The sequence below is a fragment of the Necator americanus genome, chromosome III (genome assembly GCF_031761385.1).
Source record: "Necator americanus strain Aroian chromosome III, whole genome shotgun sequence".
Classification (NCBI taxonomy): Eukaryota; Metazoa; Nematoda; class Chromadorea; order Rhabditida; family Ancylostomatidae; genus Necator; species Necator americanus.
In genome coordinates, this window is record NC_087373.1 from 27,675,717 (window position 1) to 27,737,138 (window position 61,422).

General features: G+C 40.4%; 2 protein-coding genes across 4 annotated transcripts; both read left to right on the top strand.

Annotated features, from left to right (window-relative positions):
- Positions 1 to 19,460: 19,460 nt before the first annotated feature.
- Positions 19,461 to 34,332, top strand: RB195_011143 (uncharacterized protein; the record flags this gene model as incomplete). Of its 2 annotated transcripts, XM_064192442.1 has the most annotated exons (12): positions 19,461 to 19,643; positions 25,273 to 25,397; positions 26,308 to 26,434; positions 26,499 to 26,554; positions 27,105 to 27,198; positions 27,471 to 27,566; positions 27,681 to 27,760; positions 28,632 to 28,698; positions 28,787 to 28,924; positions 29,165 to 29,289; positions 33,986 to 34,049; positions 34,192 to 34,332. In XM_064192442.1, the coding sequence occupies 12 exons, from the start codon at positions 19,461 to 19,463 to the stop codon at positions 34,330 to 34,332; spliced, it is 1,296 nt and encodes a 431-aa protein (XP_064050025.1). The 2 variants fall into 2 exon arrangements, with proteins under 2 accessions (XP_064050025.1, XP_013301343.2); XM_013445889.2 differs by lacking the exon at positions 19,461 to 19,643.
- A 13,710-nt stretch (positions 34,333 to 48,042) lies between these two features.
- RB195_011144 (uncharacterized protein) lies at positions 48,043 to 60,676 on the top strand (the record flags this gene model as incomplete). 2 transcript variants are annotated; one of them, XM_064192443.1, is made up of 13 exons in its annotated part: positions 48,043 to 48,108; positions 49,437 to 49,532; positions 50,681 to 50,796; positions 54,948 to 55,074; positions 55,131 to 55,186; positions 57,017 to 57,110; positions 57,193 to 57,288; positions 58,297 to 58,376; positions 58,439 to 58,505; positions 58,588 to 58,725; positions 58,790 to 58,914; positions 59,019 to 59,082; positions 60,533 to 60,676. In XM_064192443.1, the coding sequence occupies 13 exons, from the start codon at positions 48,043 to 48,045 to the stop codon at positions 60,674 to 60,676; spliced, it is 1,269 nt and encodes a 422-aa protein (XP_064050026.1). The 2 variants fall into 2 exon arrangements, with proteins under 2 accessions (XP_064050026.1, XP_013301344.2); XM_013445890.2 differs by lacking the exons at positions 48,043 to 48,108; positions 49,437 to 49,532 and having other exon boundaries at positions 50,651 to 50,796.
- Positions 60,677 to 61,422: the final 746 nt, after the last annotated feature.

Here is a 61,422-nt window from a genome sequence, read left to right on the forward strand (position 1 = left end):
TTTCTTCTCTTCTCTTGTCATAGATCCTGTAAGACTAATGCTCAGCTTTTAGAGATCCGAGTGACTCATCTATTCACGTCCAGTGGTGATCTGTCGATTAATAAACTATCACCTTCTCAAATGCTTTTCAATGGGAAACCTTTTCAATGGGAAATGAGTTTTTGTGCTCTACTGAAGTTTTTCTCAGACTCAAAGGTACAGTTTGATTAGAGTACGGCTGAGTGGCCCTAACGTTCGACCCGAACATTGTGGCATTGAGCTTTGTTCCAACGGAAGTAACTAGTTTCCTCTGGCACTGATAACATCTCATCCCTCAAGTTTGACACTTTGACGACAAAATGAGTGACGTTCCCGAGGATGCTACTCGGCAGCTTTTCGACAGATTCCCGACAAGCAGTCAGTCTACCGGTTATCTTCCTGAAAACTGAGAGACTTGGCGAAACTCCAAAGTTCGAGGAGAATCTGAATTCGCCCATCCTCCGAAGCTGCAGCATTTTTGACTAGCGCTCTGGGTGTGCTCACCAAAACGACCATATGCAATACACTGTTTCGCGTTGGGACCTGCATTTAAAATCCTCAAAAGATACGATTAGAAGAGGTCGAAAAGTCGTATTCTCTCCTCGGTTTCTGCTATCATGAGGGCCTAAAATTGAATGAGTACGGTTGTACGCATTTATGTCTACCTTTGTTATGTGTGTTACGGGGAAAAGATGTAAAATTTCGGGAATTGTACGTGCTATTGTACAGAATGGTAACGCGCACTAAGTGATGTACAGTAATTTCGCTCTGGCTCCTTTGCTTTATGCAGGAGATTTGTTAGCTTTCACATGCATTCTACTTTTTCTTGAATTTCTCACCTTTCTAGACCAAAAAGTATAGCAGTAGTGTTTTTCCTTTCTGTTCTACCGTTTCCCAGGTGAGATTGTACGTTGGAATAAGTGGAAAAATTCTAAGACCTTTGCTTGGTATTTTTTTGTTCGTAACATTTCCTACATACTGTAAAAGTGTATAATCGTAATCCTTTGTAACCTTTGATACACTTTTCTTAACACTGAAATGTCTTCGTTTTTCGCTACGATTCGTTTCATGTGCAACATTTTTGCAGCGCTAACGATTTGTTGTCGTCTGCACTCGTGGCTGTGGGTTCGCAGAGAATCACGCTCAGCTTTGCAGCGATACTCCGACTATAAGCTGCAATCCGAGCGAAAACTAATCAGAGTCCTGGAAAGGACACTCGTTCCGGGGTGCAGCTTTGCAGTGCCGTTCATCAGCAGAAATTGTATTTCCCTAAAGGTCACGTTGCTCTTCAGATGAATAGGGCGCAGTGGCTGAGAGATCGCAAAAACAAATTGCACTTTCTACATAATGTCGGCATTTAGCGCTTTCTTCCTCGATCACCCTGTCAGTGAAATTTCTGGTTCAAAACAACATGTTTGTTTACATTATTTTTAATTTATAGAACACATATGTTATAGAATAGAAAAAAGGCATGATATTGACCGTAATGGTTTTTTGTGTACGAAAGAAGAATTATCCTTTAAATGTGGGCAAGTTTCACTTCAGCAAGGTTTCACTTCTGTTAACTGACGGATTTAGAAACCTATCGACGTCTGAAGAAATTGCGAGAAAAAGAACCTACACTATTCACTTGTATTTGTTTATTACTTTCTACAATGTGACGTTATACAGACACCGTTTAGAAGAATTCAGCAGTGGGTTTGATGTTAACTGTTCACTTGAAAAGTTAGATAGATTTTGACCAGAGTTCATCATTGTTACGATATGCATAGAATCCATAGAATTCATTTTTTAAAGCAATTTTAGCAATGAAAGGTTATGCCATAGGGTTCTGTATACTACACCATGCCAATATACGAGAAGAATTCATGAGTTGAGCGCATTTTTTGCCGTAAGAACCAGGAGCGGTACGGTTCCTGGAAAACTGGGGCACCGCTGCTTGACCACTGGTTATAAATGATTTTTGCTGGCTTTTATTTGAAAAAATCACCTTGGATTCAGGGTTTTCATAGATTTGCAGGCCCAAACTTTTTCAATGATTTCTCTTTTCTGTTCCAGAGAACGGCGTACTGGTGTTGAATTTCCTTCGGCATTTAGACCATGCAAATTCTATTTCATGCACTTTTGTTTGCATAATCCTATTTTGGTGCAGAAACTGTCCTTTGTTCGTGATAAGTCCGACCGTGTTTCGACTTTTACGCCAGAAAAATTCACTGTCTCCACCCACTTCGTTCAATTTCAGCAGTTCAGCGAATCTACCATAATCTTCAGTTTTCACTCAAAGCTACTTTCGAACGATGGAAGTATTACACGTCAGCAGGAGCAGCCAATGTCCTTAACTCATTCTGCGCCACTGCTTCGCTTATAGTTAGGCCTTAATGCGCTACCATTGTGTTCATGTTCTTTCATGCATCCAGAACGAACCGAAGTCTCATCTCCCTTCAGTTTCTCGCTTTCTCCTCGCATACAGTGACGAACAAAAGCAAAGCAACTTTTTCTCTTTCCGAGCTTTTGCTCCGATTTTTCATTTTCTTTTGGTTGGATCTAGTATAACCAAGAGTGGTGTTAGAAATACAAGTCCGTTTAAAAAAAGCAGAAATTGCGGAAGTAAAACTTGCAATTGCAGACTTATACAAAACAATTTTTTATTCCTAATATTCCTGTTATTATTTGCATTATTTTTGCTCTCTCTTGTTCCTCTTTCGTCCTCTTCCACACTTTTCTAAAACAAATTTCTTTGATTCAGAAATGAGAAAGAAGCAAGATTTTTTTCTTAATGTGCAAGAGCTAATTATTAATGCCGTTTCTACGCGTGCAGAGAAAAGACGCCTGCCCGTCTTAATGTCATCTAACTACGGTTACTAGAATTTGTTGAAATTTTGAGAAAATTATCGTGAAACTTCCTAGATGTGGCCGAACAGGAAAAATCTACTGGAAGAATTGGTGTAATTCTTCCAGTAGATTTTCCCTGGTCGGCCACTTCTAGGAAGTTTCTTTCTCAAAGACGTTACTACCAATTCTCATTTAACTCCTCATTTGAACAGCCGATATTCAGGAAGATCTGGGAAAATTTCCGAAGATCTCCGTTGGTGTCTCAGAAACTTTAAAGATCGTTCATGAACTGGCGGGCTATTTACTAGTAGATCCTGTAAGAAACCGTTGGTTACGATGAAAGACAAGGTGACCCGAGTAGCATTTACAGGAACTGCACTTGCGCTGAATGCAACAAGATTCCTTCACAGCACATAAGGAGTGGTCTGCTAAGATACTGTGTAAATAAATAAATAAATAAATAAATGTATATCATACGGGAGTAGCGCAGTAGGAGGTTCTGTTGTCTCTGTACTGTTGATCAGAGGTTCGAATTCGCCCTAGTGCAAACCAAACCTTTAATCCTTCCGGGGGTGGATAAATTGGTACCAGACTACTATGGGAGGATAAAAACACTGATTTGGCACATCGGTTAGCCCTCGCAAGCCATTATAAGGCTTCAGACGGGTTCATAAGCCTCAAGCGGTACCGAATCACAGTCGATCGCGTAGGCGCATCTTCATGGGGGATAGGTCGACACCGTTCGATTTATCCTTTGCATAAAAAGTCAACTGATTTGCTGATGCAAAGTGGTTTCGTACGTTGCCAGTTTCAGCACATGGGGTAGCCGCTAGCTGATGTGCTATTCCTTAGGTGTGCGAACTACTCACACCACAATTTTTTCCTGTTAGATGATGAGGCGTTTGAGAGAATAAGTCTCTAATGGGGTTGATTTCCCAGGATTTGACGAGAGTGATGTGAAGCTGAAACGTTCGCTGTTAATAAATATCAATACCAATCCTGACAACAACTCAGGTGTAGTAATGCCCTAACTAAAAAGAGAAATACTTTCTCGTTAATACCTATGTTTTCGTATTCAGGTGAAAACAGGATCGCCGCATCTTTCATGTTCTCATTTTGAGACGTAACCCAAACAATTAAAAATGAGATGCTTTCGATCGTTTTTCGATTGGAACAGTCAAATGTTCCTAGCCAGAATTTTCCAATGTCATACGAATGCAATCTAATCTATTCGGCAGACGCCTTGAAAAAAAAACAGCGACGAATAATTGAACTATTCAAAAGCATGCATAATTGAATTGGCTTTGCAGAGCCGGTTCTTCCAAATTCTTAGTCACATCCTCTTAACAATGTATGATTAAAGTGCTCACCAAATATTTCACGCTGATTTTTGTTGGTTTTTGTTGTGAAAACCAATGAAATATACTATCTAAAAAACAAACAAAATCACTGCTTTGAATTTGTTTCCGTACTATCCTTATTGACTGTTTGTTTACTCTATTAATGTGTAGCATATCATTAAGTATACTTGTTACGTTACTGAAGTAACCATTAATTTATATGATTGTTACAGTACGTTGTTGAGAACAACGCGACATATAGTGCTCGAAAATTCTCCATTTTAGTTATAAGCATTTTGCTCGTTTTCAAAAAAATAAAAACACACAATGAAGTTTTAGTTACTCACAAAATCATCCTGAACGTGTTATTTGCGCCAAAAATTCTGACGTACGCAAGATACGTTCTCATAAAATAGAAGGAAATCACAATTTTGATGAAAATATTCATGAAAAAGTCCTCCTCTTCATTAGCAGAGTTCCAGAGCTTTTGTGCCATCTTCTTTTTTCAAGCTTCCTTATCGTTCTTCCTTATCTTCGTGGAAGTAGCGATTCAGAAATTCTCATAAGCTTCATTCCGTTCTGAATTACTCTGGAAACACTCACGTGATTATTTGTTCTCGTGAGAAAATCCTGTACATCATTTCGTCAAATTCCCCTAATGTTAAGGCGTTGTTAGGTCCTTCAACGAAAATTATTCCTGTTTCTCGTATACCTTGGGACATAAATAATTAAAATATCCAGTGGTTTGCTGTTTTTCCCGTCGTCTCTTCAGTTCTCTTCTCTAACATGAACACGATAGCTCCAGCAAAAACAAATAGAACACCTGGGGGTTGCGCTATTTTTATCGCACCAACGTAATTCCACCTTTTGCGTCATTCTGCTTACGTCCGGATAAGATCACAAGAATCTCAGCAAAAACACCCACTCATTCTCAAACCACTCGGATCTATGCCCGGTCCAGTTTCATGATTCCTTGAATACATCCTTGAATCATCATCAGATGCTGTGGTATCCGTCGAGCTGCTTGTTCTTTGTGTCGTGAACGACTTTATAGATTCCTCTGATAAAATTACTCTGAATGTTGTCTCGTTGCTGTCCTTTCTTGGAGCACTTCATTTTCTTCCGTACAACGTCCTGTAATTATCGTGCGACAGACGCAAAATTAACTGTGCGTGGAAAATTGTTTTATGGAAATGTTTTTCAACTCAGTTCTTGTCAACACTTTCCTTGAACAATCACCGTCATAAACGTTTTGAGGAAATGTTTCTTAAAATAAAGGTAGCATTTCAGTGCGGGTTCTTTGACGCTACCTTTTCCACTTTTTTCTTTTATTATTACTGTATTACCGTATTCCCATTTGAAGGAGGCATTTTTCTAGTCTTTTCTTATTTAAGTTTTCATCAGCTATGACTTATTCTCATGCATAGCCTGTCTTAACCTACGAGACCTACACATTTCTCAAGGACATAACGTCCAACTGGTCGCATAGCTCGAGATGTGATTCGACAGAATTGCCATCTCGGGCTGACGTTTATGGGATTGCTCGACGCCTCGAATTTCCTCATTCTCACAAGAAGAAAGAAATCGCTCCGTCCAGTCACGTTCTATTTCGATCAGGTTTCTTTGGAGAGGAATTGCCTTCCGCAATCCTTTGCCGAATGCCCGATAATTTTTGTGCTCATACTTTGGCTTACTGACATAACATTTGTTTGTTGTTTTTCTGAAGAAAAAAACTTGCTGTTCTCTCCTCCTTTATTTGAAATGTTCATACGAAGATGTCACTCAGAAATGAAATAAAGTCCCGAATGATAGCAAAGTAACAAATACTTTGTTTAAAAAAAGAGTTCGTAAGATTTTTTTTCCAGCTGAACACTTTTCCTTCACGCTTGGCATAAGGAGATTTTAATTATTTGTTTTCTGTTAGTTGAGGTGTATAAGTGTATAAGTGGGAGTAGCGCAGTACGAGGTTCTGCTGTGTCTGCAAGGTCGATCGGAGGTTCGAGTTCGCCATAGTGACAACCAAGCTTTCTTCCCTCCATTGTCGATACTTTGAAACCAGACTTGTCTGGAGGGATAAAGTACTGGCATCACTTGATACGTCGGGTAGCTCCAGCAAGTCATTGTACAGACAGCACACGCGTTCCTAAACTTCAAACAATTCGGAATTAAAGTGGTCGCTCATCCCAATGATCACGATGATCCCAGGATCGATTAACTCGAGACACTTTATCCCTTGTCCTTTATATAAGTGGATGACAAATGCGATAATAGAATTTTCATGGATGGGACATAAAGGTGGGAATCGGTGGGAGACCTCAGTGGTTCGCCAACACTGAATGCAGAAGAGCTCCATGTACCTGGTGGTCAGCAACAGAGGTAACCACTCTCTCTCCCACGAATTATCCATCCACGAAACAACCTTCGTCGAACACGAGGAGAAGAAGAGTTCATGTGTGTTATTTGCTACTTGAGTATAGAAAAGAAGGCTCCATTGACATCCAGCTGTTGCCGCAAATGTACGTAAAGTTTTCCGAAGAACGAATCTTCGGATTTCATAACTTGAAGCTTAGGGCTGAGTCACGAGACGAACCACTCCAAAGAATGAACAACTGAAGCTATGCTTATCTTAGTTAGACCAAAAAAACTCTCGCTCACACAAACAGGAAAGAGGATTCGTTTGATTTCACGGAATTCCCGGATTTTTGCAAATTTGGTGATAAGAAACTGAAGAATTCATGCTAGTGTATTTTTATCTTAAATGTTTTAGCAACACTAAGTATTTCGCTTATCTAAGGCAAGCGAATTACAGTAACGAATTAGTCGAATCTTCAACTCTTATTCCTAAGAACGAGTTCCCAGCTATTTTTGCGTCTACGATACAGTGATCATGTGTGAGTTTTCCTGATCCGAAACGTGGAACGAGCAGTTGGAGCAACGACGAACAGCTGTTTATGCGAAGATTGATCGCTACGGATCCATATTTCTAGCACTCGTTCTCGTTTTTCTTTCTCTTCCTTCTCACAACCATCATCAACGTCATATGGCATACATTTCATGCATATTCCCATCACATGCGTTGTGCTGCGGACAAAATCTTCAATTATTAACCAGTTAGAGACCTAAGCGCCGGTTTCCGGTTGATTCTGCACGCCATCTTCATTTTTTTAAATCTTTTTTTCAGGAAATTTCATGCTTCTTTGCTCAGGTTGTTGTGAGCCTTTTCAAAGGTTTTTTAAAAGAGCCTTCTCTTTATTTTCAATTTCCTCACGAATAAGGGGCTTCGTCTAAATCCTCGTATAAATCCAAGAAATATCCTGCTATGAGTAGTAAACAGTACTCAAACACTCGAGTGAGTTCGAATTCGAACATTCTTACCTTCGAACAAGTTGTAATCTTCCGCTTTTTTCCAAGAACATCCTTCTATTTATCTCAAACACTCAAGGAAGAGAGAGAAAAGAATGATTGAAAGATTTGGAATAAGGGAAGGCTGGAGGAAATTGTGTAGGTGCTGTGGTAGGAAGCTTTCCCGTTAATATTAGGAATATCCTAGGAAAACTACAATCGCAAGAACAAGTTGCTGTAAATCGTTAAGCTAAACGCGCACTCCGTCATTGCTTCATCCTATATTTTAAAAAAAAAAAACTTTTTCTCACTCTTCTTCTTTAATCCACGAAGTTTTAATCGACAAATAAGATTTGAAATCTATGGATATGCAGCTGGCTCCAAAATCTTTCGGTCTTTCGTTCGTGTGAAATATGTATATAGATTCACCTTAAAAAAATCTAAATGAAATTGTTTCAAGGACTTTTGTTTCTAAAAATAAAAGCTGAGTTTAATAAAGGTGAGAGTGAAATTTACTGAAACGTGCATTAAGTAGACCTACCGTTGGTTCCACCGAGTAAAAACACGACACCTACGTCGGAGAAACTTTGTTTAGAAACCAATTACGAGGAGTTTTCCCGTTATTACACCTGGATCACATGGATATATTACGTTTTCTGGGAACGAATAGAAAATTTTTCCAGTTTCTAGCAAAGCGCACTTTCGTCGCTTGCGAAATTTCTAATTTTCTCACGATCCGAACAAATATTTAGTCTTCTCCTTACTGCTCAGCCACTTCTAAATTTATTAGCACCAAAACATGGACTGGTAACAATCCCAGCTCAATCCACTCAAAGTTAAAAATTCGCTGCCTCAATGCTGTGTTTGATTGTGGTTCGGACGGATTTACGTTTGACGTCTGCACGGTGGGACCTTCGCTTTATTCTTCCCCCAGCTAGAAGCCAGTGTCAGCCAGCAGCGCTGCAATGATACGCCCGCAGTCCTTTGCGAGCGGCAGGAGACCGCGCTGCTTGGAACGCAACTTCATGTACCATATTGTAGCATAAATCGAATCGTTTTGACTGGACCGTAAAATCAAGATCATGCTTCATAATAGCGGACATATTCTGTCACGTGTGTGTGTCTCGAAGGTGATAACGCGTAATAACTCTAAGTGAATTTCTCAAGAAGTAAACGAGGTATAGTGAAACATTTTATGGCCGTGGGACTTGTTATGCTATGTTTCACACCTATGTACTCAACCGCAACCGTCCCTGCACGTTTACCTCATCAGGTGGGAGCATCCTTCCGTCGGAAATTGGAGGTACGTATGAAACCGGCCGCTTAAATACTAGCAAACAGTTTATGTGATCTGACATGGAACCTTATCTTTATCAGTAAGATGATGACGTTTATGTCATTTCGTGTGAGTAGATTATTGGGCGTTAATTGTTGAGGAGAAAGAGGAGAAAAACTCATGCTTACCTTCCCTAATTTTTAGGGTGGGGCGGGTGTAGTGTAGCGGTTAGAGGTTTCGCTTCCTGCGCGATCGATGGGAAGTTCGAATCCGCATAGTGCTCACCAAGCCTTTCATCCGGGGTACAGTAAATTGGCGCCAGACTTGTCTGGGAGCAATCTACTGTACCCCGGACAGCAAAAACATTGACCATACACATCGGCTAGCCACGACAAGTCACTGCATAGACCAGTTACACGATCGTAAACCCCGGACGATTCTGAATTGAAGTGAACGTGGGGTGCGCATCCTAAGCGGATTGATTGACGCCAGAGACTTCATCCTTTATCCTCTTAGTGTTTTTACGGTATCGAAGGAGTATTTACGGAAAGTGAAATCAAGTTTGAATACTCTCCAAATGTAGTACTGAAGCCTTTAGGTACAGAACTATGAAATCATCACTTTAATTCATCATCATTTCATGAATATTCTTAAAATTCTGAAGAAAAAAGAACGAAAGAAGCGTCGTTAGAAAAATATAAAATGGGGTGGAACGGATCCTATGGCGTGGAATTGCTGCTCCGGCGCCAGAACGCTACAAAATGTTGCGAGATGGGCCCCACGGCAGGAATTGACCCTTCAGCACCATAAAGCACTGAGAGGAATTCCGCAGCCGAGATTTGCGCGACATCGACAGAAATCAGAATCAGCGGGATTATGGTGCACCAGCACTGCTCAATCATTCCAAGAAGTTTTGTTACGAAATGAGTTATGGAGGGAGATTATGGACCGTTTTGTGACCGTGACACTGCATGGATCCTAACGTACGCCGTCCTCTGTGGCTACCCTCACTATGTTGCTCGGATCCTTTATTTCAGGATACTGGATACATGCAGGCAAACAGCTGCTTGAATAGTAGTAAGCAGTGGTTTGACGTACCACCCTTCTCTTTATCAGTGTGGTGATGGGGCTCATGTCCGGTCACATTCTTTATTAATTGCTCATTCTATTCATTTGTTACCGTTCCAGCGGTCCCTTTAATCTGCGGCATACACTCTTAGTAGCTGCGGCGCCAAAAATGAGCCGGAATTGTCAGATGTTTGGTTTTCCGGAATAATAATCAAATTTGGGCGTGATTTGCAAGTAACACAACTTAAATCCGCGTCCATTTCCAAAAACTCCTGGAATGTAGTGGACCGTTGGCACTGGACTGATCAACCTACTCCAGAAGCTGCTCGTTATAAAAGTGGCACGTGGAGAAAATACAGCAGCGCCAATATTCCCGAGCCGAGTATACTGAAGAAAAATATACGACGGAGATTCCCCCAAACGATCATCTCGTTATCTCTTTGTTTTCGAAGAAAACAAATGTTCATTGTGGAAAACAAGTTTCTGTTGATGTGAGTCATGTTGTTGTGTTTCCTTCTACCGCTACCTCCGCTCCGAACGCCGCCGTCGCTAATTCCAGCCCTCGGCAAATGTGTTGAGCTCGTTCGCATACTGAACATGTGCTTTACCTCTCCCAGTGTCGGAATTACGTAGACGAGTTTTCTCAAGCTTCTAAGCTTTCTTTTGAAATACTTGTATAACGAGCAGCTTCTAAAGTAAATTCTGAAAATTCTAATTCTCTCCAGTGCTAATGATCCACTACATTCCGATTTTTTTGGAAATACACACGGATTTATGTTGTGTTACTTCCAGACCACATGCCCAAATCTAATCATTATTGTAGAGATCCAAACATCAGACACTTGCGGTTGATTTCTTCTGTCCGTTTTTGCTCACATTTCAGCGAATTATTGTTTGTCATGAATTATTAATTGTTGTTTATTAACAAATTGCGCGTGGCTGGCTCCTACGGAGACTATGCTCCCACTCAATTTACGTTGCGTATGCTGGATAGTTTTTCTGAGAAGGAAGGTGGGTGATATCAAAAAAAAAACCAGAAAATATGTTTTTTGAACAGTTAGCGAAGAACTGGTCGTTGCCAGCAAAGGTTGAGATTAAGGAAATACGTCATCGTACTTTCCTTCCTTATTCCTGGGTTTTTCGAGTACTTATCGGTTTTTTCCGACTAATTATTTTATTTTCTTGCCCGTATTCTTTACGACTTCTTCCTATGTTTACAAAGAATTCGCCAATGGATTTCCATCAGGAAACAGTGTTTTCCGTGGACATGCTGACGGATTAAAGGGATTCAGAGGATTCAGACCCTCATTAATGCCTCACCAACAACATCCTTCGTTGCTTGTTAGCCTGCTGGATACAGCTCTGCGGACAGGTTTCATGCATGAGACCTGGGATCTGACGCACAACACAGCGTGATTATTTGAAGGATGCTTGAGCACAGATTAAAATCAAATGAAAAAAAGAATGTAAACGAAAAATATCGCGCGCTTTGGATTCGACGGCACACAGGACAGAGGAGAGTTTGTGATTCCCTGCGTCACTTCCGTCAGAATAAACATAAGTAACTGGAATTTCGTCGTTTCTATCACATTTTTTGAGGTATGCAGCAACCATCACGAAATTCTCGATACGGTTAGAGCGACTGTATACGCGCACATTTCAGGAAAAATGGTTTGTTTATTATTTAAACATGCACACAAAGCTCATCCACGCCAAACCAAATCCCAGATTCTCCGGAAATATCTAGATTTACAGGTTCTCATCAACGTTTTTTCAGTTCTCATTGAAACAGAAAGAAAATGAAGTGCCTATAAGAAGAGACAACTTACTCTGAGGTCTCAGAGGCCACGGTAGCAGTGGATAATGTACCGAATAACATCGAAGCCCGAACGAAACGCCATGGCAATACTGAGCCAGTTGCAACGCTGAATTGGTACAAAAAACGCTGCCAAATTCTGTTCCGTTCGTGTCATCACCTTTGAGGATTTTGATAAGAGAAGCTGCTAATGAAAACTGTCGTGTGGCCTTCTCAAATATCGACTGAGCATCAGGGGCAATTCTCAGGGACAGAACACTCTAAAAAGGTTGTTCGGCGCAACTTAAAAGTGTGAAATACAGTAGGTTCAAGGACGAGTAGAGCGGTGAGTTAGAGAAATACCGTATGGTGCGCATTAAGGCACGATTTAACGATTTTGACGATGCTGGGATTTCTTCACGGATAAGTGGTGGTGTACTTTTCGAGAATGACTGTGATCACGTTCAATTTCTTTTAGTAATCCAGAAAACGCCACGTGAAGCATGCTTCCGTGACCCCGTCTCCCAATAATGCCGCTTGTCACGGATCATAGAACGAGGGCAATCCGAACTTAGAGTGATCGTATTCTCGAACATAACCTCTACCCCTATTTGTTTGCTTTGAGACCCCAACATCACCAATTTCATGATACGCTTCCTTTAAAGTTTGCTGTTAGTAATTTGGGCGACTGCCAATGGAATTAAGGAACTCGTTTGAGTTCAACGGTGACTAATTAGGGTTTCGGCTATTCCAGTGAAGATCGACATTAATGCAGGGAAGAAGAGAAGAACTACTAAAAAATTGGGGGGGGGAATAATGTTTTGGAAAAATTTAGGATCAGTAGCGATTCTCAGATACAACAAATTAACTTTTTCGTTAATTAGTTTCGTTTGGAATTTTTTTTTGCACTCAACTAAAGCGTTTTTTTAGTCTGAGTTTTTTTTTCCTGTTATTGTCCATTGCTGTCATAATTGTTGTAGTTATTTTTGAATCAGCAAGAAGGAACGAGTAGATTTTGCCGAAACTCGAAGAATTTAGCATGTCATTGATCTCTACGTATGATTTTCTAGATAATTCTATTTGTATTTTTTTTTCCATCCAATGAACCTTTCTTGGGACCAAAGTAAACGAAAAGAAATTTACGTCGACCGTACGTAATCCATAAATAACATAATACAAAACTAAAAAAACAAAAAAAAACTTTAAAAAAACATACTAAAATTCTTTATAAAAAAGTGAGACAAACAGTACATGTGAACATTCACTATGGGTCATCCAGGACATCCAGTCATCTAGCATGAGAGTCTAGTTAGGAATTCTGTTTGAATTCACCTTCAGGGATGTCTATCTGCAGATTTTTTTTTGCTCAGGATGAAAAATCTGCAAAGAACTTTGCAGCTAACACGAAGGTGCGGGTACATGAACGGCTGCCTCCGCATTTCGGTGCAACTCTCTCAGTGGAATTTCATACTTTCAGCGGTGAACTCTTGAACTCGTTTTTGAGGAATCGGAAACCATGTATAGGCTGCTTCTATGAACAGTAATCGTACCTCTGGTATGAAGAGTTTTCGATAATCTTTCTCCTGAGAAAGAAAAATTTTTAGTAGCCCTTGAAAAATCTCCTTATTAGCTCAGTGATAAAAATCTTCTCAGCTCTTTACTGGCATCAATGCTATCTGAGTTCTTTTTTTTGTGATTCGTTCAGCTCTTACCTAGAAAATTGTGTAGCTTATCTTCTGTACACAGTTCTTCTCTCGAGTGGGTGACTCTCGTCAACGCTGTCACCCCCCTTCCCAAGAAGAAAAAAATGGCGCCACAACTATGAATGCAATTGAGCACAAGCAAACTATCTGCTTGTAGTGCTTAATGAATTCTGTCAAACTATCCATCATTCACTTCATTTTCTCTTTTTTCATCCAAGAAGTACATACAGATCCGCTATAACTTATTCACGTACATTGGCTCGACTTCGTTGTTGTTTTTTTTTTGTTTTTTTTTCTTATTGTTTGTTCGGAAGCCTGTTCCATAGTTCTTTTCTTTCTTTTTTCCGGCGAAGCCAGTGTTTTTTTCCATAAATAAAAGCCATTCTCACATCATTCGAACACGATAAACAAGTCGTTTCATTCAAAAATTGAAATCCGTCTAAACTCCCATTTTTTATGAAGAATTGTTGGAAGTTATTATCATCTTCCATGGTTAGATCTAGCAATACTTTAGTCTTTCTCCTGCGTCATGTGAGCGAATCCGAACCAGGATGGACTGCACTTAGGAAAAGCAACTATTCGCAACATGTGTCCTCAGCTTCTCTTCTTTTCCTCCATTTTCGTCCCTTTTATTTTCCTTAACTCTCACCACAGCTTTGCCTTGCTCTCAACTGACTCGACTACTAGAAATATTCGATTGATTTCATCCGCTTGCACAAGAAAAAGAAGATACTCATATATAGCACTACATCTCTCAAAGGTCCCTTTGTACAGTTCTCCCACGACTTCGGGGAAACTGACGGAAAAAATTGGAAAGTGTGGAAGAACGCTTAAAATACACCTAATTTCCCCCTCTAAACGTTGAAAAACACGGTTTGGAATACTTCATTTGGAAAAAAAAATTCATGCAACAAACCGTTGACATCCATAGGAGCCACTGTTTCATCTATGAATCCGTTGGGACTCTTTTTGATGAATGTTGCATAAAACATTCATTAAAAAGCCCTACATTCAACTTTAACAGTCCTTGACCTCCATTGTATTTTTTCATATTATTCATTGTGGTCTCGAGGGGAGCAATGAATAATATATGGAGGTCAGAATTGCTGTTTAAATACTTTCAAGAGTCGCAGTGCTCGGAAAGCGAAGAACTCGGGCAATTATGCTACGTTGCTATTAGTGAAGCTGACTTGCACTGCAATTACTCTCTCACTCTTCTCACCTCGCGCCTGGATACACTGCAGAATAATCAGAACTTTGCACCGTTGCAGATTTCTCCAATTTTTCAGCATTCTCTTCGTTCAACGCGCCAAATGAGAAAGTTGGTGTTTCGAGAGTGATGTCGTTTCGCGCTTCTCTTCCTGACGTTTGTTTTCGCTTGTCACTGCTCATATCATTGAGTCTCGATCGACTTGTTTTCGTGTTGGGCTGGAGCTTCTGTGGGAGCCTGAACATCACTTCGGTTCTCGACTGCAGCCACTGCCGCCGCCGCATCTCATCGAATCCAACTACTCGTAGTCGCCAACACCACCAACACTCGTCGAATTCTGCATTCGCGAAGCGCTTTCCGTGTTTAATCAGTCGAAAGTGAGAGCGCAGTTGTGCGTTGAGATGTCATTAGGTTCGAATTTCGCTTCGGTCGTCGCCGTCGTCGACGTCGTTGGCATCGATCGGCCCGCGGCGACGTATACACGTATTCATTCGCGATGCGGAGAGCGTGGTTTGGCGTGCAAGTCATGCGTGCATGAGTGTGTGTGTGTGCAGGGGATTGAACCCTCTGCGACTTCCGCACACCTCATCTCGGCACTGCGCCTCGCCCGCTTCGCGCTGCTCTCACCGTGTGCGCACGCCCGCGCTCGCGCGCTCGTTCTCTGGCCGCCCCTGCACTCGAGTTCTGATTAATCGTCTGCAACATTGCACTCGCCGTTGTCATGTCGCCCGATGAGTGACACGCTTTCAGCTGAACGACCACAATGCGACAATTCTATTATTCTCGAACTGAGAGGAAATCCTACATGAATCACTTGAAACAAACGCTTCTTCCTGCTAAACACTTTCATTCGAAGCTTCTTTCGAACATTCGGGATCGTCCTCCTAAGCGTCTCGCTCCTCGATTCTATTTATTTCTTCATTTAAAATAATATTGTAATGAATCTTCAAGTGCTCTCTTCTTGGAACTTGGCACTGCGAACTGAATTTATGTTTTCTTGTTGTGCCAACGAGGTTTTGATGAAACTTTGCTAGTGACCTGACGTCTCGATAACCTCGTATTTATCAGAGGGCCCGGAAGTGGTTAGGGATTTTTGATGCTATGCATCAAAATCAGACACAGCAAACTCCTCCTCTCTCCTTGCCAAACCTCGATGTCGTGCTAAGCACACCACAGAAGAACTCCAAGCAAGAAAACAAACTGTGCAGTCCCACCGACAGACGGGGCTGGTGAACCACCGCGTTCTTACAGATTGTCACCTCAGATTGATAGCTACGCACTGTGCAGTATCCTTAATGGCATCACCCCACGAATCTGGGATGGTACGAGTTTCAGCCGGGTAATGCCCATCGTAGATTGTGGGTAAGAGGATGATTCCGTTCATCTCTCCCTGTACCGTAGTGTAAACGGACCACCCCGGAACGCTGTTTCTTACGACGGCTTCTGTGGCAATGCGCAACCATTGCACCTCACCCCGCCTGCGGTTCGTCCGAATGGATTTTTTAAACACTGGTGTCTGGATACTGTCAAGGAACTGTTAACTCATAGAGAGTTATGAGGGTATGGTAATTGATAGGCACTGATTTCTGTTATTCATGGATGGATTCATGACGAAAATCATCAGAATGCTTCCAATGGTTTCCTAGCAGATTTTTCTTTCACGCGGGCACGCGGATATCGTACACTTCATTCCAAACTCACTTTCATCATATCGTAGTGATCCTTCCATGTATTTATGCAAATTTGAACTAGTTAGCTCATTGACTTTGCATAGTTTTCGATGCACTTATTCCTGAATCTTCTTCTTATCCTCCTCTAATTACAATCCTCGCTGAAATTCGAGATTCTCACGAAAATTTGTGGACTTTTAATTCGCCTAAGCTCAACTCCCTTTTCGCTTCGTTTTTTGCTTTTTCCGTTTTTTTTTTCTTGGAAATCTATTCAGTTAATGGCGAATTTCAAAACGGCCAAGAGCAACTTCTTTGCAGGATTTGGGCGCCAAACTTGTTGAGGGGTAATTGAAATTCAGTGAACTGTGATTGAAAACAACTAACTGAAAGGTAAAAGCTGAAATCTTCTATAATTTCCCTACATTTCGAAGAATCAGCTTAAATGGCAAGCAGATTTGATTGCTCACGTCGCTGCGATACGAATTTTACACGGTCATTTTATTATCTTCTTATCTTCTTATCAGGACTCTGTCGTTTCTTCACGTACGCAGGACGAAATTGTGTTTGCCGAGACAATTTACCCAGAACAGTTTTGTGTTTTAATGAACCAAGGAAAGAAAAAGGCGATCGTTCCCTGAAGTGATGGTACAAACTCAATCACGTCATTAGATATTAAATTTATGGATGTCCATGAAAGTTGGCTTAAAATGTCCACCCAGTGCACATGACATTCATGAGGATATCATCGAAACAATCTACTGATTTCTCAGTGCACGCATTTTTTGTGTCTCTGAAATTCAGTTCCGGTTTCCAGAAATACCTCTCAAGTCATATGTTGTTATGACATAAATTAGATTTCATTTCTATTCATATTTCCGTAAATGCACAAGGTCCGGGTCTTTGACCTGACCATTATTCCTTCCGGCGGTCACTCAAAGAAAGTATAAAGACTCACGAAAAAAAGCTCATAGAGCATCTTCCAAACCTTCTATAAATTTTGGTGCTAATTTGTTTGTGTAAATTAGCCGTCATCCTCTCTACATGACATTTTTTCTATCTGTAGTCCTATTTCCATCGTTGAAAGAATGAGCCACGCCTGGTTAGTGATTTAGCTAAGTTTCTCTCCTCTCACTTCTTTTCTCGCAAAAAAAAAATAACTTAAGCACTTTCTCCTAGACAAAGCTTAATAGTATGAAGAGAAATACTGCAACAATTTTTCATTCCTTGACTTTCCGCTGTTCTGCTTCCTCTTTTCTTTTATTTAAGCGTTAATATAGTTAAATAGAAGTGAGGGGAGTTTGGAAAAAGGCGGAACTTCTGCAAAGCAACGTTTCTATGTCACGTGAGTGCTTCAATAGAGAGTTTTATGTAGTTCGCTTTGTACTTTGCAGCTTTTTTCGTTGGCGGTCGTCCTTTTTTCTTGAGGATAAAGGAGAAAGTGGATGAAATGTCCGGTGTTAATCAATCCGCTAATCCGCTTGCGATGCGCCACCACGTTCACTTCAATTCAGAATTGTCTGGGGTTTTCGAACCTGCAACTAGCCTATGCGATGACTTGTGGGGCTCATCCGATGTACCAAGTCAGTGTTTTTGTCCTCCCAGATAAGTCTGGTACCAATTTATCGACCCCGGAGGAATGAAAGGCTTTGTGAGCACTAGGGCGGATTCGAACCTCTGATAGATCGTGCAGACGGCAAAACCTCTTACCAACTGCGCTACGCCCTCCCATTTTTTCCTCTTTACATGATTTATGTGAAGGAATTTTCAGTTCCACCAAGAATTCCATGTATGGAGGCATCGTTTCCGTTTTTTTTTTAGCATAACTTTCAATACATTTAAGTACCGTTACCATGTATGTAGACACTGCGACCAATCACCATCTGTTCCAAACTCATTGCTACCTACTTCTCTGGATTTTGAACCACATTGTTATATTTGAGGATAACTATGTAGACGTACAGTACACCGGCTATTCCAATGCATTATATTTGTTCATCAATCCACCTGTATACTTCGACGAGTACACGAGAAAAGGTTGTAAAAGTTGTCGTGAAGTTTTGGACGCGACTTTTCGATTATGAAGACGAATGTTCGTGAATGCGAAATTCTGCGATATTCCGAATCCAATCACATATTATTATGGCCAATCCACCAGCAAAACATCGGTTTCCGTAAACAGCTAATTTTTGGAAGGTGCTCACAAAACATTCGAAAGGATACTGTATATGGTTATTTTGGAAAAAAAAAACCCACAATGTTTTGTAGGCGGTTCTCGTGTGCAGGAAAATATGTATGCCTTCTTCCTTATCTATCAAAATCATTAGTTAAATGTTTACGTATTTCCTCCGCGAATTACTTTTCAGAAGACAAACAATCCCCTGCTTACTCTGATTTCTGTTCATAGAGATAAAAGTCTTTATTTTCCATGGGGCTACAAAATGAATCCTGAATCCTTCCTCACTAATGAAAGGAGCATAGGATCGTGGATTTTCGCTACAGTAGCACAACAGTAGTATCCAGCTAGATGTTAACATATGAATAGTTCATCTTTTCATTACTTCAAACCATTCAAATCCAGAACACATTTTTCGATAAACAGGGTAAACAGAATTCTCAGTTTACTCGATGAAGCAATTCATCGCACAAGTACGACGGAAGAAGTGATTGTGAAGTGGAATGAAGAAAGTGAAGTACGTTACTCGTTTAAAATGGATTCTTTAAAAAATGCAAAAAAATCTATGTAAAATTTTCTCTCTCGGATGTTAAAAAATTGCTTTGTTGGGTAGCTTAACAACTAATTCGTTCCTTTCGTTTTCGTTTCGTCAGCAGTATTGGCACAAACAGTTGCTTCAGATCGGGCAGATATGTAGCAGTTTATGACTCCTGGATTCATAGGGGTGCTTCTTGTTTTCGTTGTCATCCTTGAAAATTGTGTCCTGAATCCTTCCTTACTAATGGAAGGAGCATAGGATCGTGGATTTTCGCAAAGGCCAGCTTCAATTACATTCCCAAGGGCCAATATAAAAATACCTTTGCCAGCCGTTATTCCTGGTTATTTCTTTAGGAATTTCGATAAGAGTCGTCTCACTGCTGACTCATCTGTCATGTTTTCAAAGAACGCTAAGCTTGAAAATGTTATATGGTTGTACTTCTCTCCTTCCTGTATTTTCCATTACTGTCATTTCGTTTCTTTTTTCCTGTAAGGAATGCAATTTGATGGCTGTAGTGTGGGAAAATCACAAAGCAAACTGAACATGCCTTATGCAAACGATAGGGCATCGCCTTTCGATGTCGTTTCGCTAGTGTACAGAAAGATGTCGTCGTCCCGATGGTATTCGCGAATGTTCTCCCGAAAACCCGCTTCTAGCACCAAACAATCTGGATCAGTTGTAAGTCGTTGCCTTTACCATTTTTTCGAAGAGCGGTCAAGTTTGAAAGGAGAGGAGAATGCTAGGAAAATCCCGTGAGGCTACGAAATGTTGGCTTCTAGTTCTGAAAATATGGAAAAGCGCTAGGTTGCAAGAAACCGGTCCTAATTTTGCCACATTACTTTTTCTCTTGTTTGCTCGCTTTTGATATGAGTAGATAAACAAATAAATAATAATTATTATTTCTGCAACATTGGAATTGATGGTTAGAATCGTCTAAGTTGATCGATTGTATGCATAATCATGTTGTCCAGAATCCAGCATTGCAATCAAACAAAAGAATAATATGGTAGAAACTGTGACGTAGAGCGCTGATCACTGAAATTTGTCCTTGTGAATTCATAAATAGAATTCGTAGTTGTGTAATGTAGTGTTAAGTTTACGGTATTAATACCGAATAAAATAGCTACTATATGGATCGAGTACTTCTTGGAACAAGAGATCTTCTACCCTTACTACACATACGAAATTTTGTTGAAGTAAAAGAAATCCGGCGATTTGCGCAAAAAATCTCCTCTTGCTGTCTCACCACCACCATCTTCACCTGAAGTGAAGTGAATTCTTTACCAAAAAAAAGCAAAATACACCTGTTTCCGTGTTACATTTATATATGTTCTTGTTAGTCTCTTTACTAGCCTTTGAGGTGCTGGAAAACCATCACTACAACACGATTGTAAGGAACGTTGTGATCCCTTCCGGATGAGGGTGTAAAGACACTAACCATTCGGTAGTCGTTTGCTTTGAACTCAACTTAGAGCTGAGCTCAAAGCATATTTTGCAAGTTCCCTGTAAACCTTTGTGAATAATCTTAACATCGTGTCAAGACGACCTGAACTCTGGTACCACTACTGTTGTATGTGCAAGCGGCTCGGTGGAATCAGTGGTTGCGATCGAGGTGGGACCTTTGCTCTGCAGCTCGGGCGCAGCTAACGTTGTCATCGTTGAGGCCACCGCGGCCGTTTATGGAACTGCAACACGAAGCAATTTCTAAACAATATCGTAAGCGCCCACATGATATCTTGTCATAAATTGAAGAGATTTCTCTGCAATTTGCGTCCGTTCCAAGTCTACTGAGCCCGCTAACCGCGACACGTCCGCCGCAACGCATTGTACGTTCACTCTCCGTGTGTCAACAGTATACGTGAGGGAACAATAACGAGTAGAATTTTCTTATTTCTCTTCATTGCTCCTAAATGTTTATTTTATCGAGGTGCTTGGATCGGTTACAGTTATTTGCTTGGTTTCTGAGATAAATTGGAACTTGTTGCGTCAGTAAAATTTTCAACATAAGATCTTTTCCTTCCTTTTCCTAATTCCTTAGAAAGGTGATTTGTTTCGGCTAGATGGTTCCATGGCAGCTGACCACGGGTGACTAATTTGAAGCAGCCACGAGCGTTTGCTAACTTGCTCATTGCTAGTTCTTCGAGAAAAAAGAAGATGAGTTTGATGCTTGTTTTCTGAGTCACTTGATCCGATTGTTGGATGACGCAGCTTTTATGCCAATAGGCATAGCAGATTCCGTGCTGCTTCTTCTTCTTTCTAATGAATACACGGATTTGAGGATTGATTTTCAATTTTTCATTAACAAGAATGCCACTAGAACATGCATATCTTATGAATTAACTATTTAAAGTCCAATTTTAACACAACTGATTTTCTTCGAGTGGAAAGAAGATTCCAACATAATTAGGACAATTTAGCTCATGCACGGGATAAGTCTTTATTTCTTTCACACAATTGATAGCGCTGCAAAACTATAGTCCGCCACATATTTGTTGTTAATCACATATTGCGACATAAAGAATGAAAAAGATGAGGCGTCTGGCTTCAGCCAATCGGTTTGCGATCGGCGAGAATCGTTTAAGGGCAGTGTATCACGAAACGGACGTTGTGTGGAAATCTGAAGGGGAATGTAGAGTCCAGAGTGTGGGTGCGCACGAATATGAGCGTGGTCTCGCTTTATTTTTCCCAATCGTAATGAACAACGGCGTGGGAACCGCATTAGCTCCTACGAAGTACGTTAGAACGCGCCATCCTTTTACACAGATCGGGTCCCTCAGCAGCGCAGTTATTGGTTTTACTCGAATAGCCTGGTGAGGAAACCTCATTGATCCTCGACCGCTTGCTCGTGGATGCGGCTCAGTTCGGAATCGTTTGAGGTTTATGAGTACGTATGCAGCCTCTACAATGATCCGCTGGACTGCCGGATATGTCCAAATCTTTGATTTATGCTCTCAGGATCTCTGATATCAAGCCACCGAGCCCGGAGTGATGAAAGGCTTGATTGGCACTAGAGCTGATCTGAGCCATCCACCATGTAGTCGCAGCCGAAGCTCTTACCAGCTGCGCCACATCCGCCCTGTGCTACACAGCTGTTTTAATCGATAAGACCACCCAGAGGTGCAGTCCGCTAATAGCGAAGTCCCTGAGTACATGCGCACTCGATGACGGCATTGTGGCAGTGAAAGGAACAAAAACCTAGAACGGGGCGTGAAGAGTTTTCTTCTGGATTTTTTTAGAAGAATTTACATCCTATTTTTCTTCTCTAATTAACCGCATAGGTGTCATCTTGTTATCCCATTTTCGATCTTTTCCAAATTCACAATCTTTCATAAATTCTAGTGTTGTAACCTAATCTTTTGACTAAAGCTCGACTCATCGGTGACTCATCGCACAATTTTCAGCGGTTATTTTTCGTCATTCCTTTCTTCAGAAGTTTTTTTTTTGCAGTCAGTGGGTTGATTCGAGTCATATTACAACATGAACCAGGAAAAACATTTTGATTGTCACGCCAGATACGCGCCGTGGTCAATTGGCTGAAGAGTGTTTCGTTATAAATATCCAGCTAGACTGCAAAATATTGCTTTATTTCGCCTTTATGCGTTCCTGTGTGAGCTCATGAGCTAAGGATCCCCGCTACCGCCACCCATCTCTGCGGTTCGCCATGGTCCCTACCTCGATTCCTCGTCTCCACCGCTTCGAGCGCAGCCGTTTACGCAACTGTTCGTGCTTCATATCGTTTTCACCCGACTATAATTAGGACTCTTGAAGGAGTGGATTTGTTGTAGTCGCGCTTTTTTTTATTTTAGCGGTTGATGGAATCAGAGCATTACTTCTCATCTCTCGCATTCTCCACTCCAGGGTCACATTCTCAGTTTTGTATCAGCTCTTTTGTCTGTTTCTTTTGTAGTTCTTCATAATATTTTTATAATAATGTATGGATGGGTGAATAATTATAGTCGGGTCAAATCGATTCGACCCCTGGTGCAGTTGCGTAAGCGGCTGTGCTTGAAGCGGCGTGGTAGTGCTAGTGGTTGCCATCAAGGTGGGACCCTCACTCATTTCTGCAGTGCGACTCGCTAGTACGCAACTGCCACGAGCTTCATGTCGTTTTCACCCGACTATACGTATTGTTTCCACATGCTTAAATGAATCAATCCGTGGGTGATATTCTCGTCATTATGTTTAGAAGAGCCAGCGTCCATTCACACGAGATCCGGAAACCTTTCAGCATTCCGAGCACTCTCCGAAAACAATTTCCTCTCTTGTGTCCGTTTTTATGCGTTCGGTTTGCTTCCGAAATGAAACATTGGCGGACGGCAGCCATTATTTCTGACATTTCTCTTTAGTCGAACGTGTTTCGATCAGTGACAAAGATGAAAAACAAGCGACGCGGACGTCAGTTCCCCTTCCGTTGACGATTTCGTCTGGCGCAATGCCAGCGCATGACTTACCGCACGAACCAGATTGTCCTGGGACGGACCGCACGCACAGACCCGCCGAAGGACTTAGCTGTTACGTTGTGTCAGCCAGCCCAGTGCTTCGGGGGAAAATCTAGTTGGGGGGAGGGGGTACCCAACCGCGCTCTTATTTCTGGACGCTCTATCTCACTTTTTTCTCTTAGTAACTTTAGCCTACATGTCATAGATCCTCTAAGACTGATGCTTAGGTCTCAGGACCCCCAAATGACTCAGTTATTTACTTCCAGAAATAAGAGCGAGTGCCTCTCCTCAATACCCGTTCTTCGTTGTGGCGATGCTCTAATAGTTGAGAAGTTAGTTGGTATAATTGATGTAAAAGTAGATAGTAGACATAAATGCACTTTTTTTCCTGAAAAGACCTTCGAGAATTCGAAAAGGCGTCGCTGGACTACCCCAGACATTCTCGCTTTTTGTGCGATAAAATCCGAGCCCGTTAGAACTTGCGCCACTCTATTCAGGATGCGACCATACTTTTCACGCCGCTGCCCATTGTGATTCTGATCTGTCTACTGTAAATGTGGGACCCTCGTCCTATTTCGCTTCTCGAACTAAAAGCTCGCCACTGGCTGCGCTACAGTGAAATGCTCGCAGTCACCAATACAAGCGATTGAAAACCGTCCCTGTACGTAGTCATGCACGCAATATTGCACCATAAATCAAGAAGGACAGGCCAGGCTCCAGATCCGCTCTCAGTCCCGAAGTCAGCTACCATCATGATATGTTCGTTTTATTGCTTTATAAACCTGTGCCACTTTGTACCTAAACGCAAAATCGAAATAGAAATTTTCTGTTTTGACTGTGGTTTTGCACTTGTCACAGAGACCCAAGACTTCTCTTGGCGATGACCTGGTATAGCAGGGTGGAAACGACGTAAAGCACGTACGCAATTGCGTACACGGCTTCTCTCGAGGCGCTTCCGTGCAGCGTAGCGGCTATGGGCGTGGTTAAACCCCCTCTGGCACCGCCCATCGCTCAAGTTTGCGACGGTCCCAACTCGGTCCCAACTGCTGCCTCCACCGCGTCGTTTCGAGCACGTACGCAAATGCACCGCAACTACACTCGTGATCCATGTCGTTTTGACCCGACTGTAAATGTGTGTCGGAACTGAAAAATTTTGAAAATGGACCTTTTTCTGCAAGTATATATTATTATATCATATATATTAAGATTACATTACATATTATATTAGGATATTACAGCATATTATAACACCGTTTCGCTAGTTTGCAATGCTGCCCCATTTTCGAAAGCTGCGACATTGATCTTCGCATTTCACTGGTTTCTCTGTCATGTCGGCTTATCTTTGTTTTGGTTGTTTGCTGCCGTTTATTTATGTATATGTTATTTGTTTATATTGTTACTTTATTTATTTATTTGAAAATTGCGCGGGGTTATTCCTTGCTTATTCCTTTTTGAAGTCCCCTATAGCTACATCTTTTTTTGGATTTTAATTGTTGCACAGTTCAAGTTAGAATTTCACAGGCTATTTGTGAGACTTATTCTTACTCACTTACTCGTTCCGATTAAGAAAGATTAACGTGACAAATACCGCTGATTTCGTTTGTAAAACGAACGATTCGTGGTCGTATCGATCGGCACTGTTTGATTGTCATCCTCGATACTGTTAGCCGAACTTTCATTTGCTTTACTTTTTTTCTGGACATGAACTGGGAGAAAGCCTCTTTCCCGTATGCACTCCAGCAGTTTTGCTTTTAATTTTACTTTCTTTTACTTTTTACTTCTTAGGTTACTCTATTACCATTTTTGGGCGAATAAGTTGTCGTTTTTTTATTGTTTTTCAGTATTTTTACGTTATGGTAAGATTTCAGATGACCGAGGAAGAATCGGCGTCAACGCGAAACAATGTGGAGGAGGTGCATGGTCAGTTGTTCGAAGTCGGACCTCGCTACGTGAACCTCTCCTATATTGGTGAAGGAGCGTACGGCATGGTTGCGTAAGTCATACTTTCTTCTTGTTTTTCTCTTCTCCTTCTTCCTCTTGTTTTCTTTTTCCTTCCACTGTTGAAGGTTTTATTGGAGATATATTGAAGCGAAGGAATTTACTGGCTTTTTTAAGATTATTGGTGGATGTGTTGGTAGGTACCCTTAGTGGGTGGTTCAGTAGGTCCATAAGCTTTACTAACATAAAGAGAGCGAAGCTAACAGCCAAAAGCAGTAATCATCCTTATGGGATTTCATCTTGAAGGGACATTGGCTGATCATTTGTGGTGTGTTTACTAGGTGCGAGGAAAGAGTATGCAGAGGAATCGCCTTTTGCACTTTGCATGACCTCAATTCAAAAGCCAGGGTAGGAGACGGGATTTAAATGGTTTATTTTTTGTTTTACCTCGTACTGGTTAGCAAATCCACAGAAACTCTATTTGATGCTTCTAAGTAAGGCTCAGTTACTTATCATTGGTAAGGTTTGCCAACATTTATTTGTGATTCTCTTAATTTGAATGGGAAACTGTTTTGCAAAAGAAGAGCTTGCGGCAATGTTTTCTTTCGTGGATACGTTCTTGATAATGTCTATCTTTAATAGACTTTAGTCTTATTCTGGCTTTGTTAAACGCTTCCTTATTCGTTCTTTTCGATCGAGGTATTGTAGGAGCGATCCCAATTGTCACTTGTTTATATTACTGCTTTGCTCTTTTGGCTTCTACCCTATCTAGGATTTTCTCTTGCTGTACTACATATGGAACAAATTTTGAGGTTTTCAAGGCATATTAAGCTACAAACTCTTTCATAACACCGGCCACATCCTTCTTTTTTTCTTGGGTTACTCTGTTCAATATTCCTACTGCTGAAAGAATGAATTTCTAGCATATTCGATGATTTATTAGCAGTTGCTAATGTTTTTTTTAGTTCTGCTTTGGATACTGTCACACGTGAAAGAGTAGCAATTAAGAAAATATCACCGTTTGAGCATCAGACATTCTGTCAGCGAACACTGCGGGAGATCAAGATTCTGACACGGTTCAAACATGAGAATGTGAGTGACATAACAGTTGAAGTCATTTTCGTCTCGAGTTTCATTATTTCTACTATAATTCCAGATAATCAACATACAAGAAATTATTCGTTCTGAATCAGTGGAACAAATGAAAGACATGTGAGTAAATTGCCCCATTCTTATTTCGTCTTCTTCTTCCGCATGTAGCAACATACTATGTCATACTGGTGCCATGTTTTACATGAACCATGAATTTTGTTCAGTTTACATTCTCAAATTTCTCGCTGACATTTGCAAGGCACTCTTTTGTCCCTCTGGTTTTATTCTTAGAAAACTAGAGATTTGCTCTTCGACAACGTTTGTTGAGTATGGAGCTGAACCGCAGAACATAATCGGTACATCCGTACATTATCCTTATATCATCGCAACTCACAACGACAGTTTCAAGACGATGTCGTTTTTGTTGTATTTTAAACAATGTTTAAAGAGTCTATCGCAGAAATCGTAATGTAAACCGTTTAAACGTCCAGAAATACTTAAAGGTTGGAATGGACTTGGCCTTGTAGCCATGTTAGCTGTAACTGACCATTGTTCGTCAAAAAGTTACTACATCAAACCTTGTATTGAATTTGCTATCACGACGTGAATTCCTACATACTTTTGTTTTGTTCTATTTCCTTTTACATACTTTGATTTTCTTGATGTTTAGTTACATCGTGCAGTGCTTAATGGAAACTGATTTGTACAAGCTGCTTAAAACACAGAAACTGTCGAACGATCATGTATGCTACTTCTTATATCAGGTTTGTTGAAAAGTTTTTATCAACACCTTAGAATTGAATGACACGTCAGTGCTTCTAGTACTAAAATGTAGTTTTTAATGGATATGCAGAACATCTGCACTTTCCCCATTAATCTCGTATAATTGATTATTGCAATTTGTTTACACGTAGGTAATAAGTGCATTTATGTTTTCTAATAGCTTTTGATGAGTGAAAACCAGTTACTAATTAGTGTAATCACTGGGTACTTGTACTCTTACTGCCTTTTATTTATTTATTCACTTATTTTGTAGATTCTCCGTGGTCTCAAATACATCCATTCTGCAAATGTTCTGCATCGTGATTTGAAGCCCTCAAACTTGTTGCTCAACACCACCTGTGATCTCAAGGTAGTCTCTTCCCCAACTTCTCTCATTTTTGCTTCTCTTCCACGTTTTTTTAAAATCAGTTCAAAACTTCTATCTGTTTTTTTTTCTTTTCATTGTAGAAACTAACATCTTCAGATCTGTGACTTTGGATTAGCGCGGGTGACAGATCCCCAAACTGATCATACCGGTTTTCTAACCGAATACGTCGCAACCCGGTGAGGTTTTTTGAAACGATCTGTGTTTTTCTTTCATAGCAAGTTGCTGTTATGCCAAATTTCTTGCTATACATGCTTCCTATCTGCAACACAAGATCCGTGAGTTTGGCGCATATTTTAAGTGAGATATGAGGGGAGAACTGTATTTTCTATTGTAACCTCTGAATACAAGCATTGTCTGTAGCGCTCGGAGAGATCTGAGGAATTTCCAACATCTACTTCCTTACTTTATGGTGGTCACTAGTGAAAAAGCTCAAACACTCATTAACTCGTGCACTTTTCTTCTGTCTTCTTCTTTTACATCCTTTGAATACTAATGGTTTCTTTTCATGAAGCTTCAAAAGATACGCTAAAGTACATTAGCTTTATTTGTTTTTAAAGCCGTGAAGCTTTTTCAAAGGCCGTGAAAAACTCGTTTATATAAAAACTCATTTATATAAAAGTTTTTCACGGCTCATTTATATAAATGAGTTTTCACGGCCTATCGTACAGCTATCCACAACTCATTCACCTTTCCACTTTCTTTTTACTAATTTCTTTTTCATTCAAATGTAAGAAATGAAATGAATCGGTATAGTTTCGTTTGCCGTTAAGATTTCAGAAACCCTAGGAAAATTTGAATGACAAATCAGAAAGAGAGAATTTGTTGAAGCAGTAATAAAAGTAGTAAGACAGTACTGGCAGACCTCGCCGCTCAAATCGTTTATCCCGAGTCACTTGCTGTAGAAACCGTAAAGATGTTGGTAGACAGATTTAGCTTCATCCGATAACAATTTAATGTATACAGTTTTTTTTTGAATTGCGGTAACAAAGGTCACTTAGTGATTTGCACGTACGCTTTCACTTCTTTCATGTAGAGTTTCATTTCTAGGTGGTATCGCGCACCGGAAATCATGCTGAATTCTAAAGGTTATACAAAATCCATAGATGTTTGGTCCGTGAGTACCCTTCATATTTTATTCTTTTCATAAGTTCTTATTCGTTCAGAGAAATAAGATACAAGAAATAGTTGAGGCGTAATTCCAGGTTGGCTGTATTCTGGCTGAAATGTTAAGCAACCGCCCGCTATTCCCTGGCAAGCACTACCTCGATCAGTTGAACCTCATTCTTGCAGTGGTGGGATCACCATCGCAGGAAGATCTGCAATGTATTATCAATGACAAGGTGTGTATGAATTTCATTATGACATTCTTCGAACTTCTAATTATCTAAATCTATCTGTAGGAGAAAAAAACCGACTTGTACGGTTTTGCTTCTAATTTTTTGTTTTTGAACGTTCTTCTGAGAAGTCTTATTGGTACTCACCAGATGGATGCTTAAGAATCAATAGCCTCGTGGTTTTTCTGCGTCGAGAAGTACTTATTTGATAAACTGTGGAGCTACTCTATTTAATCATCTCTTTAGGCTCGTTCCTATCTAATCTCGTTACCTCACAAGCCCAAACAACCTTGGTCTCGTCTCTATCCTGGAGCTGATCCGCGTGCACTGGACCTTCTCGAAAAGATGTTGACTTTTAACCCTAACAACAGGTTAGTTCCAATGAAAAGTTACTTTCGAGGGGAAATCTTTCTATTTTGCAGAAATTTATGATGAAAATATAGGATTCAAATTTTTTTGCAATGGCAGTTGCGGAGCAGTTGTAGCAATCGGAAATTTTATAATGCGTTCAGTCAATCTATCACCGTTTGGACTTGTAGCTCCAAAACGGAGAATAAAACCTGACTTTTCCTAATGTTAATTTGTATTAAGTTTCTTCGAAGCACCATTTCACCGCCATCGTTTTTGTCGGTCTTCTCGCATTTCGCCATACCCACATTTATTTATCTTTCTTTTCAAGTCTGCTCCTCTAAAGACGGCATCTATTGTTATATAACATTGTACTTTAATAATGAGGCTGAGTGTTTTTTGTCTCGGCTCCAAAGGTGTGTTTTTTTAGCAAATCAAAAATCTGTTACCTGCATCTGCAAGCAGCACTAACATTCGTCAACGTCTCAAACACTCTTTGGTTGATGAATTGTCCGAAGAGCCAGTTCGCAGAGACATTTTTTTTTAACGGGGAAAGCTTAGACTGTCCTTGCCTTCTCTTTTTCAAGAATTGCTTTGACGAAACCCAGACTGGTCGGTTTGTCAAAATGCGATTCTGTAAAGTGCTAATAGGATTTTGTCATGGTTTCTGTCATGTTGACTAGAATCGCCTCTTTGCAATGTAAGAACCCGATCTAAAAATTAGATTCATTTAAAAATAACGGCCGATCGTCAGCAGCGACTTCAAATAATTTTTTTCAAGCAAAACCTCATGAATCAAAATGAAAACAATCAGATTCAAAACACCTTTGTAAGCGTGAAATAAGTAGTTTTTTTTTCTAAACTTTGGCTGCATAAAATTAGGAATTTTGTTGAGCTGGTGTGCTTTCCGCGTACTTAGTTGGTTTCAAATAGTGAGCGACGGTCAAACGTTCAACATTAACTTTTTTTGGCGATTTCCCAGTTAATTATGAGCGGATTCTTTTCAATTAGATCTCCTATTAGCTCTTATAACTTTCCACCCTCTTATAACTTATAACTTTTCTCTTATAACTCTTATAACTTTCCTTAAGGACTAGTGTCAGTTACGCAGAACTTTTTGAACCAGCGGTGCGTTACGGTATATTCTGAAACGTTTTCATCACTTCACGTTATGATTAAATTTTGAGCTGAACCTGCGGGGGCATTGTGGGGGAACTCGAATTCATTAGGCAGGATCTGTTCGAGTTTGGCGCTTTGACTGCATTTATACGGATTGTTTCAAATTTAACAAAGTAAAGGCAGGTGTAGTGTAGCGGTTAGAGGTTCCGCCTCCTGCACAATCGATCGGAGGTTCGAATCCGCCGTAGTGCTCACCAAGCCTTTCATCCCTCCGGGGTCGATAAATTGGTACCAGACTTGACTCGGAGATAAAAACACTGACTTGACACATCGGCTAGCCACCGCAAGTCATTGTATAGGCCAGTTACACGTTCGTGAACCTCAAACGATTCTAAATTGAAGTGAACGTGGGGGCGCATCCCAAGCGGTTTGAATAACGTCAGAGATTTTATCCGCTTTTACTTTAACAAAGTAATGGATAAAGGATAAAGTGCACGGCACTGATCAATACTTACGGGGATACCCCTACGCGTTTGACTTCAGCTCAGACTTCGTTTGAAGTTTATGAACGCGCATGCAGCCTTACAACGACTTGCGGGTGCTAGCCGATGTGCCAAGTCAGTGTTTTTATTCTCCCAGACAACCTTGGCACCAGTTTATCGACCCCGGAAGGACGAAAGGCTTGGCGAGCACTAGGGCGGATTCGAACCTCCGATTGGTTGTAACCAGAGCGGAACCTCTTACCGACTGCGCTACACCGTCCCTAACAAAGTAAAGTACTACAAAATATGTTGCTATTTATCGATAGATACATCTATTTTTTGTTTTACTGCTATGAACACAACCGTAAGCAGTACAAAGACAACCTTATTTTTGCATTCACCTTAGATTACAACTACTCTTTCAAAAATAGCTGCTTATTTAATCTCCTAGTAATCTTCTTTGTAACAATGAATATTTTACCTAGTCTCCGCGTTTTTTTCTTTGCTCAGATGGAATTTCCGCCATTCGTGACCTCTTTTTTAACCTCACCGTGATACGTTATTAGTAAATTGTTTGGAAAGAAAAATGACCTCGATTTTCTTTAGTCTTTGTATTCTTTTCTTTCCCTCCAAGTTCCTCCTTTCCACTCACTTTTTCTGTGCAGAACAGTGTGAAAGCCATGAATCCTAAGCTTCAAAAAATCTGACATTATCGAAGTCTCCTTTTGAAGACAAATTAATTAGCAAGATCAAAACAATACCTCTTCCTCCAGTAATTTTGTGCTTTTCAAGTACGCTTAACCGCAATTATTTTCTTTTGGATGTAAATGACGCCATTTGCTTCCATTATCTCTTCTACAGTTCCGTAAAACTCTAAAGCTGCTGTTTTTTTGAGTAGCGCTCTTATCTTTTTTGTACCCATTTATCCTGTACCGGCTAAATTGACTTTCTTCAATGTTAACAGTAATTGGAGCTAAAGTCACTGTGCGTGGAAAAAAGTTAACTGATGTTCGTATCTTTCATTTGCTCTTTCACTTTTCATCCTAAGCATTTAGGCTTTGCTTAGGTCTCGCTCTTAGGCTCTCTCTCTCGCAATACACATCTGTATAATGTTTTTCGCATTTTCATACAAGTTTCATCATTTCGGCGCTGATTTGGTCCAGGAATAATGTGGAAGTAATACAGGTTTTGGACTTGAAATTTGTGATGCTGTAGTTATGGCTCTGCTCAGATTTGGTTCTCTCATTTAAAAGATGAATCTTTACGGCCAACTCATTTTTGCCAACAACCAACAAATTTGTTTACTTCTATAACGGTAAGGCACAGGATTTTGGAGTCAACGAACTCTCTGAAGTTATTTCCGCTTGCGAGTTTGCAAACAGTTCCTCGCGAAGTAACTTATCAAGATCCAGTTTGTTGGTGATGAACTCTGTCTACTCTTTTCAATAGAACTCATATCAATCGAAGATGCCACAGTTCCCGGTTTATTCTGTTATACAGTAACGTCTGTTTTGTTCTACAGTACTTATTTGCTCTAGGGATGTAATGATTCAGAAACTTGCAGTGGGATGATTCACGCTGTGGTCCACCCAGACAGTGGCAATGACGTTAATGTAATGATGTAATTTCGGTTTCGGAAAGTGCCCCAGTGCTTGATCTTTGCAGAGGCATCGAACAAAGCGCTTTCTATCGTCTTAACCACTGTATTTTTAAGTATAGACCAGGAAATTGTCGGAGAACGGATCGCTTCTATTGCGCTACAGAGCATAACTGCGGCTTTTTCGTTTCTTTCTCGCGTTTCTGTGGCATTTGCTTAACGAGTTTCCTTACTTCTCTCTCGACATGGTAAACGACCGTCGCGGGATCAAAATCAAGACTTTTTTGCAGGTTCTAATGCTGATATAAGTGCTAATTCAGGACTTCCACAAGCTTATTCTTTTTCTGCTCAACGAATTTTGTAGAATGAACATCTCTGTATTAATTAATTTTCCACTTTCTCCGGTTTTGTCATTCTGGCTATGCCCAAAGGGGAGCTCCAGGTGTACCTCATCCGAAATTAGATCCAAATATGTAAACACACACCAAAAATCCTGTTTTGGAATATTTATATACGGAATGTTGTGCTCCGGTCTACTATCAAACTCCGGTCACAAGACTCGGTGCTAGCGAAATCCGGAATTGCTTTAGCGTGTTTAACAGACGCGTCAGCCACAATGGCGGCACGCGTGTTGAACGCACGCACTTAATTCTGTTAGGATTTGAACCATCGACACTGTTTTCGTCGTCAGCGCGCACTGGCTTTACGCCACTGAGTGCGTATGGTGCACTGCCATAGTTCATCACTACTGTCGTCTGCACGTCGATCTTACGACATCTCTTAGGACCAACTAAGAATGCTATTATTCTGAGCTAATAATGTGGTGTAAAATTTGCCTTAGTGGACGAGGATTTGATTGATGGTCAACGCAGGTTATTGTATAGACCGCGTTTGTGTTCGTGAACTTCGAACGATTCAACCTCGAGAGTTGAGCTCCCAGACACACCCCAATTTCACTGATTAATGCCATTTACGCTATCCCTTGAAAACCTCTAGAGGGAACAAAATAAGTCTCAAGAAATCAATAAAATCAAGACGATGGTGACATGAGCTCCAAAATAATACACAACGCTTGATACGATGTGTAAAATTTTGGAGAGAGCTATCGTGTATGACGTTCCCTTGCAAGATTCTGCATAATTTTTACACCAACCTAGTCGTTTGATTATGTTTGATGTGGTACGATATGATGATTTATTTGTAAGTTATGAAGTTATGATTCAGATTTTTTCTTATCAATATCTTTTTTTTTACCAATTTTCAATGGTCAAGAATTTTCGTATCAATTTCAGTTTTATAGTGGTCCATAAGGTATTTGTTTGATGATTAGGTTCTGCTCCAGAGCCGAAATTTGTATGAAGTTGGCAAAGTCGTGGGAAAAAGGTTGCTCTTCGCATATGCTTCCGAGAAGAATCATACGTGAAAAACGGTCTCACATAATTACAAGAGCTAATTGGTTATCCGCACTCATTATCACATTGTGTTCCTTTGTTTGAATTGTCGACATCTTTTTTATTCCAGGATCAACATTGAGCAAGCCCTAGCTCATCCGTACCTGGAGCAGTACTATGATCCTAATGACGAGGTAACTTTTTCTACCGCATGGTTGCCCTTGATGCTCAGTCATGAGACTGCTGTATGGCGTTCTTGCCGCAGTGCCGGAACGCATGACTAAAAGCCCGGCGGCAAAGTGCAATAGTTTGGAATTCTAATGCTTTGGCTTGCAGCCCGTGTGCGAAGAGCCGTTCACCTACGAGATGGAGCTCGACGACTTGCCAAAGGAGAAGCTGAAAGAGCTGATCTGGCAAGAGGCTGAGCTGCATCATACGCGGATGCAAGAGGAGGCCGCTAGAGCTGCTGTACAGTAAGCTGCAACCGGACTACCGTATACTAACATTTGCCCACCTTAACTCGTAGCGATCAAACGCTCTTCCGTGGGCGTTTTCGCCGGTGATCTGCCACTCCAAATGATCAGTCCACACTTGTGATCTGCGCTCTTTGATGAGCATTCTATCCAGTGACAATCTTTCATCGTCGTCTTCTTCCTACCGCGTTGCGCGTTAGTGTGTAGAGTGCAGAGTTGACTTTTGTTCATATGACTCGGTTGTTTGCATTGCTCCGTTACATATCGACTCGTACATTTTGACGTTAGGTTGGTGCAGCGTCGTTGTATCTTCCATTCCACACCAGCACGTCCTTCAAATATTGTTTCTAACATCTTTCCCAAATCAGCTCTGTAACTATTTCTTGGCCTCACTTTCTGGAATCACAGAGATTTATTGTACATGATATTTTACCATGTTGTTTTATGATATCGTGCAGATGCGTATAAGGTGTATTTTTATGAAAATGTTCGTGTTCAGTGAATAGGAAATATCTGAAAGGAAGAGGTGTTGCATCGAAAATGTATGCAGCTCATGGTTTCCACCTACCTATTACTGCATTCAAAAGTACGGGAAAACTTGAGTTTTGATCATATTGGCGCACTTTGATTGATTACGCAGCCGCTTTGATTTATACTTGGCGAACGTTTGATGAGTCAACGAATGTCGAACGAAGGATGTTCATTGATATCGTTCGAATATTTTCTGACATTTTGCTTTTGTTGCCAATTGTCAGAGTTGTGCATGGATAATTTTGGGCGTATAGCAGTATGTTTCTTGCATGTTTGTCTCAATAATCGATCGTCTCCCTCCTCTTTCTCCTCCACGATTTCCAAATGCTCCTCTTGTCATTGAGAAAAACGATATCAGTGTGATCTGCATGTTGCATGATCTTCTCGTGAAATTGAAACATTGTATTTGACCTATGCCTTCGACTTTTCTTTTTTAAGGTCTCACAACGATCTACAGTTCCATCATTCATCTATCTCTGCACCTGCGTCAAATACATTTTTCTGCTATCATATCTTTTCTTCTTGTCTCTCGACGGATGATTCATAGACCGTACAAAAAACGACATGATAGCAGAAAGTCATGTCGTTTTAGTGCTCTGCGCAGTATCCAAACATTGTGATTGAGAGCAACAATAGAACGCTAAGTGGCAGTAGATGCAAACTGCAGAGTTTGCAGCGACGAAATTACGATTGCAGATTTAGGGAAGCTGAAAGTGATATTAGGGAGTGATTTGTGTAATTCCTTCCTCATCGCTCTGGAAAGGTTTTCGGGGGTTATCCATAGATGGATTGTCGTTTAGGAAGATATTATACCAGGAAGACATTAGAAACTTTCTAGTTTTTGGAGATAAATTATTGGTGATGAAAGAAACATTCAGATGGTCGGCGTTGATAACTCTTTTTGGGATGCTTCAATCCGTTCGATTTCAGTTGAATCTCGCAAGGATTTGTGAGCGAGAATAATTTATAGATAATTACTTGCTAAACGATAAATCAAGTGAATATCATTGTCGCAAAAAAGCTTGTTACCAATTCGTGGACTCCAAAGAAATGAAATGATTGATTGGCCTGAGGAGGATTCGAGCCGTCGACGGTTTAAACGTAGCGATTACCTATTACTGCTGCGCTACACCGTCGATGGTTCGATCCATTCATAGAAATATGATGGATTAAACAATGTGAATAAATTGCTACTGTGTTTTAGTACTCTTAAAGATAAATTAATGGCTCATTTCATCTTGTTCTGCAAGGAGAAAGAGAATTACTTGATACGGTTGTTCTTGTGTTGTTATTCAGCGCTCATTCTGCAATTATTATCCTTTACAACTATCCTTCTTCTCTGGATTATCTCAAATTCTTTCATTGTCGTCAAACCTCATTCGCTGCGGTGAAGAAGAACTGCAATCTTAGATGACTTCAGTGTTTGATTGCTGCTTCATTGCATGGATGCTATTGGTTTACACCAGTCAAGCTGAATCGTCCATCCGGTTGGACCTAAACCAGAATTGTAGGGGTGGAAAAAATCAAATAGTAAAAAAGTACTAGTTAAATATTGAACAGAGAGTGTATGCTGTAGACTTCTCCGTTATTTCCTCACTTGTAATTTTTTATATTAAGGCCAACAAACATGGAAACCACTCAGGTCCTTTCTTGTGGCTCTTTACAACTTCCCACATAACGTGTAGCTTCGCTTACTTTCGCTCTTGAGTTCTTGAGCTCATTTAGCCTACCTACGGTTATAGTTTGTGTAAGAACGTATAAGTTAATAAGCTGTTGAATAACGGAACCTCTGATGGACGAAGATGACCAAAAGTCGTCCTTTAGTAGGAAATTCGAGCGCAAATTTAAGAAATTTCGAGCACAGAAGAAGCGAAGAATTGTTGACAAATAGTTTTTCAAACAAAACGTTGTTATCATGGAATGAAAACTATTCTAAGAAATCCCTCCACAAGAATGAGGAAAGAACCATTATTATTATTATTTCTATTTATTACTTGTTTTCAATGCGTGGAGTGCGGTAGTCAGACACACATTGTAGCGTCAAATACTTCTTGAGAAGGACTTCTTAAGCGATAGCCGTCTGGCTTTTAATACGAAGGTGAAGATCTTGAAATGAATGATGATTTGTTGGTCAAAATGGTGCTCATTGAGGAAATAGAAAAGATTCTTGGCAAGATTTGCGCTTACTCGTTGAATAGCTGAAGAAGGAGGAGGGAGTGACAGATAAAGAGATAGAAAAGTGAGGAATTTCTGATTATCACTTATGAAATGAGCATAAATAGTGCACATTAGAAGCCAGGCTATTATTTTTTTGTTGTTTAATTAATTATTAAATTAAGGTTGGTGTTCGGATTAGTTGGCGACGTGTGTGTAGGTAACATCTGGAGTAGTTCCTCGTGAGGATTTGAACGATAGCATGAATTGATCTCTTATGTTATCACTATTATTTCCTCACGCATTTAATTCCTTTCTTGACATTGAAAGGTTTTTTTTTTACGAGGATCCACATGATTATCTAAACATGCATCACGACCTCGAGAAGAAAAGAGGTTATGAGGTGGAGAAGCGAAATGGGAGTGTCCTCGCCTTGAGGCTTTTTTTGCATACATTCGACGATATCTTTGCTACTGAGTCGTTTCCAAAACAAGGATGTCTGATTCCTCTATCGACATCTTTCCTTTCTTTTCTTTTCTTCGATGATTTTTTTATGGCAATATTCATCGTATCGCCAATACAATATCTTCTTACTAAACTGTTTGTAAACAATTAAAAATTGCTTTGACCTCATCTCAGCTCTATTGGGTCTATTTTGGAATGTTTAGCATGCAGACGTAAGCAGACGATCTCCAGAAGGTGGGATCAACTTAGACTCGCTCATTCAATGTGGTAAGTGTCAATGTGATGAGAAGTTTTGACTTGGTATTCCACAAAGGTTACGTTAAAACGAGTCGATCGCCCAAGCGAATCAAGTATTTGGTGGATTGAAGTAAAATACGTGAACACACGTGCAAATTTGCGTGCACGTACGCACATAAACAGAAGTACCGTATCATGTGCATATACGTAGGCCATTCGTAACTCCGACACCTCCTATAAGTCAGCTGACACGAATGACACCATTTAAATGGTATGAGAATTATTCCCCTATGTGTTTTCATAAAGAACGATCATTTTCACTCTTTTCGGTCGTCATTTATGTGGAGCCATTTTTCAGATTTTATGTGCCCAATGCCTTTCCACCTTCGCATAAAAAAATCAAAACATTTAGCAGCGCTTCTACGTTTTAGCACAGCAATTCACCAAAACCTTCAATTTTTTTTTCTCGAAGAAAATCACATTCAACCTTCTACCATAGCTAAGCCAATCAGTTTTCTTTAGGTACGTTTACTGTATTACAATGTATACTTACTTTTTACTTTTGTTTTTGAATAGGTTTCGAGTTTAGTAGTACTGTATGCCTACGGATTATTCTTGAATTATTCTTCTGTCTATTTCGTTCTCATTAGTCTGTTCATCACCTTAACAGAAATTTCGCTACCTTCAGCAGTTTTGCATAGTTTCGCTCATCTCAGTCCTTCTGATTCTCTCTATTTGGTGGTTACTTGTTTAGAGATAGCAAACGTTCTTTAGCCTCCCCGTTTGAGGTCTTTCTATCTGCTTATCTAGGGTTTATGGCAATTCGTCTAGAATTAAATTGATGAAACAGTCTCTGATACAAATAGTAGTCGCGGTATTATATCATTTCTTGTTTGGAAAAGGATCCTTTGTGTGGTGCCGCATCTTCCGGGCCGTTTTTTACTTCTCACCTAGGATAGCAGAGGAATGAGTAGACAACTCACTTACTTAAAGGCATCACCCCACGAATCTGAGGTGGTACGGATTTCAGGTGGAGTATTCGTATACGGGATGGCGACTATGGAGAGGGGGGTGATTCCGTCCATTTCTTCCTAATTGCCGTAAAAAACGGCCCGGAAGATACGGCTTCAGGCGTTCTGGCGCACTATTTTCAACAAGGAGTTCGACTGGAGCGCGCCAGCCTTGTGCGGCGCCGCATCTTCCGGGCCGTTTTTTACCCTGAAATCCGTACCACCTCAGATTCATGGAGTGATGTCTGTAATTGGCCTGCTGATGTTATCTTCTGACGGGGCTGCCCGCATCTTCGCTGAGGCGTGTCGCCTTCGAATTTAGCTCTGCTCAACCTTCTCGATCTCAAGCCCGCTCGAAAATCCATCCATTAGTCACTGTTCCATAACTTACTGATACGTCTGAGCGTACTGATACGTCTGATTGCATCTGGTACAAGTGGGACCACCGCGAGCAGGCAGCAATCAGACTCATATATGCGGGCCCTGACCTGACAACTAACCAGGAGAATGTGTGAAACAGCATCATCTTTGACTTTGAAATCACACTTGGAATAGCAGTCAGTGCTGCCTTTTTTCCTGAATATAGAGTCAGCGTAAAGCTTATTGTATCGTTGACGACGACGAATACGGGCCGAATGCTACATGCTCCTCGGAGCTCTTTTTTTTGTTTTTTATAGCTTCGTTTTTTTCTTTTAGTAATCTACGAATTCTAGGACTAGACAGTCTCAACAAAGTCTTTATCTTATTAACTTTAGCGCTTAGGGCGTCTCTGAACCCTAATTTTTTTTATAAATTTAAAATCTGGTTGATTTTTTCTTGTGCAATTATTTCTGACTGGCATCCTTCATAATCGTGATACTAAGAAAGCCCTTTTACGCTAGATCAATTGTTTCTTCCGCTGCCAGGAGTCTCCGCAATAGTTTCATGTTGTAAGAATCGGACCCCACCCTCTCGTGTAATCGTGCATATTTGCGTTTTTCCAAGCTGGATTTCTGGATTCTACTCTGAATTCGGCTACTAACAACGCTATCGGTGTAGAGTGAAGCGAAGAAATGGAGGATAAATTCAATCCTTAGAAGCTAAAGTCTTAGAGGTCCCCTATAACAAAACAAGCGACAATACGAATAGTGAAGAACATTGTTAGGGCTACGTAATCCTATTCATGCCCTATTATACGAAAAAATAATGAAGAACCATGAAAAACAAGAAGAAAAGAGAGCTTTGGGCGAAACAAGAGCGCGCCTTCACTGAAAACGTAACGCTTCAGCCCGACACAACTCATTTAGGGCTGACTCTGTGACACTTCTTTTACGGTGTTCAAATGAAGCAGATGAAAAATATTCTTTCCCTAGTCGATGTTTCTTTTTCCTGTGTTTTGGACTTCCGTTTGAATTGTATTAGGCATCAATTCTAGCCATTTAGAGATTTCTGCCGCTGTATGTCTTCGGTTGAGGTGAAAAGCGCACCTTGTTCTGATAAGATGATCGCTGCGTATTTTGACAGTAGTTAAAAAGGATTTATTTCAAGAGAAATAGTTGTGGATAATAATAATAATAATAGATGTCTGTGCATATCTTGGCATGGCATGATTGCCGACTATTTCTACGCATCTCCTAGGAGATCTTTTTATGCTTTGACATTTCACGAGGTAGCAATAGTTAGTTTGGTATTTTCTGGGCAGTCTATTTCGGTTGGGGTGAGTCTCTTTCCGCGCTCAGTTTGCACTGATAGAAAGCATCGCAGTCTGTTGCAATGTTTGTTCCAATTTTTTGTTTAGAATAATCAATGCTGTTTCCGTTCGAAACACGTCGAAAAGTTCCTCTAAATATTTTCATCTTCACATTTTTGTTAATATGCATCTTTCTAGAGGAAGAATATTAAAATGTGAAGAATAAACGAGATGGAAAGGTTTGGGGCTGAAGCTGTCTCAGTACACCTTTTCAAGCATGAAATTAATTGCAATTCGTGCACCTTTACCTTTGTAATATCACAATAGTTATAGTTTTATATGTTTGTTTTGCCTCCTGCTCGACACCTATTACCACATTGACTACCAAACGGTTGTTTACTTATTCACCACTTTGAGCCAGGCGTATCTTTTTTTGTGCACCAGTTATCCACTTCATCCTCGGAGAATCCAAGTCCCAAGAAACAGATTTTTTTCGCAAGATCTTCATGGAGCATATCAGCTGCAGAAATATATGCGACAATCGGAGCCGGTGCTCTGACTCCTTCCACTTTTGAACGATTGAGGAACGGATCCTCATCACTTAAAGGCATCACCCCACGAACATGAAGTGGTACTGGTTTCAGGTGGATTATGCCTATACCGGATCGTAGATTAAGGAGTGGGGGCGATTCCGTCCATTTCTTTCTAATTGCCGTAAAAAAACGGCCAGGAAGATACGGCTTCGAGCGTTCCGGCGCGCTATTTTCTGCGACGAGTTCGATTGGAGCGCACCAGCCGTGTGGACACACCGCATCTTCCGGGCCGATTTTTACGCCAATTAACAAGAAATGGACGGAATCACCCTTTTCTCCATAATCTAATATAGGAACTCTCCACGTGAAATCCGTATCACCTCAGATTCATGGGGCTTTAAGCTGCACCGCATGAGCTAGACCCCCTTTAACTGACAATGGTCCGGCTCCTCCCTATCGCACTTATAGCTGTTGATACAAGCGAGCTTACTTACAATATTATACCGTTAAATTTTTTCCCATAATTTTTTTTTGTCCCTCAACAATATCGAACATTGTTCCGAGCGGCAGAGAAAGGCCCATTGACATCGTCGGACATTTTCAATATGTTAGTGAAGTTGTACCAAATTCCAGTTAGAGGGGATGTTAGAGTACTTGTTGGGAGCATTGGGACCACATCATTCGCTGCGCATTATTTTTGATGATGCCACGTTTATATTGGACGCCGTTCAGCTGGCGACTCGTTCCCTGCAATGCATTCCTTCTTCTCCTTGCCTTGTGTTAAAGGCAGAATACCACGATTCTGCCGTAGTGAAGGAATCGCAGGAAAAGCTAGAGATGGGATCGTAGATTGCTGGATCAGGAGTGATTCTGCTCATCTCTATCTAATCTTTGTAAAAAAAAACAGCGTGGGAACCGCGTTACTTCCTACGAAGTACGCAAGGATGCGCTCATTTGACGTTGGTTATACTTCTAATTATCAGTAATTATCAGCCGGAAGATTCCGCCAGGTGATTCATGCCTGGATGACACAATTATTCAAATCTTAGCATTCTAAGGAATAAGTTTTCAAGTATGATTGGACACAAAATTTCGGATACCACTATGACCAGTAAAAGTTACAGCTGGACTACGGTCATGGAAATATTTATATTTCCTTCTTTTCATGTATGTGTTTTTTTTTTGACACATTTGTGTATGTGAGTAACTAAGAAGTGGATGGTGAAGACATCTGTTCTTCTTTTGTAGGTTTTTTCCTGAGTGCTGATAGATATTTGAGAGCAAAATATATCGGTTACGTTTAATTAGGACTCTTAGAATCTACCGTGAAACACCATCAAGGAAAAAATTACGGTTACATAAAGGCGGGCTTTCCTCGCAAATGGTTGTGCCCTACGAATATACGATTTTTGACGAAAACAAAAAAAAGTGCTGGTGCTTACTTGTAAAATAAAAATTATTACGAACATTTTGGTCTCCTAATGTTGTAATTCCGAAACCTTGGGAATGTTGGAAATTTCACAAAAAACTGGGTTTAGTAGACAAGAAGATTTTTCAGATGAAAACAACAGGGAAATTGTTTTATTTTGTTTTGCTCTGTTTTCCAGATACGCAGATTTCTAGTTCAACAAGATTTTCTATTTTACAACAATGCTGCTTCCTATTATCTGTGATTTTCGGAAATATCTCAGAGAGCGACTACCAGATAAGATTTCACTTCTGTCCGCACGAAATCTTCTGAAACAATGTGCAAGTCGTTACGTGCACAGAACGTTTTCAATTCAGCCAGTTTTATCCCCTGCAGGGATTTCATGTAATTATCTTATCTAGAGCTTATCTTTATTTTCGGAAATTTTCTTAAATGCGATACAAATTGGCTTTTTCAGGAGTGAGGATACTGTTAAGTAATGTTGCTTGAAAAAATGGAAAATTCCACATATATCATTCATTCCATCACTGACCTAAGCTCACGCCATTTGTCCTCAGTTAGAACTCATCTCAGCAACTGACATGAGTTTATGAGTGATTGTGTGACGTAAGTAACTGAGGATGAGCAGTGGCTGCATTAACTCATTGTTTGAAAAGGAATGAATGAATATCGAGGAAAAATGTAACATCTACAGAGCACTATTTTAAGAGGACATTTTTCATGGGAACTATATTAAAGTTTTTGAAGTTAAAGGCCCGGATCATGAAATTAAGTTGCAAACAGTTTCTTTGTTGATGACGACGCGTTTTTGAAAGGTTCATATTTATTTGAAACGTCCACCTTGCATTATTTTTTTCATCGAGAAGTAAATTTAAAAAATAGGCCAGTGTTATAGTCAGCGTCGTTGCGTCATCTTTCAGAAGATATCATTCCTCGAAAAGGATACTTCAAAGTGATCATGATTTTGAAAGCGGGATAAGTGTTGACCCAGGTAGGACTGCAGCTTCAATTAACATCCAACAGACAGCCGAAGTGTAAAAAATTGAAGATGTAGGATTAAAATTGCGTACATTTTAGCTGCAGTTCTACCTCCGATGGCTCACGATGAGCATAATGGTGCTTCAAAGAACGGAGCTGACGACGTTGGGATCTCCTGCTTTAACTTTGCTTTAACTATTTTGAAAAACGGTTCTCTCAGCAGCCTATTCATTGGTGTTATTCGAAGACACTGCTGAGGAGACCTTATTGATTTCTGACCGCTCACTCTGGACGCGGCGCGTACACAAGGGTGGCAAGTTTTCACCTACCTTGTGGGAATAAACGTTGTTTCCCACGTCGTTTATCGGGTTTCTAAGGGGTAAATGAGCGGGAACACGCTCATATTCGTAATCTACATCTCGAACTCTACACTCGACCCCAAGCTTTGTGGTACGCAGCCTATAAGTTAAAGTGGAGCATGTCCCAAAAAATTTTTTTTTGAAGTTTGATTGTCCCTTTGGTTGAGTGGACTATAGTCCAGGTGAACGAGATTAGAATTAACCTACATATTCTTGCATTAACTGCTAAGGTTGGAATATACGTACTCATACATATGTATTTAGAAAAATTAGAAAATAAGGTGGTTTCGAAGCAGAGTCTTCGTGGCCCTCAATAAGAAGCTGATAATCTTAGCTGCTGCAAATGTGCGTAATTTTAATTTTACACTTTCCTTTTCATTCGTCAACTCTCCGAAGGGCTATAATTAAAAAGAGGCATAATTGAACTTGTTGGGTTCCCTGCGACAAGACTGTTGGACCTCAATTTACCAGAATTTCGAATTCTTTGTCAATTTTGAAGAAATTTTCTGACACAAAAAAGCTGCCGACTGATGACAATCAATCCTTGTGATCACTCCGAAGCCAGCTATTTTCCAGTTCTTGCATCTATATTTATTTTTAACTCATTTGACTTTACAATACACTCAATTCAGTTTTAATTCCATTCGATGCCCTGCAAAATTTGAATGAACTCATGGCTGTTACTTTTTTTTGACAATTTCATGGGATGAAGATAACAAAGTCATAGAGATGAAGGAAACATATAAGATATGTATCGTATGTAGCGATGATGATCACCTGCATCATCGATATATCCGAGTATTCCCTCCAGAATTCTTAGAATAAGAATCGACGGTCAGGATGGTACATAGTTTGTAAACTGGCGAGACTTTCATGTGATGGAATGATTTCTTCATCATTTTCTGCAGAAATGTGACGGGATATAAAACTAATCTTATCTTATCCAGGAGTGATCAGTAAACACCCGGAAAAGATCCAGACTTCTCTTTTGAGAATCTAGTACTTCAACATTTTATCGCAAAGTGTGCATAGATATATTTGGCTCCAGATAATAGTATTTTTTCGGCGAATTTCCTGCTTCTTAGTTTTCCTCAAAACAAATAAGTAGAAATTTTGTTCTGGGAACCAAAGAACGTGCTGAATAATAAGCATTTCATTTCATAAACATGTGGTTCTTTTTTCGGCACTTCGATAACAACATATTTTTGCGTATCATACACGTAGGATGTTCTGTTATTTAATCTGTTGATTGTTACGTAGACACAAAAAAGTTTTTCTTAGATCACGATCTTTTGACTATTATTAGTAGTGCTATTTGGGAATAATGAATTCACTACGGAAAACCTTAAAAAAACAATAGAATCACATTTTTCTCCCTCTCTTACTTTAGTATACCACCTTTCAAAGGTTCATAGTGGCTTTATTGACTTTTCAAGTTAGAAAGAACGGTCATACCTATTAGATAGAGATCGCGCACGTGGATTTATTGATGTCCAGCTCTTATGATAAAGATCAGCTTGAGGCGAGTTATGAAAAAAGACGATAAAGAAAAGCAAGCGAGAAAGTGTCTTTTCCGTCTTCTGTGAAGAATTAGCGATTTTGCTGCATGTAGCTGTCTCATGTAGGTGCGCAAAACAGGATGCACTGATTTTGCGGCTTCAAATTATCAAGTCATTCGATTGCTTTATAAAAAAAAAACTGGTCTCTATATGAGTTTCATCTTATAAGAAAGAGAAAAGAAATGGATGGAATAAAAAAGGACTTTAGAACATTAGCGGAAGCTATTCAAATCTTTTACAATTCTGTATTTTGAATTTTCATTTTAAATTTTCTGTATTCTATGTGTAAGGAGCTACCTGTTCACACAAAGTAGTTATTGGTAAAGTATGTTATGGAAGAAAAATGGAGATTACATCTTTGTAGTGGATGCACATATGTGTTCCAGGATATCAAAATCTTTTTGGAGTAGGCTTTTCATGATAGTTCCGTAATTTACAGATATATTGTTATGTATGAACATTGAGGAGCCCATAATTACTGACTGTATTGTACTGTACTGTACTGTACTGTACTGTACTGAACGTCGCTCACCGCTCACTACTTTCTCAGAAACCTCCATTACTGAAAAAGGAGACGATAGGGGCACGAAGGCGTTGTGCACAATCTATTGGGATCTATTTAAATGTGAAAGTGTGAAACTAAAGTGGATTTACAGAACAGTGGTTAAAAATCACATTTACTTTTCCCCTTTGAGGAGTAGCTTCAACAGTTTCTGTGATGGAAATTTATTTTCGGATGCTAAGGAATGTTAATTCTTAAGATGAGAATGAGTTTATGTCGGATCAAGTCTTTATGCGAATTGTCATTGTCATTCATACCAAGATAAAAGTAATGGTTTGTTTTCAAATCTGACCATCTCATAATCCTGGACGCGGCCGCAAACAAAATTTTTCAGTGCTATTTTTGTAAAACAAAAATAAATGTGCTACTACTTTCTATTTAGAGGAATCTGCACGTGTTTATCTTTTAAACGCTAGAACATCAAGAAAGGTGATTATCAATTTTTTTTCGTGGTATCTGATTTCTTTCATATTTTTGTGGTTACCAATACGATCATTGCTGATTTTTTTTCAGCGTTTGATCTTCCACCAACTAGTAACTTTTCATACTGTCCCACCATGTCTGATTCCTCATTGATTTCCTGAGGCTTCCTTTTTTTCTCACCACTTTTGAGAAGTAGCGTCTCCCATTTGGGGCATGAATTTGAAGTTAGGCAGTGGTGTGAGGATCCCATTGGCGTACAAATGAAGTCGTAAGCTCATAGAACGTTTAGAATTGACTGCGATGAACTTCAATTAAAGGTCAGTCCGAGTAGAAGCTTACGCAATTTGAACAAAATGTTGGTAATTACAAAAGGAACAATAGGAGACGATAAAATTACTGCTAAAAACTGTCACTTTCGCTCTCGAAATCACTTCTTGTTTTGTGCCGCTCTTAGACGTTTTCTCCTCATCTCGCTTTAGAACTCATGTGTTTTTTCACCAGTCTCCGGTGTTAGGCTATCCCAGTATCTTAAATAGGGAACTCTTGAATTTGATGATTGTAAGAGTTTCGCGGCGTTTGAATGAAGTAAAGGGAAGGTAATGCACTAAGACCGTGGAACTGATGTTTTTTTTTTCGAAAATAAAGAAAATGATAATAAACTGTTATTAAGTTGAAATAAGTAAATAGTAAGAGTAAAATATAGTGAAGTGAAGTAAATAAAGTAATGTGGTGCCTCTTATATAATAAAAGTCTTCGTATTACCTACATTTATTCATTAGGGTTTAAATCTGGAGAATCAGTTCAATAGGTGCACATTACCATTTTCGGATTTATTTGGGAGTGCAGGATCTGGTGTGAGCTGGAGGATTTTCCTGTATAAGGGCAACTTGTCCTTAAATAGAGAAAATGCTGAAATTTTGAGTTTGCTTGCTGGAAAATAAAGTCGCGCCGTTATACGGCAATACAACCTCATACTGTTCATGTTTTCTTCTTTTTTTTTGTATTGATACTCTGCATGAGATGCCTCCTAACCCGCGAGCTTCCCCAGGACTTTTTTTAGCGATTGCGAAGTCCCGAAAATAAATCACCTTCTTTGGCATAGGAAAATTGTATGGAGCATTATGTTGGGTACAGTATTACAGGCTGCTGAAGCCAAACAAGTGAACTTAGAAAATCACTTACTTTATTCTGTACACTTGTCAGTAAAAATGCAGTTATAGGAAGATTCGTTAAGTGCCATCGTTTGTTTGCACAAGTAGGACACAGACGACCGTGTTTTGCTCCGTGACGATGCGACAAACTCGTTGGTAATCGCCTTAAACCCTAGAGAATTGCACTGGTAGCGTCATAGAGCTAATGAACATATGCCGCATTCCTAGGGTTTCAGCGATTCTCTCCTTCTTTCTTCTTTCTCTCCTTTATTACACTCTCGAAAGTTTATTAAATGTCAAAAATGCATACAGATGATGTTTGGTCATCTCACACTATCCTTAGCTTGTGTCGCTCAATTTTTCCCTCAGTGCAGCGAACGAGGCGCAATTGTTTGACGTCTATTGACATCGCAGTTGGTGAATAATACAATGATACATGGTGCCTTCGTTGCTGTGGATGTCCTGAGTCATCACCTAACTTTGTTTTTATCATTCATTAAGAAATAGTTCCAGAATTTAATAATTGAAGCGTGAAAGTTCGACCTTAAGTGAATATTGGCACAACGACTATAGCTTTTCATTTATAAATGTGGTAAGCTGTCTTTGAACAACTTAGACGCTCTAAATCCTGACGAGCTCTCCATAAGGCAGAGTATGACTCTCCTGGAAGTGTGCTCAAAACGCATCATCCTAGGTTGGTTGAGACGCTATTACAAACAGGTCAGGTTATGACCATGTGGCAAAGACACCAACCCCTGCATTCATACCCAGAGTCGAACTTACCCGTCATGAAACGTTCACTGCACTGCCGTTTGATGGCTGTTGGATTATTTGTCCCACTCAAGACAAGATGGACATTTGTTTTGAGCGTCTAAAGCAGAAATCCGGTCATCTACGGTTCATATAGGAGAAATCCAAAGAAAACTGGCTGTCTTTCCTTAAAGGCATCACCCAACGAATCTGAGGTGGTGCAGATTTCAGGTGGAGTATTCGTATACGGGATGGGAGACCATGGAGAGGGGGGCGATTTCGTCCATTTCTTCCTAACTGCCGTAAAAAACGGCCCGGAAGATGCGGCGCCGCACAAGGCTGGTGCGCTCCAGTCGAACTCCCTGTACAAAATAGGGCGCCGGAACGATCGAAGTCGCTTCTTCAGGGCAGTTTTTTACGGCAATTAGGAAGAAATAGACGGAATCACCTTCCTCTCCATAATCTACGACTCCATATAGGCTTAACCCACCTGAAACCCACACCACCCCAGATTCGTGGAGTGATGCCTTTAACGTAGAGATACATTGGGCCAACGGCGAACGGAGGGCAAGATGGAAAACCGAAAACTTAGTAGTAGGAACACATCAGGTTCATTGCCTTTCCGTTCAACTTTGGAAACGGTCACGGGCGCGTGTTAAAGACTGCTGTAAGAATGACATTTGATGCACAGGAACGGATAAAAGAAGTAAATCTTACGCGACGTCTCGTGAATTCTATCGGTTAGCACAGCGAGAACCTGACAGTGGAAAAATTAATTCCTCATCGCCTTCCGTATTTGACGACTTGAACGGAGCGATGCGAGATAGTTTTGTAAGGTACGGCTTCATGGACCGAGTGAGAGACGTGGAAGTACCTGCTAGAAACCTCAAGAAGCAGTTAAAGGCATCACCCCACGAATCTGCGGTGGTACGGATTTAGGGTGGAGTATTCGTATATTTAGCTGTAGATTATGGGGAGGAGGGTGATTCCGTTCATTTCTCCCTAAATGCCGTAAAAACGGCCCGGAAGATACGGCTTCGAGCGTTCCGGTGCACTATTTTCTAAAACGAGTTCGATTGGAACGCACCAGCCCTGTGCACGCGCAGCACCTTCCGGGCCGTTTTTTACGGCAATTAGGAAGAAATGGACGGAATCACCCCCTTCTCCATAAACTACTATCCCGTATAGGAATACTCCACCTGAAATTCGTATCACCTCAGATTCGTGGTATGCTGCCTTTAATTCATAGTAAAATGAACGATCGCTTCTGTTTAACTCCAAGCTGAGTAATATTCCAGTTCAGCAAGAAAAGTGTGGTCTCCAGTGCAGTCTATTCCGCACCAAACATACAAGGAGCAATTCATTGGCGAAGAAGTACGATCACTTTGTGTGCGGTATGTATATGTACACTGTGTCAATAACTTGGGCGGGTGTAGTGCAGTCGGTAAGAGGTTCCGGCGTGATGGGACGATCGTTCGATGGTTCGATCATTTTGCCAATCAAGCCTCCCATCTCTCTGAAGTCAATAAGTTGGTACCAGACTTGTCTGAGACGATAAAAACACTGGCTTGATACATCGACCAGCTAGCCCCTTTAGTCATTATGCAGACTAGACTGTGTACGTCAACCTCAAACAATTCCGAATTGACGTGAACGTGGCGGCGCATCCCAAGCGGATTGATTAACGCCAGACACGTTATGCTTCATCCACCTGATGCCAATAACTTAGTGGTTATGATCCGTTCATTTTGAGGTTTGTTTTGAAACGTTTTGTAATCACAAGTCAAAGAAGCACTACGAAAGTAGTAGGGGGATTTTGGAGCTCCGCCTGTACTTTAAAGCAATAGTTAGTATGACTTCTACTCTCAGAGGGGATCGTCCGTGATTCAGAGGTGTGAAAAGCCCGTGACATAAAAAATCATAAGAAGCTTTGAGGCCTCTAGGGATTCCTCAGGATTAATGTCTCACCTTGGAAGATATCACAGCCAACATGGGCTGTAAAAGCGAGAAAGAGGTTGCACACGGTTTGTAAGCTACGACAATGGATTTTTCGCTTGTCTCATGTGTTTTCCACTGTTTTAATTGACAAATTAAAACTCCGCAGTCACGCAAACTCCAGTGCACTTCCATGCAAACACCCTGTGTATGTATTTTGGTATCAATTCAAGTGCAATCCGAAAAGATGGAAAAGAATATATTTTATTTTTATGATATCTTTAGCATTATTTGTGTCACTAATCCGGACGAATGAAATGTAATGTGTCATTTTTTGAGCATATGGAGTTGATAAGCACATCATACTGTATTTCTCCTTCTGGATTTGTAAAGGAAAGCTTCCATGGGTCGTTTTCTTCTGAGTCAGACGCAAAAGGTTGATAAATACGTTTAATATCTGTATCGATATCCATGTGTCGGCGATTTTATAAAAGATTTCTTGCTTCGAACTTTTCACTTTTTGTTTTCGATAATATTTCTGCGCTTTTTGACCTCGCAGTCATGTCTTTCCTTTTTTATGCTTATTCTTACCAAAGTGTCTTCACAGATGAGCGAAGAAGATCCACCGGCGAATGTGGAAGAAGTGCACGGACAAGTGTTTGAGGTTGGACCACGCTACGTGAACCTTTCTTACATTGGAGAAGGCGCCTATGGAATGGTTGCGTAAGTCCTTACATTTACGGTTATTCTTCTCTTCTTCAGATTCACTATCTAATAATTTCTGGCGTGACAAACAGAAAAACTGCAGCACCTGTAATCGCAAAAATACCATTTGATCATCGTTGAGAAGACGAACCACGTCAGAAAATCGTAGTTCGTTTCCTTTCTTCGTCTTAATTATTTAAAAAAAAAACAGAAATAAATGAGAAATTGCATGGGGAAAAATGAGTATCTTCTCACGTAAAGCGTATAGGTCGACAAATTCGTAAAGTGAGAATTATTTTGAAGGTTGTTTTTGCGTGTTCAAATATTTTGCTATTTGTACCTTTTACTCGAGCGTGCTCGAAAATCTGGTTGTAAGAAGATTTGCTGCAAACTTCCTCCATTTCATGTAGATAGTTGATAAAATGCTTACTCTGCTGCAGTCGTGCCAACCAAACGATGCTTAGGACGATAGCGGTCAGTTCGATGGCTCGGATATTCTCTTCTTTTAATTTTTTCATAGCTTCCGTTCCTTATTCCTGTAATAGTGTATAATTAGGATTGCTTCACAGTCATAGTCGTGGTGGGGCCATTTTTGTCAGCATCGTAACCGTCGCTCTATATATTATCGTCTCATGGATCGACGGAGGTAGGAACTGTAAGGAACAGTACGTTCGATGGCACCCGTGCAATAGATGAGAGCTTTAGATAGAAAGTATCCTTAAAATTCCCCTTCGATGAGTGCTGATGATGACTACGGGTGTTTGAAGTGGTCGTGGTGATTGCTACTGAATGGCTAAAATGATTAATGGGTACCATCATCCAGTGGTTCATGCTCACTGATTTCTGTCGTTGTGATTTTACAAATTTTTACTAGCCTTACTTATCGTTAAGAGAAGCGGTTAGTTCTCAAAGCTTGCACATCACTAGATTGACGATGTTGTGGTTTAAAGGCATCACTCCACGAATCTGAGGTGGTACGAATTTCAGGTGGTGTATTCGTATACGGGATTGTAGATTAAGGAGAGGGGCGTGATTCCGTCCATTTCTTCCTAATTGCCGTGAAAAACGGCCCGGAAGATACCGCCTCGGACGCTCTAGCGCACTATTTTCTACAAGGAGTTCGATTGGAGCGCGCCAGCCTTGTGCGCCGCCGCATCATCCGGGCCGTTTTTTACGGCAATTAGAAAGAAATGGACGGAATCACCCTCCTCTCCATAATCTACTATCCCTTATAAGAATACTTCACCTGAAATATGCACCACCTCAGATTCCTGAGGTGATGCCTTTAAGTGTGCAAAAATAAAATTCGGGTTGCAGATTATGAATGTAAGGCCTCCATCAATTCCTCGTAATCGTATAATCGTACTGAACAACGGCGTGGGAGCAGCCTTAGTGATTTTCTCGTCCTTTTCTCCACCAATTAACATAGGATGATGTGCGGAAGAAATGATAAGGGAATTGATGTGAACGTCATCATCGCTGAAGATCCCATTCCAGCAATTTTACTACTTTCCGGCGTGGGTGCACAACCTGACGTTGTAAAACTCGTGCACCAAATCCTTCTGTCTTATAGCGCTTGCGCCTCGCTTCAGCATCGTGAAACTCGCCTCACTGTCTTCCAATACCAATCCGCTATTTGACGTCGTGGGACCCCTCCTATCCCGACCTCACTTTTTTGGGGCAAAAACATATTCAGGATCTCACCTCAAACACTAAAAAAAAGAACTAGGAGCGAAAGTTTGTTCTACTTTCAAACTACGAATTTCTCTTTTCACAACAACATGAAAAAACGGGAGCACTGGAAACCAAAATAGTAAATATAATCCACATAGAGAAAATCACCAACGATAGAAAAGAACTGTTCGTATGAATACAGAAAAAGATGGAACTATTAAAACACAAACAAGGCAAGGGTTTAATCTAGTGCGAGGATTAGTCTCTATCAAATATTCATATTCAACTCTTTTTTTTTTGTCGGGTTTAAATTAAACCCTCGAACATCATAAAATGTTTTCTCTATAACGAAATTTAGAGACGTAATTGTGATTCTTCAATATGTTACATCAGTAAAACTTAGTGAAAAAGTCGTAATAAAAGATATTGGTTAAAGAAGAACCATAGAGTTTCGCTCACTTGACGCCGTGAGACCCGTCCTACCCCGACCTCAATTTTTCGGAGCAAAAACATAATCAGGATCTCACCCTAAATACGAGAAAAGGGAGAAGCGAAAATGTATTGCATCTTCAGACTACGAACTTAACACTACAAAAAAGTCTTTTTTTTTTCGTTTTGCAAGAAAAACGTACTCTACCCTTGAAAAACTTCAAAAGAAATATTTCGTAAAAGAATGCCATAAGATTGTGATTTGTTAATGCACTAAACATAAACTTTCATTCCATATGTATAATCAAAGAACTAATCACTTTTACTTCTTTAATGTAGAATTTGAGGTGCAATTTGAGGTGAGGCGTAATGGTTTATGTGCTCTCCTTTACTTATGACTAAAAGTAAACTTTTCTATCACGTTTTTCACATGCAATTGCACAGTGTTCTTGTGAGCATTCAAAGAAGTAAAGCGAAGTGTATCGTAAAAATAAATCCAAACGATAATGTATTTGAACATTAAAAAAGCTTAAAATGACCTGTAATCTTAAAAATAACAGCACTCAAATAGTTCAAGAAGAATGTAAACAGAGCAAAAATATGAAATGAGTCACAGTCGGATTATCCTCAGTAAGAAGTGTGTGCATTAAATTTTTCTATGTGCTCGGATTACGTTCTCAATCGTTCACGAAAGCACTTCTCGCTGATTGAATACTTGATTAGACAGGAGAGTCGTTACTAATTATGGACCCACCAAAATTAGTCAAGCTTGATATCTGCTTGACTAATTTTAGTAGGTCTAAAGTATGGACAGGGCGGGTGTAGAGTAGCGGTTAGAGGTTTCGCTTCCTGCACGACTGATCGGAGGTTCGAGCCCGCCCTAGTGCCCACCAAGCCTTTCATCCCTCCGGAGTCGATAAATTGGTACCAGACTTGTCTGGGAGGATAAAAACACTGATCTTACACATCGGCTAGCCACCGCAAGTCATTGTGTAGGCCAGGTACACGTTCGTAAACCTCAAACGATTCTGAATTGAAGTGAACGTGGGGGCGCATCCCAAGCGGATTGATGAACGCCAGAAACTTTATCCTCTATCCTTTAAACTATTGGCTAAACGTAAAGACAACGTATCAGGAAGCTGACGATGTTCTTCATGGATGGATAGAGTAGAGATGTAGTTCACGAGTCATTGAACGCGGTTACTCTCAATTCTCATTAGTAGTCCACAAAAACGCGTGTATAGTACACATATGTGACTTCGTCTCGCGTTCTTGGGTGGAATTAAGCACGATCACGCTCACACTCGCAAACTATATCCCTATATGTTTTTTTCGACATCCCAACATCGTTGCTTTCGTAGCACACTGATTTCGAACTTTTAACCCTTTGTACTCCGTTGTCGAATTGAAAATATGTACTTTAAATCTACTAACCCATTCGACGTTCGTCAAGCGACTAATTGATCAGTTAGTTGGAGAATTCCGAAAAGATCGATCAAGACCATCAGCTTCCTCTCTTCTGGGACCAGGATCGGCAAAAATCTTCGCATATTACGAAAAGGAAGGAAAAGAGACTGACCTGTGTGTTCAAACAGACAGAGAAAAGCGAAACGTGAGACTGGCGAGTTTTGCGACACTGCGATACTTGTCCTTTGAAGCCTCGAATGCATAAGGATGACTGCTTCTAAAAATATCATACTTTGTGAAATATAAAAGCAATTTATTTTTTTTTACTATTTTACAAACAAAAATTAGCTATTAATAGTGTTTGCAGCAAATAAACAGTGCTGCAATAATGGTATTTTCTGCTTTATAAAACATGTGACTTACGATTAGGATAGCATTTGTAACGAAAAAGTGCTAGATTTGCTGGTGTTCCACGTGCCAGACTACTCTGGAAAAAGAGTTAAAGTTTCCATGGGGTTTGCTGTTGGCTTGTAAGTGCATTTTCCAAGGCAGAAAAGCATTTCTTATCTTCCCTAGAGTATTTTCAATTTCAAAACATTGCGATATTTAGCATGTTAATTGAATTTACCTTGACAAACCAAAAAAAATGATAATTTCAGTTCCGCTCTGGACACGGTCACTCAGGAGAGGGTGGCTATAAAGAAGATCTCTCCTTTCGAACATCAAACGTACTGTCAACGGACGTTGCGTGAAATCAAAATACTAACCAGATTTAAACATGAAAATGTGAGGCGAATTGTTGTTTTGTTTACTCTTTTTGTTGTGTAGAGTGGCTTTTTTAGATTATTAACATACAAGATATTATTCGTTCCGAATCGGTGGAGAAAATGAAAGATATGTAAGTTTCGTTAATTTCTTTTATGCAATAAACGTGAGGATATATTATTCACATAGTTTTCTGTTGCTCTAGAATTCGGCGTGGATTTGCGTTTGGCATAGTTGCAATACTTTCCGCCGCTTTGGAGTAGGAACCGGTGATAGTTTAAAACGGTACTAAACATTCTGAGACGTTCTGAAAACTATGAAGAACTACAGACGGACGAGTCTGGCATTGTTCCTCGGCGCTCTTCCCGGAACGGAGACTTTTCCTGATAGTTTCAATCTGGCTTCACCACAACTTCCGAAATATCCTCGCTCGATGAAAAAATTCAAAACGATTGAGTAGTACACTTTTCCATGAAGTCATCTATCATGGGTTCAAAGAAATTTCTTCCGGGGAACTCCGATCTATTGGAGTGAAGCGCTCATGGTAAATCTTGATAACTTTCTGAGCTGCTATGTTACAATTTTTCTTATCTTCCTGCCTTTTTGATCCAGTATTCTCAGCTAATCGAGTCGGGGTCTTCCGTACCCAAACATGTATGAAAATCTAACTTCCAGTTCTGGAATTTACAGTATTCCGGTGTTTCCGAGCTTATTTTTTTTTATACGAAATTAATCTCAGATCACGGGATAACTCTTCCTATCAAATTTTGAAGAAATTTTTAGAAAAAAAGAATGGTTTGGCTTTGGAAATAGAATCAAATATTGGAACCTCTTGTGTTTGCGTTTTTCGATAGCCAGTAGCTAGACTGCACTGCACTTACTGCGCATATTCTCCGAAAGAGTTATCAAAAACGAAAATTGTATGAGCTGCATTATCCCCAGATTATTCACCGAGAGGTACCGAGAACGCATGCCTCAGACCATTCTTGCAAAAGACTAAAATTCATCACAAGTGGTCCTAAACACTTGTTGTGTTCAGTCGCTGTTCACCGAAACTGAGGTACATAATAGTTTTGATGTGGTGGTTGCGCAGTAACAATTTTTATACACAAGCTATACTTTGACGGCATTCTGCCCAAAACATTCTGTCTGGCTCACTGCCAACAAATTTCAAACATGACCAGGAGTCACTCCCTAAGTGCATGCTAAGCTCGGTCTGGATTCGATCCCACCAGTTATCTATGATTTGTGGTGTAATTAGAAACGTGGTCGAACAGCTTAACCCGGGCTGTCGCAGTAACCACAGCCTGACCAGTCCAAATAAAGGTGCGCCCAACACCACCCCCATAACATATCCCAATGAGCGGCTGTGCATACGAGCCTGATTGCTACCTGCTCGCGGTGGACCTGCTTGTACTAAATAGATGCGATTAGGGATTGGAGAATGTGCATGCGCAGTTACGAGCAGTATAACTTGCATCGTTATACGGCGGACGTTGCTCAAGCTACCCTGGTTTCAAGATATTGCAAAAAGGTACTGTCGCACAGCAAATCGCCAAAGCGTTACCCAAAACGGTCAAATACTTAGAGGGAGCGTGGAATTTTTGGTAACAGCTATCCGTTTCGTTGTGCTCAGCTGATGCTGAACATTGTCGAACTTAACGTACTCGGGTCACTCGATGCCGATATGCAGTTCACGCGAGACGCCATGTCTCGCAGAATATGGAACAATGGGAGATTCTGTGGAAGTTATCTCCGTAGATGGAGAAGGTTTGGGCAGAGCTGTTTTAAAAGAAGATGGTGTGGTTTCTCGGGTAACTCTTTAGTTGCCCTAGTGTTGGGGAGAAATATGATGAAACTACGAGCTAAGGACACGCGAAATGAAAATTGAAAGCAGGATTTTGGTTCACCAAACGTACATTTCAGGAATGCATCTAGTGTCTCGTCTAAATGCAAATTTCAGCTATTTGGTGCAATGTCTAATGGATACAGATCTACACAAATTACTGAAGACACAAACTATATCGAACGATCACGTGTGCTTCTTCCTATATCAAGTCAGGTTTTGTTCCGTTCAACTATTCTATATTCTAAACTATTTCATTTCCCAGGTGCCTCTTTAATAGTTTCAGTTCCTAGATTCTCCGCGGTCTCAAATATATTCACTCGGCGAACGTATTGCATCGTGACATGAAGCCTTCAAACTTGTTATTAAATGCGACCTGTGATCTGAAGGTAATTAATTATAACTTAGTGTATATTGCCGGATGGGCCGCAAATTTGTGATTATTGCTCCTCTGTAACCTCAGCAAATTGTTTTTCCATTTCTTCTCCCTATTATAACCCTTTTCGCTCGGTTGTCGCCGTGCTTGGGGCATTGAAAATATGTACCATAAATCCACTGTTGCCGTAGCCACGACACGCTTGTTTAGCTTATTTCAGCACTTCCAGATTTGAAAAAAGTAAAATCCATTCGTGGCTGCGGTTTTCTGTTTCCATGCGCCTGGCTAGACTGGAGTGCAAAGGGCTAAGAATGAGTTCCCCGTCTGTAATGACTGTCATCGGACTGTTGGGGAGTTAGATGACGCCGGTCACTGTACGCCAGGCACGAGTTGTCCTCAAATACGCTATTCTTTTCCGTGAGGGTGACAAACGTAACATCCTACAGTACTCTGGGGTTGTAATTGGCAGTGAGATTTTTTGAGATTTTTCTAGGAGTCCCGGGCTTAGACAGCAGACTAAGCCGGGAAGGGCGGTCTGTCTGCTGTAGCACCTCACTTGATAGTACGGACGATCCGCTGAGTGATACACAACCTGACATGATCGACAATGGCTCTATCCCTCAAGGAAGTAAGAATATGCAGTATCCACAAATAACGGACAACAATCGCGCTACTTGCTACCTTCCCGATGCAAGCGTAATGGAAAAATCACGCTTATTGATTAATTACCGACACCATCTGTTGGTATTAATGAAGCGAGAGTGATTTCTGAGACAAGAGTATAGTTCAATAAACGCATACAATAGAAAAGTGAAAAACAACGAAAACGAAATGAAATGGAACAGTTCGTCTGGTTTGATATATGGTCATACATTCAAATTTCAGACCTAGCCAGCACTGACGCTTCCGTGGACAGCTTCACCTTAAAATTACACCTTAAAAACTAGATCTGAGAGTTTTCGTTAATTATATTATGAATAATTGAATATTACTGATGTAATACTACTATTTCCAATTTTAGATCTGCGACTTTGGACTGGCGCGGGTTAGTGATCCTCGCACCGATCACACTGGTTTTCTAACCGAATACGTTGCAACTAGGTGGGCGACGTTGTGAACTAGAGTAGAGTGCTTACGTTGCTCCTAAGCATAACCATCTTAAGGTGGTATCGGGCGCCAGAAGTGATGCTGAATTCCAAAGGATATACAAAGTCTATGGATGTGTGGTCTGTACGTTTTGATCCCTACATTGTTTTTTTTTTTTCAAGGAAAATCTTTTAACTTTCCGCAGAGAGCACATTTTATTTTCAAGGTCGGTTGCATATTGGCGGAGATGTTGAACAATCGCCCGCTCTTCCCCGGCAAGCATTATCTTGATCAGCTTAATCTTATTCTTTCCGTTATTGGATCTCCAACAGAGGAGGATCTTAAATGTATTATGAACGAAAAGGTTGTTTGCTTCACTTTTCCAACTAATGCTCTCTTCTGGATCATTATCAGATATTTTCGTTTAGGCTCGATCGTATTTAATATCGTTACCGCACAAACCTAAAGTGGAGTGGTCAAGTTTATATCCGGACGCTGATCCGCGATGTTTAGATCTGCTCGACAAAATGCTCACTTTCGACCCTAACAAGAGGTTCGCTGATTTTCACGGATCATATTGGTTGTAATAATATAACAGAATAGAAGAATAGTTTTTATTGAACTATTTTGTTGTACTCTAAAAGGTGCTATTTTCAGAGTCACTGTGGAAGAAGCGCTAGCTCACCCATATCTTTACGAGTACTATGACCCAAATGAAGAGGTAATGTCTTCAGAAGTTACTTCAGTTGTTCAGTACTTCGTCCTGAATATGCCAAGAAAGCGTATTTTTCTAAGGTGCACTTAATCCGACATCACAAGATCAGCACACGAAAAAAGTTTCTGTAAGCAGACCGACTCAAATCAGGTCTATGCTGATGTATGGCGTTGCTTCTTGCTGTATAGACTTGTGACAAATTGTGACAACTGTTTTGACAAATTGTGTTATATTTGCGAGTTGATTTTTTTCCAAATTGTTATCAAATCATTTGAAGTTTGAATCATATAACTGCTTCAAATGTCCTCCGGTTCGTTCTGCTCGAATAGGCAACAGTACATTTTCATTTTTCCCCACTGGCTTTCCGTCGCTTGAGCGACAAGACGAGCTTCATGTTTTCCTCAAAGGACTTCGTAAGAAAATCTGATCATCTTGTCCACGCTCTTTCTGTTCTTCTTGTGTTTTTGATGTCTCGTCGATAACGATTTCCCTCCAACGGTTGTCGTTAAATCCCCCACCTAATTTTACCTTTCTCTACAAATGCGACAGTTTCTCTGAACTTCGATCGTCGACGTAGGATCGAACTTCGAATCCCTTCTTTCAACTGCGGACTGCTCCTAACATCGCCCTCTCGATTACGCGTTCAGTGATGCCGAACGCATGTTCCTCCTACTTACACGGAATTTAGTTCTTTGGAGCGTAGGTCAAGGAAGCAAAACGGTGGTGTTACGGAGATGAATTGCGTTTTCTTGGTGTTTTATAATCGCGATGTTGCCATGTTCTCTGGGAATGGCGTTTTTTGTTCACATTCAAGCCTGGAATCAGGTCGTTCATCATGGTTCTTTCGTGATCCAACTGCACAAAGCTGGCCCCTGAGGACAGATTCGTTCCGTCGAGAGTGAATGGACCAGAATGTATTTGCATTAACACTCTCTTTTTCAGGTTCTAGGCTTACATTCCTCAGGTACGTAGCTGTAGAGCGATTCTTCTGCAAAGCTTACCGAAATCAAATAGTATTCGTTTCGCTTGGGGAAGGTCCACTGTTGCGAGGAATTCAGCAGTAAAAAAGTTGTAAACGAAGAGTATATAGGCTATCGGCCACCATCTTTCACTCGCACTCTTTCCCATTCCAACTTTTCAAGGGTGATGCTGAATATTTGCGCGAGATGGTGCCGTCAGCTTTTGTGTCCTTTCTCTTGACTTTGATTATGCTATTACTGTAGATTAATTGACCATGCTATTAATGTACAATAATTAATCTGACCATAGGCAGTTCAGAAGATAGAAAACCCATTTCTGGGGGAAAAAGAATTCCGGGCTTACAATGTTGCGCGGTAGTGAACCACCATTGAAAGCTGTGATAGTCTGACCAACCTATTTTATTTCAATCTATTTTATGCTTCAAACTATTGATAAGTGCACTGTAAAATTCTTTCTCGAAATTTCAAATTTGCAGCCGGTCTGCGAGGAACCACTTACCTACGAGATGGAGTTAGACGATCTGCCAAAGGATGAGTTGAAGGAATTGATCTGGCTTGAGGCTGAATTGCATCATGCTCGGATACAGGCAGAAAACGCAAAGGATGCCTCTGTGCAGTAGTTGCGCTCACTTCAACATTTTTCACATGTTCCTATGTAGAGGTGGTATGTCATTCCCAGTGATCAATACTCTTCATTTCTATCGCCTACGGCCATCAATATACCGGTTTTCTGTTACTGAAAGCTACAATTAATGTTGTAGCAGCATTGACTTTACTACTTCGCAGTCTTTTCTTTCTGCTGCCGCAGTTCCATAGCTCCGCTCTAAATTATGCCATATCTTTGTAAATAACTGTAAATAAACTGTAGAGAATCTATACATTGCTTTTGAACGGACGTACTGCATAGTTCAGTTCTGGCAGAAATCCTTGCTTCACTGAAGAGTTGCAGTTCCTTCAAATCGGTTTTCAAAACTCGAAAAAGTCGAAAATTCCTTTATGTATTATATAAACAGATTAAGCGAGCGCAGGGGAAGTTGAAGACTCAGCTACTACGTTATTTCTAGAAAATCTACACGACATTAATCACATTTCGGAAAAAGAAAACGTTTCCTCCGCTGAATTACAAGACAATGGGCATGGCATGACAATTCTAATTGATCTCGGAATAATCTTCAAGGATTGAATATTAACGAGACAGAATTATTAATTATTAATTAATTAGAATTATTAACGTCACGAAGAAACTATATTGTATTCTGAGTCAGGGATTATTTTGAGAGCTTGATTCCAATCGATGGTGAGAACAGCGTCCCTCACTACTTTTTAGCAGGAAACTAAATTACTACTACGTCGCATCAGCCGTTGT